At 34.0% G+C, this 72,089-nt stretch overlaps 1 protein-coding gene across 3 annotated transcripts; it reads left to right on the top strand.

The window, feature by feature from the left end:
• Positions 1-20,984: 20,984 nt before the first annotated feature.
• Positions 20,985-48,635, top strand: LOC123565885 (uncharacterized). Of its 3 annotated transcripts, none has more exons than XM_045359657.2 (4): positions 20,985-21,123; positions 43,604-43,681; positions 44,155-44,249; positions 46,406-48,635. In XM_045359657.2, the coding sequence occupies exons 2-4, from the start codon at positions 43,658-43,660 to the stop codon at positions 46,848-46,850; spliced, it is 564 nt and encodes a 187-aa protein (XP_045215592.2). In that variant the 5' UTR covers positions 20,985-21,123; positions 43,604-43,657; the 3' UTR covers positions 46,851-48,635. The 3 variants fall into 3 exon arrangements, with proteins under 3 accessions (XP_045215592.2, XP_045215590.2, XP_045215591.2); XM_045359655.2 differs by lacking the exon at positions 20,985-21,123 and adding an exon at positions 23,845-23,978; XM_045359656.2 differs by lacking the exon at positions 20,985-21,123 and adding an exon at positions 36,708-37,068.
• Positions 48,636-72,089: the final 23,454 nt, after the last annotated feature.

Below are 72,089 nucleotides of genomic sequence, written 5' to 3'. Positions count from 1 at the left end.
CGAAACCAAAACCTCCAGGCTGAATGACAGGTACCTTGATCATAATACAATCACTCCCGTATGAGCTACAGCTTTACAGAACAAATTGTTGCGTTGATTCATAATTGCATAAGCATGGTAATAGATATTGCAATCCGTCGAGACATCTTTTTAACAAATTTAATCATATGAGCCGCACCATGAGAAAACCAACATAGTGCGTTTGCGACCAGCATGGATCCAGACCAGCCTGCGCATCCGCGCAGTCTGGTCAGGATCCATGCTGTTCGCTAACAGTTTCTTCAATTCCGATAGGCTTTAAAAGCGAACAGCATGGATCCTGACCAGACTGCGCGGATGCGCAGGCTGGTCTGGATCCATGCTGGTCGCAAACCCACTATGTTGGTTTTCTCATGGCACGGCTCATATTTTAATATCAGTCATAAATATTACTGCGAAATTCCTCCTTGAGGCAAGCAAATTGATTTTTTCATTAAACATTAAACATAATTTTAGTGATTTTGCCAGATTCAGCTTGGTAGGCAAAACACCTGTCACAAGAGACACAGCTGAATATTAAATATCAAAAGTGATAAATAAATATGACAAGTTTTTAATCGATTTGAATCTCACTAGGAATTTTAACTGTTGCCAGGAAACACTCAAGTGAGAGAATTATGACCAAATGTCAGGATTAGATGCCAGCTACAAAATGTTATTTAATAAGAAATTTCAACAGAGTTACCCGGATGTCTCCCGCTAAGACCATTTTGCAGGAGATCGCGATTATAAAATCTGTGCAAAGATCCTTTGGAAACATAAAACGGATTCAAAAAACGTTATTGTATACTCAGTTTGATAGCGTCTGTTCTTTAGTGGTAATGAAATTTGCAACAAACCTGACATCCTCTAGCGGCTGCGCAAAATATTTGCTTGTAGTTGAAAAAAAAAATTAATCTGTTCCCCTGTCCTATAATGGTTTCCATTCGAAATGGCTCTCATTATTACTTTTTTCGGAGTTCGCTGAGGATCAGTCTACCAAGAAACACACCATTTACACTTTTAACGTTCAAAAGGTATCTTGAGATTGCAGAGACTGCTTCTGAATGGTGAGGCACAACATCTTTTACTGGGTCATATAAAAACCATAGTAATGTATGGCATATTATACCTGACACAAACTTTCTGTCATGGGTTTTAGTACATGTTTTATAACAGATAAACAGAAAAAAATATATATGTAATGGACAAATACATACCTAAACTCGTTGAAAAAACAAAAAATACAACAAAATATATCTTTGATGCACCAACTTCAAGGAATGATGTTGGAAATGTTGAATATCAGTAGAGGTACAATACAATTTTGTTTTAAAATTAAGGATAAAGATTCAATAATATGTTCGTATCAAGAACATAGTCCCTTTAGCAGTGTATGCATGAAAGTATAAATGACTGACATTAAAAACAATAAGACAACATGTGACAAAACAAGTGTATAAAATCACAGTAGGGCACCGCCTTGGAACAGTCCACTGTGGAGGTTAAACCGCGCCAACCCTGACAACCCTAATTATGTTTCAAAGTTATAGGACAGTGTAAATAAAAAATGGATCCCTAACACACATAATGGCAAACGGGCAAAAAAATAAACCATAAGAATGGTCGTGTAAAATAAATAGATTCCGTTTAACATTGAACAAGTCATTTTTAAAAGTTTCATAAGACTTTATCATGTTATAAACAGATAAAATGTATTCAATCAAACTTTCTACCATGTTAATCAATGCTCGAATATTCGGGAAACATTAAAGAAAACAAATATTGAAAATACTATTTAACACAAATTGCATATTTTTATGCTCCCAACAAAAATTTGGCAGCCACATATCAAAGGCAATATGAATCGGCCCATGATAATTGCATGACATCAACTTAGGCTACACTTTTTGTTTTCATTTTAACATGTGAAATCAATTCCCCTTGCCTTCACAACATCCTTGTTCATAGTATCATAGATCATTTATGGTACAAAAGTTCATTTGAAAACAAAGCAGCCTGTAATCGTCATAGTTCGCCTATTTTTGTGAAATCTGTTTTGCTTGATCAGAAACAGAAAGGTACTGGCTCAGTAATGGAAATCGACAGTTTCATTTGGGTTGCATACTTTCGTATGTTATTCCAGCATTTCTCGGCAGTTAATGTAAGTCATTCAGATTTTTTCCTTACTCCTTACATTTGATATTTTCAGTTTGTTTATATAACCTTCAGCATAACAAAATAATACCGACTTCACTTCAGACAAAACGTTTAATGTAATAATTTTGTTTAATCAGCATCAATTTGTCACGTAAACAAGGTATAGTTGAGAGTAAATGTATATTTTTTCGTAACCTGAAAATAGTTTAATGTCAAGACATTATGTCAAATTGTAAACGCTAGAAACATGTTATTGTATTAATTTGTTACCTTTAAAACAGATTATTATGTTTGGCTGTTTCTGTTCGAAACAGGTTATTATGTCAAGTTGTTACCGCATGAAATAGGTTATTATGTTAAGCTTTTACCACTTGAAACAGGTTATTGTGTTAAGTTGTAAACGCTTGCAACATGTTATTATATTAAATTGTTACCACATGAAATAGGTTACTACAATAAGCTGTTACCACTTAAAACAGGTTTTGTGTTAAATTGTTACCCCATGAAGCAGATACTTAGAATAAGTTGCTTACGCTCGGAACAGGTTATTATATTTAGTTGTTACCATATGAAATAGGTTACCATGTTAAGTTGTTACCACTTGAAACAGTTTATTGTGATAAGCTTTTACCGCTAGAAACAAGTTATTGTTATTGTGATGAGCTGTCTACGGTTAAAACAGGTTATTTCGCTAAACTATTACCACTTGAAACGGTTTATTATTTAAGAATTAAATGCAATTATGTGTTTTTAGACGTGTATAAATCTCACCCGGACTTCTTTAAATACCGATCCTTTGGATGATTTGCAAGAAGCCGTCCCAATCAGTCTAAACTCTAAATGCACAAAAATAGAATCAAATTCCTATATTTACATTTCGCACAGTATCTAGCCACAAAAATAAGTAGCTAGCCTTCCACGAGTATCAGAAAATTGAACTAAACATCAGGATATCGGTCTTTGCAATATCTAAATAGAACAGGCAAACAGACATGGCATTAAAATTGTAATTCGCCTTCCAATAAAGGGTTCCTGATTTTCAATTAGATATTTTTAAATCAGGAAAGAATAATACAGCCATATCGCTTCAGTTTTGATTTTTACCGTCAAAATAGTTTTTACTATGATAAAATATTGTTGTTTTTTATAAATTATGGTGTCCAAATTTGAAAGATGTTTTCGGACGACGCCATTTTGTTTTATGATTTAATGTGATCACGCATACAGTCTCTCGGAAAGGGTCTACCATGATATTGTTGCACCAATGTAGCTTATACGAATTCTTTCTAAGCATAATTGTTTACAAGTGAAACCGGTTATTAATTTAAGTCGTTTACGCTTAAAACGGGTTATTGAGCTTGAAACATGTTTTTTGTTAAATTGTTTGAACTATAAGCAGTTTAATACATTTGGTGTTAAATTGTTGCCTTTGAAATAGGTCTATTCATACCAAATACTTTTTGTTTTTTATTTCTGCACTACTTCGTTCCTTTTAAATTTTAGTATGTAAGATTACATAGAAACGCTAAATTCTTATTGTGATATTCATATTACGGAAAGCCATTTAGTGCGTGATAGATTTCTTTGACGTCAAAGCTTTTCAGACTTAGAAGTGTATTCCTAGTGTGGACAGGTTCTCTAGACAATTTGATTTTCTATAAATGAATTTGGATTTACCATGATCCGCTTGTTTGCAAATGTGATTGATGTTTGCTCGTGCGTGGATCAACAGATACGTTGATACCATTCCTAGAAGGTTAAAGTACTAAGCAATTGTATACACAGGAGTATTTCGAGTTTCTCAGGCCTGTGTTCTGCATTGAAAGAGGAACTGGATTCTTGCTTCTTTTAGCTCATACCCAGGTGGCGGTAGATGTCATCCGGAAAGAGGTGACGAGAGTATTAGATCTTAATATAGGCCTAAGTTAATGAGACTAGATTTTTTTAACAATTGACCTAAAATGTTAGCGCAATACTGAGAGTGAAGATGTATTGATCGATTTGATTTGATAAAAGACAATGTGTTGGAAAGCGTTCATCCTCAACCCCTGTTGACGACTTTTCACATTATGCAGGTGAAAGAAGACAACAGGTGTCCCTCCGTGCATTACTTTATCACGATTTGGCATCTGGGTAGAACCACTGATCTTCCATAAGCCTCCTGAATGGCCTCCTCACACGAAGAATTCAACACCCCGAGCGAGGCTCGAACCCACATTGGTGAGAGGCAAGTGATTTAAAGTCAGCGACCTTAACCAGTCCGACACAGAGGCCCCTTCCTCCACCTCCCGACACAGAGGCCCCTTCCTCCACCTCTTATTCATGTGGAAAAGTTGGCAGTAACTTGCGGAGAACAGGTACTGCTAGGACTAGGACAGAATCCAGGAACACCGGTTAGGTTAATTGTCAACTGTTTTGTAACTGAAAACCTGTTGAAGAAGGGCGCTAATCCCAAAACAAACAAAAACAAGTACACACTGAATAGCTACTATTATTGCAGTTACTGTTTCGCCTTCACCTAATTATGATTTCCTAAACTCAAATAAATTAAATTTCGAGATTTGTTCCTCTGACTGTGTTTAAATTACCATCGCGCCCGTATTGCGTCTGTGAGTCAATCCTCTGGTATCTACATTTTCCTTATATGTTCTTTAACATTACCGAAAAAATATAGACGATTCCATAATTGGTTAGGGTTTGGAACATGCAGTAAACGTGCATCGTTGCCGCTTGTTATTCTTGTCTTTATATCACTTCATGCCGAATCACTTCATGTCGAGATACTCCGATCACTTTATGACACTGCAGCAATTACTTGTACCATTTTAGTCTAAAACGTGTCACAGTGCAATAAATTTTATTTTTCAAAACAAGCACTATTGCTTCCGGCATTATCTAGCCAGCATTTCGATTACATAGAATATCATTACTGTCTATTTGTTGACATATACTAATTAAATGCCCTTTCGTGATTACCTGTTAATAAATCGTTTTAAAACTACTCGTATTATAATTCGTTTTAAATAAACAGGCTAATTGCTGTTGGGATAAGACCACAGTTATTTGCCATTGACTGTTGGGATAAGACCACGGTTATTTGCCATTGACTGTTGGGATAAGACTAGTTATTTAACATTGACTGTTGGGATAAGATCACAGCTATTTGCCATTGACTGTTGGGATAAGACCACAGTTATTTGCCATTGATTGTTGGGATTAGACCACAGTTATTTGCCATTGACTGTTGGGATAAGACCACAGTTATTGCCATTGACTGTTGGGATAAGACCAGTTATTTAACATTGACTGTTGGGATTAGACCACAGCTATTTGCCATTGACTGTTGGGATAACACCACAGTTATTTGCCATTGACTGTTGGGATTAGACCACAGTTATTTGCCATTGACTGTTGGGATAAGACCACAGTTATTTGTCATTGACTGTTGGGATAAGACCACAGTTATTTGCCATTGACTGTTGGGATAATACCACAGTTATTTGCCACTGACTGTTGGGATAAGACCACAGTTATTGGCCACTGACTGTTGGGATAAGACCACAGTTATTTGCCACTGACTGTTGGGATAAGACCACAGTTATTTGCCATTGACTGTTGGGATAAGACCAGTTATTTGCCATTGACTGTTGGGATAAGACCAGTTATATGCCATTGACTGTTGGGATAAGACCAGTCATTTGCCATTGACTATTGGGATAAGACCACAGTTATTTGCCATTGACTGTTAGGATAAGGCCACAGTTATTTGCCATTGACTGTTGGGATAAGACCACAGTTATTTGCCATTGACAGTTGGGATAAGACCAGTTATTTACCATTGACTGTTGGGACTGTTGTTGATAAAGGTCATTTCCATGCCAGATATAAGCTTTAATGATGCTTAATTGTAAAGGAGAATGTCTGCTGATGAGTTTAAGCTACGTTATATGCTTCTAAGTTTGGGTAAAATGAAAGTAAAAGTAGGTATGTCTACCTACGCAATATTAGCGTTTTCATCACGTGTCTGCAAGGTTTCATCGCAGTATGGTCGACCCCAAATTTTTTTTGTTGTATTTTGTATTGCTTAAGGACAGATCTTTAAGAAAGGGTAGTCTTACAAGAAGTGAAAGGCTGGAAATTCTGGTAAAAACTTGGTAAATGTTGTTTTTACATAGAATACAGTAACGGAGGCATTTAGTACCTTCTAACCATAAGTGGTTGCCTCATGTAGTGGACTGTAATGACACTCGGCAATATACGTATTATTACGTATCCTCCTAAGGCAATTCGGCATTCTTCGGATATTAAGCGGCTCAGTACGTATGTCACTTTCCGAAACAGCCTGAAAAGGCTGAAATTGCGTACGGATACGTTATATTTTTACGTTATATTTTGCCAGTTGTCATTATATGTCATTTACCTTAACTTATTAAGTGGCAAATCATGCGTATTCTTGTTTGGTTAAAGACAGAATTGCTTCTTAGTAGGATTTTTCAAATTTACTAAACTTTCGAGAGATTGTTGTTCATTTTGAAATCAAGGAAATTATATGAGATATATACGAACAGTTAGCTGGCATATTACATTAAATCTAAACGGATTGAAATGCAAATTGGATGGGAAACACGGCAAAATGGAATCTTGGAACACGGCAAAATGGAATCTTATTTTCTAAAAGAGTTCATTTCAAACGACATTTATCAGATTAATCTAAAGTTCACTTTTCATGTAAAATATAAAAAAAAATCGAATGCTTTGAAAAAAGTTTTACAGAACTGTGTGTGCGTGTGCGTGCGTCCGTGCGTGCGTGTGTGTGTTCGGGTTTAACGTCTTTTCAACAATTTTTCAATCATATAAACGACGGTATCTACTTGTAGCAGTGTGCATGATGCCCAAATAGTGGTGTCTCACTGGAATATCACGCCGTAGACACGTGACATGATACTCCACCCAGTCATATTATACTGGCACCGTGCTGACCAGTCGTAGCACTATCCTCTTAATGCTGGGCGCCAAAAAAGCGAGAAAGCTGGTAGTACCATTTTTTACGTCTTTGGTATGAAGCGGCCAGGTATCGAATCCACGACCTCCCGCATTCGAAGTGGGCCCTCTACAACTAGGCTACCGAGGCGGTTCTACAGAATATAAAATAAAGCAAGAACATGTAATATACTTATGTCTTAATGCCTTTTCTTGTGTTGATGTCGGAAGTGACGTTATCTTAATGTAAATGTGGGTATTAATTGGAAGAGGTCATATGTACACCAGTCAAAAACAAGAGCTGTTAGAGGAAAGCAACGTTCGAATTTTCAAAATAAAAACGTGGAACACCACAGGTCGCCAACACGTCATAAACGAAAATGTTGCATGCTCTGATTGAGCCTGTTCACGGACGGTAGTGGAAGTGCAAGGTAACGCCCACGCCCTATAGCCCCGGGTTAAGCAGAACTCAACATTTACACATGTTATAAGTACCAGAATATAATTTAGAGACATCCGCAGATATATTCATACGGCGGTGCACATGGAACCTTCAATGATGCACAGAGTGCAGTTCCATGAAAAGCGGCGTATGGTCCCCAGATAAAATAATGGCTCTTAAAAACCTTGTTACTTAAAATGTTTAAATAATGAAAACATGGACATAAACCAGTATGAAACGGGCAAAATGTTTGAATCATAAATATTTTTTACCTCTTTTGATGGTTAAGTGAATTAAAATATCACTACAATGAAGTCGAAAGAGAGATATAAATTTGTGAAATAGCAAAATAGAGTTATGGGGTCTGTGTATTTTATATCAAAACAGAAGAATAAACAGGTTTGTAAAAATGAATTCTATTTCCACAATGGTAACTGGGATATCAGCTTACATACAGAAACATTTGAATGTCGAACACAGGCTTTTGTAGAATGAAAAACGTGCATATTCTATGCCAGGTCATCACAGTGAATATGTGTCTCAAATGCGGTAGCTGAAAGAAACAAAAAATCGAAAAAGGGAATTACCATAATGGCACTGTAAAAGCTACAATGTATATAAAAAGGTTATGCAACCTGTGTAGCGCATTTCAGATCATCAAAGTGAACATTTCAATTCGTATTTGCGAAGTCGAAAAAAATAGAGCTACAAACCTGTACAGTACATGTCAGGTCATCACAGTGAACAAGCGGGAATTGATGGATTTTTAAACAATAACTCTGTGTTGAATTTCATGAAGATCCATTTCGGGATTATTTTGTTATGTGGGAATTTATGGATTGTTAAATAACTCTGAAGTAAATTAAGTTATCCTGATGAAAGGCACGCATGCACAACGGCCCTATAGTGTAAAATTTCAAAAAGATTCATCAGTAGGTTACTTAGACACATTCAAAAATCCCAATCTTTTACCAAATCAAGGGGAAAACTGTTTTACGGATCAAGAGACATGACGTTATATATGTCAAAGACCATGTGCTAAATAATATTTATGCGAGGTTTGGCAATTCTAGTTAGAATACTTTTTTGAATTATAAGCATTCTCAACCTTTCCCCGCAAATCAACGGGAAAAAAACTCTGCTGTTACTGGGTCAATGGCAATGATACTTCATGTGAGCAAAGGTCATGGGCTAACTAATAGTTATGAGGTTTGGTGATTCTAGCAAAAACAAAAATACGTTTTGAATTCAATTTCGGATAGGCGGACACACGCATGCACGCATGCATGCGCACACGCACAGACGAACAGCCGGACGTACGCATGCATGAACAATATCCCCCCGCCTTCGGCGGGTGATAATCAAAGGAGATAATTAAAAAGTTAGCAAGGTAGTGTTATTGATCTTGTACATTGTACTTTCTTTTAATGTTGTTCTGTGTTGCAGTTTGAATGAAATGACTTCACCACTCAAAGAGGTATGCCTCAAACAGTTTAATTTAGGGAGATTATTAAAAAAAGTAAGCGATTGTCTTTTACATGCACTTCCTCTCAACGCTCGCTCTCACTGTGTAAGGTTTTGACAAAATGCTTTTCATAGTTTTTGGATTGATCCTCCGGAAAAAAAGTGTCATGAGTAAATCAAATAAATGGTGATCAACATTACAATAAGCAAAATACAGTTATTATTCGTGTGCATTACAGTTTGTCCTTTATATAAAGGTTTAACAAAATACATTTAATAAATTTGGAGTTGTGATCTGGACAAAAGTGTAACAAATGAATAAAGGGCAATAATTCAAAGTCAGAATGTGAACACTTATGACTCTTGCACACTGCATTTCATCTCGACATCCTTTTTCATTGTCTTTAACAAAATTTCGTCAATAGTTTTCGAGTAACGCTCCAAAAAAAAATTGTAACGAGTTAATAAAAAAACTGCGATTCAAAGTAGATTTATGACCCTTGTACACTGCACTTCCTCTCATATGCCTTCAAATTCTTGGAATAAACCATATCATGTTCTAAACTAAAACAAAAACTGAAATTTCGAATTGGTTTACTTGATTTTGTGCAACTTGGTACATTAAAATTATCCTGTTTTAACTCAAATAAAAACTAAATCTTCGAGATCTTTTTCTCTGATTCTTGTCTGAATCGCTATAAAATCTATAGGAAGTTTATATTACACAAACACCGTTGCGTGCATTTACCAGCATTTTCATTGTGTGCACTTTCTACATAATTTGCTGTAAAATATAGAACATTCCATAATTCATTCAACATGCATCAGTGCCGATAGCTCTTCCTGTCTGTAAATCAGTGCATGTTGAAACACTCCTATCAAATCATGACACAGCAGCAATTACTTGCGCCATTTTAGTTCAGCACGTGATTAAAAGCGACACGTGATTAGTTTCGTATTCTAATTCAATGACCTTTCGTGACTGGCTTTTTAACCCTTAGCCTGCTGCAGGCGAATTTAACGGCCTTTGCAAACAGCTTGGAACCAGATCAGACGCCGATTAAATCGGCGTCTGATCAGGTTCCAAGCTGTTTGCTACTCTGACAATATTTCATCCAATTTTGGACCAAATTGAATGAACTTAACAATTTTAGCAGACGACATTTCCAGCAGACGACAATTTATCTAGCATGCTAAAGGTTAACACCACAATCAATGATTGCTTACCATTTGAATGTACTTTAAGGTCTAGATATTTACAGTTCTTTGAAAATGGTGAAGAATTGTCCGAGAGTGTGGCCCCTTTATGCAATCCTAAACCGGAATTAAATGTATATATCAGAAATCTAATAACTGTTTTGTAGAGTTATATACATATATTATATTCTGTTTAATTTTTTATGTGAAACAACCCATTTGGTGCTGTTTTATATTTTTCTCAAGATGTAAGGTTAAGAGTTAAGACTAAGGTTAGTCGTATATTCATAATATTGACATAAGACCACAGTTACTCGCCAGCTATTGACCACAAAAAGGTAGCTGTTGCATGAAAAATAGTTCCTGTGCTAAATATTGGTGAAAATGTGAGGGATAAATATACAATAAAGGGTATAATTCAAGAGATGAGATATAAAATAACAGATACACGTAAAATTCAATAAAGTTCTAATATCAGATTATGTATACCGCGACATTACGTAAAATCGTTACGATTAAAAGGCCACAATGTCTTTAGCTTGTAACATGTCTGCCATATTATTTGTCATGACTAAAAAATATGATAATTTCCTATTGAGTCCTGTTTTCGCTAACTTTTATGTCATATATTTGTCAAAGGTTCGACAGTATATAATCATAGCAGAAACAATTTTTAAGGCAGTTTTCATTACACCCCTTTATGGCTCAAATAGTAGAAGTCCATTTGTAACATTAAAGTAGTACTAATCTCATAATTAAATTATGCTTATTCTCTATTTGGACTGCCGATTTATCTATTTTAACATAAAATTTAAAAATACCCTGGAACTTTAATACAGCTCAGACTGTTTACTGAATAATACATTTGCTATTTTGCTAATATCTGAATAGCGATTTTCCCGTGGGATTTATTTTATTTAAATTATCTTTACTTTTCTATCCAACAGCACATAATAAATTTGATAAGGTCGTTTACGGCAGATCGGTCGATATTTCTGAAGCATACCAGTAATGCGAAATGGGTGAAAAATGGCAGATACGACCTTTTATTAACGACAAAATATTATTTTTGTTACAATAAACAGGGTCAGACATACACGATTTTATGTAAATTTCATTATGATACTAAATGCAGTTTCAGAAAATGCATAGTTACCTGCACGCAAAATGTACTATAATATAGAATTGCAGAATTATTTTGTCATATGCGAATAGGTAGTAAAGATTATTCAGTTTCTTAGAAAGTATTTTCCTCTACAAATACACCTTCATGACTTATTTATACAAAATATTCCCAACGGAATTCCTCCTCTTGGAAATATTTCCCATTGGAAATGACTCCCATAGTAAATACTTCCCATGGGAATAACTTAAAAGTCTTCCCGTTGGAAATATTTCCCATCCGAAATGATTCCCATAGAAAATACTTCCAATGGCAAAAATATTGGAACGGTTTCCCATGGGAAAATAAAAGTGTTAAAATGATAAGTAACTTTTCCGAAAGACATGTTGTGATGTGTCTGGTGTAGAATAAGTCAATAAAATAATGATTTATCATTTTAAGAAATATTTATATTTACCACATTTTTCCCATGGGAAAAGACCGCATTCCTATCGGAAAATGGCATTTTCACGGGAAAGTTAAGTTTTCAATCTGGATTTCTGCTTTGTTAGTGGCATAAAATGAAACTAAAAAGTATGGCGTGTTAGAGGATTTTATGTACTTTACTTCCGTGAACGATTTTTTAAGATAGCATGTACAGAAGTATTTGCTGTTTTTGCCACATATTGGCGTGGGAAATTAAAATTTGCGGCCATTATATTTGGATAAATCTCTTGTTACTAGTTACTTATTAAAATTTCAAAATTATGATTATCGGCTTAAGCATAACCTATAGTGTTATTCATTTTACCGTTACACCGTATTTTTAAAAAGTCACAAAAATACACATGAAAGTTGTTTTTAAAAAGGGGTAATACCGTTTTCAAGATTACAGAGGTGTAGAGTTTGATTTTTTAAATGAATAATGGTTACATATCAAACAAATATTAAATGCTGTTTCTTGAATGGTCGTTGGGGTTAGGGTTGAAGGGCTGGTCGGTTCTATACATGTACATTTTCTTTTTAAAATTTAAATGATAACTATAATGTTACATAAGGCCATCAATGTCCAATCAGCTTATCATTGGTAATCAGATGTTGCCATTATCAAAATTCTCAGTAGAAATTGAAACTATTGATAAAATATGTTAAATGGCCATAGATGATGTATGTCATATGGTATGCCAGCTTTAAATGGTGGGGAGATTCCCAGACTTTTTATTTCAAACATGAGCGGGCATTTTGGTAGAACCACCGACTTTCCGTAAGCTATATGGATGACTTCCTCACATGAGTTCTGCTTCCAAAGTGAGGTTTCCAACAGCAGAAAGACGAAGCCCTGCGATACTAACCATTAGGCCACAAAGGTGCCCAAAATATAAATGAAATTACACAGATAGAACTGTTTTTCCAAAATTATTATCCGTGGTGATGAAAACATATAGTCTAAAATTGTCGGCAAAATGTGTTCAAAGTATTCGCCGAAATAAAAACAGAACGATTATATTATTATATGAGAAATACAACGTTAAAAGATACAGAAATGTCAACTTCTCACAGCAATAAATGATTTTGACAAATTTCAGACACATTCTGATCGCATTTGATGTACACAAATACGTTTATCGCGCAATTACATCTCTGTTGGGGGAGTTACACCATTTTTCCGATGCCAAAGGAAGCGATTAACCTATACATAATCATATTACTCGTGCTATAACGGAAATAAACCCAAAGGCGAACTTGCTGAGGCGGTAAATCACACTGTTGAAAAACCATCGCTTATATTCTTGAAAAATAGATATTAACTCAGCAATAGAAATAACAAAGAAAAAACGCCAAAAAAATAACATATAGGGAGAAAAACAAGAAAGCAGTAGGCGCTCGAGTTGTCCTTATTCGAATAGATTTTACTAGTGAATATTTTTCAGAATATATGTACTATATTTATTATTGTGTATTCCAACTTACAGGATGACCTAAGAAAATATATTTCATGGTTCACACTCATAGCATTGAAACAAATAAACATGGATCAAACACAACAGTTAAAAAGTAAACCAGGCATTTGTTCTTAGGGTATAACTCGAAAGGGTAAAACACTTTTCGAAAAAGCAGCGGCAACATATTGCAACTTCAAAGCAGTATATGTATGGATGTGTTTATGATTAAAGTGTATGTGTTTGTTCGGGTTAGGTGTTTTTTTTCAACAATTTTTCAGTCATATAAACGACGGTGTCTAATTGTAGCAGTGAGCACAATGCTCAACTTTGTAATGTTGTCTCGCTGGAATATCACACCGTAGACACATGACATGATACCCCACCCAGTCACATATATACTGACATCGGGCTGATAAGTCCTAGTGCTATCGTCTTAGCGCCTAGCTTTGATATGACGCGGTCAGGGATCAAACCCATGACCTCCCGCATTCGAAGCGGGCACTTTTCCACTAGGCTACCGAGTCGGTTCTTCATGATTAGAGTAGTAGACACGTAATGACTCACGGTAATTTCCGTGTGATGACGTTTTTTCTATAGGCAATTCGGTACTTTTCGGGCTTAAAAGAACTCAACGCGCGCATAAATTTCCGTACAAACCAGAAAATGCCATAATCGTATACCGTGAATACAAATTTGCCATCCACTATCTTTACAGATACACATATTTTTTCGACATAGTAAACATTTAGACATCAGGGATACAAAGACCGTATAAACAACCTTGAGCATTAGTCATCTCTTACTCTATTATCATATGCAAGTTAAACAAGAGAGCCATGATAGCCTTAGATCGCTCACCTGAGTTTCACAGGTTGATCGAACAGCTTTGATAATGGACCATTCAAGCAAAATATCTGTGAAATTATTTAAAATAAAGCCAGTGTTTTCTGACAAGAAGTTATTTAATGTTTCTATTAAATAAGAACGGGTGGGTAATGACATTATGTGTTTGTTGTGGGTTATTTTGGTGCGGGGGTGGGGGCGGGGGGATAATATAGGATACTAAGAGACAATATGAAACAAGAATTTCCACTCATGCAAACAGAGAAAATTTATCACAACCCCTGGCGGCCATATTTTTGACGAAACTGAATATGTATAATATTCGTAAAGGGTCACCAAAACCATTTTTGAAAAATTGTTTTAAATCGGGCAAGGAGGTTTTTAAAATTCCCACTATATAATGTAGGGAAAGGTGACGTACCACGCTCCCTGGTGGCCATACTTTTTTGACGAACCGGTGTAATTTGATCAATCTTGGTAGAGGGTCACACAAGGACCATTTGTGTGAAAGTATTTTAAATTCTGGCCTGCAGTTTCTGACGAGATTTGTGGGATTTCAGTTGTATACATAGAGGGAAAAGTGATCACAACCCCTGGCGGCCATGGTTTTTGACAAATCGCAATGAACTGAAAAGTTGTAGTAAAGAGTCATACAATGACCGTTTTTTGTCAAATTAATTTAAATCATGCCAGAAAAAGAGATTTTAATGTTTCAACTATAAACATATAGGAAAAAGTGACCACGCCCCTGACGGTCATGTTTTGTTTTGGCGAATCGAATAATTTGAACAATCATAGAACGATCATTTGTGTAAAATTGTTTCAAAATAGTACTAGTGTTTAAGGAAGAGATGCTGTTAGCAGATCCTATTTACTTTTAGCTTTCAGCGGCGGCCCCTATGTGAAACCAAGTGGAACTATTTGAACAATTTTGGAAGACAACTACCCAAGAAACATACAGGCCAAGTTTCATCAATTTCCATTTCTTGTTTGAGGAACAGTGGACGAACGGACTCATATATTCAGGTGAGCTAAAATCACTTCATTTTTACGAAACGTTAATTGATTAAGTTTTGGAATTTTACCTCCTCTGAGAAATGACAATCATTACCAACTTTTAGTAACATCGATCTATCGGAAAATCGATAAATTTGCCTATATAAACAAAGAAGGAAAAAAATACTTAAATTTAAATAGAAAAAGTTCTAAATGGAAATCAAAAATTCGATACCCCACAAATTAAAGTTTAATTTATTCCGGATATTATGAATATTTTTTAAAAAAAATATTTTAATATTTGGTTGGTCCTTTTTGACTTTAAACAGACCCACCTCAGTTCATATAGACTCTGTAGGAAACGGGTAAAAAAAACTGACTTTTTCAAATATAACAGATAAAATGAGATATTTTCCGCAAATAATCAAAAAATCGATACCCCTAAAAATGTAGAAAAATTATTCAATTTTCGTTATGTGTAATTTGTTTTAAATTTTATAATGGTTTGTTTGGTCCTTTTTGCATTTTAGTGTGTACAGTGAACATTTCTTAAAAGATTCCGGCTTTTCCGCCGTTATCCGTAAGTACTTGGAAGCTGTTACGGAAAATATTGTCGTCTGCTAGTCTGACTTTGTCGGTACAAATTGTTATAGCTCAAAGCCTATGAATTGTAGGCAACTTCACATTGAAAAAAACAAAACAAAAAAAAAAAAAAAAATCTGAGATTGTAATTTGACAAATTAAAACAAATTAATTGTTGAACTCAGAAACGCCGAAACCTAGATCCGCTGTCGTTTAAAATAACGCTATGGAGGATTTAGTGTTCAATTCGCATTCAGTGCAAATGCTTTTAATTTTCATCGCAAAAAATACTTAAAGCAACTAATTCTTACGTGTTTCCTTAAAATATAGTTTGTCAGTAATTGAGTTTCAAAGTATTCTTAAGAAATATAGCGGTGATTAATTTCCAGACACCTATATTATTTTTTGCCGATCGATCTGGAGACTTTTTTATTGCCGCGGCGGTCCGGGTGCGATCTCCGACGCGGTCATCTTTCTTTCTTCATATAGGATTTTTTAATAATTTTGAAGCAAAAAAAAAACATCATTTTCTATTCTTCATAATATGACCAAACTTTAATTTGAAAGATGAACTGATAATTCTGCTTCTTTCCGAACCTACTTTGTATTCTTAAATTAATGCATGTTTTTGGTACATTCTTTAATCATTCGTTTTAAAAAATTGCGATATCTATTATTTGTTTTAGTCTCAAGATTGCACGGGATTGCACAATCACATTAAGCGTAAAATGATTTTATTGTAACAAATATCTTAATACCCTTTGACTTTTATTGTGTATTACAATATTGCCTAGGGGTAAACAATATCCGGTCAGTGTTGTTTCAAGGCGGGTTATAAAAGATATGTTACCCCACTTACTATAAGTGATAGGTATTTTTAATGTGCGTGAAATTAGCCAGAGCAGCCAGAGTAGCCAGAGTAGCCAGAGTTCGGCCAGAGTTCGGCCAGAGTTCAGCCAGAGTAGCCAGAGTTCAGCCAGAGTTCGGCCAGAGTTCAGCCAGAGTAGCCAGAGTTCAGCCAGAGTTTAGCCAGAGTAGCCAGAGAAGTCAAAACTCTGGTTACTCTGGCTAGCCAGAGTAGCCAGAGTTCAGCCAGAGAAGACATAACTGTGGTTACTCTGGCTGGCCAGAGTAGCCAGATTTCAGCCAGAGTAGCCAGAACTCTAGTTACCCTGGCTGGCCACGGTAGCCAGAGTTCAGCCAGAGTAGCCAGAACTCTAGTTACCTTGGCTGGCCAGAGTAGCCAGAGTTCAGCAAGAAAAGCCAGAGTTTGTAGGATGTTAAAATGTTCTGGCTTCTCTGGTCAGCCATAGTATCCAGAATAGCCCGAGTCACCTGGATTTTATTTGCTTTGGTTAGTCTGGCCAGAGTAGCCAGAGTTTCTAGGATTTAAAGAGCAGGCAGAGTAACCTGGTTCACAAAACATTTTCCGTCTTAGCTGAATTTGATTATGAAACTTAATATGTAATTTCTATCTAAATAGCATGTTTAAACTGAATTTCAAGTTAAATACTATTTTTAAGTGGCTATTTAGAGTAGCCAGAGTAGCTAGAACTCTGGTTAATCTAGAGGAGCCAGAGTAGCCAGAACCCTTGTTACTCAGGCTGGCCAGAGTAGCCAGAGTTCAGCCAGAGTAGCCAGAGTTCAGCCAAAGTTCAGCCATAGTAGGAAGAGTTTCTAGGATTTTAACATGTTCTGACTACTCTGGTCAGCCAGAGTAACCAGAGTTCTGGCTTCTCTGGCTACTAAAAATAGCCAACTGAAAATAGTTATTAACTTGAATTTCAGTTTTAAACATGCTATTTAGAAAGAAATAACATACTAAGTTTCAAGATCGAATTCAGCTAAGACTGAAAATGTTTTGCGAACACGGAACCTGATTACTCTGGCTACTCTTGCTGACCAGAGTAGCCAGAACATGTTAAAACTCTAGAAACTCTGGCTACTCTGGCCAGTCAGAGTAACCAGAGCTGCTTTAATTAACCATTTGAAAATAGTTATTAACTTGAAATTCAGTTTTAAATATGCTATAAATGACATATTAAGTTTCATAATTAAACTTAACTAAGACTGAAAATACATGGTACCTGGTTACTCTGGCTACACTGGCTAGTCTGGCTGATCAGAGTAGCCAGAACATGTTAAAATCCTAGAAACTCTAGCTTCTCTGGCTGAACTCTGGCTACTCTGTTAGAAACAGCCAGAGTGACCAGAGCAAATGATATCCTGGTGACTCTGGCTACTGTTGCTACTTTGGCTGAACAGAGTAGCCAGAACATGTTAAAAATCTAGAAACTCTGCCTACTCTGGATGAATTATGGCTACTCTGGCCAGCCAGAGTAACCAGAGTTCTGGATACTGGATGAACTCTTGCTTAACTCTGGCTACTCTGGCCAGCCAGAGTAACTAACCAGAGTTCTGGCTACTCCTGCTGAACTCTGGCTACTCTGGCTAGCCAGAGTAACCAGAATTATGGCTACTCTGACTGAACTCTGACTACTCTGGCCAGCCAGAGTAACCTGAGTTATGACTTCTCTGGCTGAACTCTGGCTACTCTGGCCAGCCAGAGTAACCAGAGTTTTGACTTCTCTGGCTGAACTCTGGCTACCCTGGTTAGCCAGAGTAACCAGAGTTTTGACTTCTCTGGCTACTCTGGCTAAACTCTGGCTGAACTCTGGCTACTCTGGCTGAACTCTAGCTACTCTGGCTGCTCTGGCTAATTTCACGCACATAATTTTTATGGTTTTATGGTTTTTGCGTTGTAATATATGTCTTTTCCCTTTCTTTCAGGATTTTTTTTTACGACTTTTACTCTTATTTCATGAACCGTATGACAGTAGGAAGAATCAGTACAAATTTAGAATTCACATCGTTAATAGAGTTGTTCCGTACATATTTGCTGAGTAAAGATCCTGGCCAAAATTTCACGAAAAATCTTAAGTTATTACTTAGTTAAGTCAAAGAGCTATAAAAATAAATGTATTTTTAGTTCTTTGGTTAAGTCTGCTATTCTAAAATTGAGATATTGATGAAGTTATTGTTATTTAATGTTGTTTTTTTCCCTGTAACAATATATTTATAGTTAAAGTTTTCTGTGGTAGTAGTATTTGTCAGCAGTACTTATTCAAGTCACGCAAATATGATATTTCTATTTAGGCACGATATAATTAAGAAACTTAATCGTTACCATGCTAAATTACAATAATGAACTTTTCTATCTTTCAATTTGGACAGTACTATTAATTATGAATTACGGATGTGCAGGCTGATCATGATCTACACTGATTGCAAAGGAAGAACCAATCGTGTCCAGCATGGTAAGGGTTAAGTATTTCCTTTTAAAAGTATAAGTCTTATTTTTATACTTCTTTTTCTTTAAAGCGACCGGCCTGCAGATCGTTCGACAACAAAAATACTTTTTAGATATCTTGAAAAAAAGCTATATTTCTTATGAAGGCTTCAAAACTAATTACTGACAAACTTTATGTTATGGAAATTCATGTTAATTTGCTGTTTTTACTACTTTTTACGATGAAAATCGAAAAACGTTAATGATTCAGAATTTTGAAAATATTTTAGAAACAAAGCTCATATTCTAATGTTCATAATATGCGAAAAAAAAAGCGCGTATAGAGGAAGTATATTCGCTTTCTAAATATTTTAGATAAAACATTCATATTCTTGAATATTTATTTTATTTACAGACAGTATCTTGTACGTAAATATTTCTTTTCTGTACATAGGTATACGTTAGCATGATGTTTCATGTATTAAAAAGAAAGTAAATCTATATGTTCGATGTATAAAATGTAACGATTTCTAAATATTTTAGACAACATATTCATATTCTTAAATATTACTTTTATTTGACAATTAATAAAGTATTATATAAATTTTCGACTTGTTCCGATTTTCACTTTAATAATTATCTAAACTTCATTCAATTTAAGTAAACCTGCATCAGATAATGACTAAATTTTAAGCTGTTAATTATCGATTTTCCCCCGTGTTACTACAACAACAACAGTTAGTACGGAAATCAACGAATTCGTCCGGTAGCGATGATATCGGATTATTGGTATTATTGATTTTTATGATAGGTAGATCTGTCCCGCTTTATCGGTTTCGAGATGTTACTAAAAGTTGGTAATGGGAGATAAACACAGTTAAAATACTATTGGCATATTACGCTCCCGCTAAGGATGTATATTCATATTGTATATTCAAACTGCAATATAAAGAGATAGCAACAGATTGTAATAAACGCATGATCTAACTTTGTATAGCCTCTTAAGTTCCAATCCATACTTTGCTCTGGTTTGCTTTTCACAACTGAAATAGTAAAATATGTCTTTCTAATCTACTATTGTTAATTACTTGGCTGTACATTTGTCTAGTTATGTGTTTTATTTGCTCACATTTGTTACTTGATCACATTCTTATTTTATTGCATTTGTTATTTTTGTATGAAGAGGTATATTATCTAAAGTTACCAGAATTTAAAATAAAATTAAAACAAATATTTTTTCGTTGTTTATTCCTTTTTTTCCCTTTGTATTACTCTCAATCAGAGATATTTACATGTACTTGTTACAAGTTGATACTAAGTATCACATTTTCTTGTTTCCATACTTAACTTTAGTTACGACATCAGATACCCTAGCTTACGGTCAGAGTCCAGTCGTAAAAAGGAAGCACCCACTTTATAGTACAAAGTTTCATTCAAACAATTTGAAAATATAATTAAGCAAGCTGTTGACTGTTTCTGTGCCAATGTATGTGACAAAATCTAAATGTACTTAGTGCATTACCAGACCGCCGTTTTTCTGAAAATAAATGGGCTCAAACCGAAATCGTTATAAGGGCATTATATCACGTCGTTACAGGACAGCGTTACAAGACATGACATTACAAGATATGAAGCAATAATAAAAGACTGTAACAATAAACTGGGTAACTACAGCTTTAGATAAAACCGTCTGGTTCGACTTATATTTCTCTGCTGCAGATCTCGTGCATATTTCTCGGTACAAATATAACAACCTATAAATATGGGATACAAACTTGCATTAAAAACTAAACTGAGACTAATTTCAGGCCTACATGCAATTTGAACTATAAATCATGCAATTACCAGTCTATATACTGCCTCAAGGAAATGTTACCAATGTAACCAAAGACATCGAGCATAATTCCAATTTCTACCGACCGCAGCGGGCAATATTGGCCATATTATGGCTATACCTTATGCATAATGCTTTTGCCAAGATCATAATTTCAGTTGTTATTAACTTGCAGACAATACTTAGATATCTGCGTGGACTGCGTTCACAAGAAAACAAACATATTTGCCTTCAGATCATGTGTTTCAGGCTTGTGTTTCTCTTCAGTTTCTGGTAAGTCCATTTTTGACCTTGCGTTTCGCAACTGTTTTGACACTTTTCTGTAATACTTTTTTGTCGTCAATGATTATATCGGAGATATCTGACTATTAATTACTGAACATTTTATGCTAAAAATATTTGACTCGGGTCATTTTAAAGGGATATATTGGTAAAAATTTTGACGAAAAATTAGCCTGCAAAGGGACTAACCCACACATTTTAAGCGAAAAATAATTTCTCTCAAAATCCATAGAAAGTGGGCACTCTAACAGTGACTAGAAGAACAGACTTATTAACATAAGATTTTGGAAGATATTCTTATAAATAACCAAAAATATTGTGTAAATGGTAGTAAACCGTTGCAACGCTTTTGAAATAATGCAGAAAACTTACATTATTTTTGCATTTTTATCAATATCTAACTTTATTTTTACCCACTTTATCATTTTTCAGTGTCATGTATACGTTCCTTGTCAAACTTAGTTGAAATGAACATATTAAATAACTTCATCCAAAATATGGACGAGTAGCATTAAATCATTGAAAAAACGGCATTATACTTAACGGATTTTTTCATTTTGACGATGTGTATCCGCAATGTTTAGGCATTTGCTTATTTGACCTACGTATGTCTGGTTAGGATGACACCTGCAATCGTAGTGAAATATGGTATTCTACTTTTCTGTTTTGACGTTTTTCATTTTTTAGCATGGACAAGGTGAAATAATTATAGTTTGTCATATTCTTGGGACGATATGTCATATGTTTTCGCAGTTTCATTTATAGTCATATAGCGATTACTGAAACAGCAAGAATTAAACAAACAAAACAGCCTCTGTTTATTTCCATTAACTGAACAAATGAAATATAATGAATAAATTATTGAAGTAATACATGAAAAAGTAAATGCGCATCCCTTTAAACTGTCAAATAAAATCGAAGTTTTATTTACAGGTGTGCATAGAAATATCAAATATTCTTAAAAACATAGACTTGTCAATAATCTGTTAAAAACCTAAAGTCACATTTTATAACGTAGATACACACAATGCAGCTGAATTGTCCTTTTAACGTAAAATTAACGTTTTTGATTCATTTCTACAAATAATTGTGACTTCTTCAATTCCATAGGGTTTTTAATTCTATTTAAAAGGCAACTGATACATGAGATATCCATATAGATAATATCAAAATAACATCGTCAGATGAGCACTATTTAAATTTCTTTTGATATCGCACATAAACTTGTACTGTCAAAACCATAAAATGGAGTTAATACAAAAGATGAATTCAATAATACTTTCTAAATGTTAATTAATATTCAAACCATTGACAAAACTATGAGAAAACCATAAATGCAAATAGAATTAAACACGAAATTAATACATTTTATGTACAAAGCAAAAGCTGTGGGCCACGTCTATTTTAAAATCACTTGCTTTAAAAAATTTCCTTTCCTTTCTGTGTTGATAAAGAACATAGCAATTTCAAGAGATCAGTTGTGTTAGAATGCCCCTTTCCCCCATTGTCCTCCCTACCCACAACCTTAAGGTGGCGACAGGTGTATTAATACAAAATGTACTGTATCAGTATTATGGTTAGCACAGTAGCAAAATATACAAAAAATGTAATAAAACATCATGTAAATTGAAAGAATGCGTCATTTATTTATATCGTTTACAATAGTTCTATATAGGATAACCTTAATTGGAAATTATCACTTGCGAATAGAAAGTCGCGCATCCGAACTCATTTCAATTACATTCTTGTCATTTACAATATATGTCACTTGGTCATTTAACTGTTCTAGCTAAAGACCAACACTCACCTTTCGTCCTGAGAATCATTCTGGTACAGCTGTACTACAAAATGATAGGTGAACATTTTAGGCCCTTCTTGAATTAATGTCTTTTCAAAACTTCATCGGCTAACTCATTAAGTCAGTCTGTCTACTGTTTAGTTTTTAAAAACATTAATAAATAACTATCTATCACTTTATAAATAAATGTGGTGCAAACTGAACTAAATACATACTGCTACATTACTCAATAAAATGTTTTGACATTGCAAAAAATGTCGTACCTGTCAATGTATGTAGATACTATTTCTCAATTTGTTGATGCAAATCATGTATAAATACCGTCACGGAAAAACAAAAGAATACAGTTACTTGCGTTGGAACTTCAAAGCATTGGACCTGTACTGCCATTCGGCAATATTCGTATGATTACGTATTCTCGGAAGGTGATTCGGTATTCATCGGAACGCGCACCTTGCGTAAAAACGGAAAATGCCGAAATAGTATACGGAAAATACGGGAACTGCCGAATGTCAAAACGGGTCCACTTCCTCAAAGCATTAGACCATGAATCTCCAAAAAGTGAATATTTATGATTAAAATGTATTAACGAGAGTTTCTCGTTCATTGGAAAAGTAAACGATATCGGAAAAAAACTCACAAAGGCGGTGTTACAAACCTGATGTGGGCATTGGAAAACTGACGCATCTAAGAGAAAGAAAGAATCAATTAAATACGAAAGCAAAGGTGGTGATAAAAGACTTGCCGGTATAACAAACAAATATAATGTAGAACTGAAAGACACTGGACACAGGACATACCTAGTCAAAAGTATATATCTGCACTGGATATTAATTTTGGCATAGTAACGTTTGGATATTTTACGACACTATAGACTGAAAAGAATTTGACAGAAAAAAAAAAAACATTTTTAATTTTTTTTCTTGCAAAAAAAAAAGTAATTGCGTGAAACATTTACATTTGTTAATCAGATCTGGATTATGTTTTAATGTTATCAGATTTTAACAGGCATGGTACTAAAAGGAACAGATGCATTAAAGATGAAAATGTAAGTATACGTATGACAAAAAATATTTAAAAACGAGATAAAAAATGAATAAATAAAATACATAATAGGGCCCAACGCACAATCTAAAATTAGAAAGAGTTTGTTGACTCTTTTCTATTTGAATTGAATAAATGACGTTTCAAAAGTGGATAAAATTCTTTTATATACTTAGGGTAATGGTAAAATGGTATCTATTCTTACATCAAAGCCACAGAAAAAAGTTTAATCAAACGAAAAATCGAAAGAATTTTTATCATATATATTCAAATTGATTAAAAACTTACAATCACCGTTTCATTTGGCCAATAGATGATAACATTTATCAAGAAAGAAATACTTCTATAATCCTAGATGTTTATATATTTCTGTTATAAATACAAAAAAAATATGTATGCAAGTTTAGGTAACATGGCATTAGGCACAGTTAAATAGTATTAAACACAAATTTAAAGTGAATATGTTTATTCCAGACTTCAATTTAATTATTTAAAACTCTGGTACACACTGTATGCTTTCTCGTCTCTTATATATTTAGTTTCTTAATGATATAGATGAGGAAGGGAAAGCGACAAGCAAGTTATTCGCAGATCTTTTTTTACACTGTAGCATATCTTACTATATTCTTCGTTCACACATTGACACTAAATCTTACCATGATGGACATTTTCTTAAAACATTTCACGAATTAAGATACTGATTTAATCGTTCACAATTGTCTGTTATAAATACAAAACAACTATAAGAAATGTCAAATTAATAACAATACGATTGTTTGAGACCTAGCTGTACAATCAAATACCCCATAGCTATTGTGAATGTGATGTGAATGAGAAAACGCGAAAGTTTGCTATTCAGTTGTAGGTAATGTCAAAACTATTAATTTTTGTCAGTTACAACTTCTGGCAAAATCCTAGATAAAAAATAACAATTACAAGTTGTTTTATTTTTTGGTATGTTTTTCAGTCAGTAAGTATGATTTCTGTTCTTTGTTCACCACTTTACCGCATCATTTGCTGAGATCCGCATAAAGATAAATGTTTGTCGCCGTTAACAATTTAAATTAGAAAATCATGTTTCATTTGCAATGTGAAATTAATATAAAACGGAAGGGATATGTATAAACTGTTCTAATAACAGAAATATCAAATGAATTGTGACTATTGCTACTTTCTTGCAAAAGAATGCAATAATTTGATTATACCAAAATTACATTACTTTGCAAGCAAAAACTGCCATGTAGGATCTCAATTTACTAGGTTAATCATTATTTCCAGTAGCATCGTTAGAAAATCATTTAGGCCTACTTTTTAGTAGGAATACAATTTGAATAGGTGGGAAATAATACTGATTAGTTACCAATGATTTATTTTATGCTTTTCAGTGAAATACTAAAATTTATCAGTGAAATAAAACTGATATTTTCACTGCTTCAAACAGTGAAAATATCAATTTTATTTTTCACTGGTACGGAACTACACTTGAATGCGAATGAATATGAATTATATATAATCGTAATTCCTTGCAAAATATACTTCAGTAAAGATATAGACGTATATAAATACTTAGGGGATCATAAATATATACGTTCCATCGTAATAAATTAAATCTGAATGAATTTGGACGTTGCTGTTTTTTTTTTATAAATATATAGATCTATAAACATTTCTCATAATTTCATCAGAAAGTATAAAAATAAAAACTGATATACCAGTATTCTGAGGATTTTAGACTGATGTGCTTATATGATTAATCTACAGATAAGACTCGTTCTACAGTGGATTGCTAATTCGAAATATAATCTTGTTACTTGCGATCTTGTTTAGACCGGAAGTGATACGGCGATGACTGACGTTAAAATACACTCTTTATTGGGTTAGTATCTAGATATTCGTCGTTTCTTTTCAAAATGTGTCATTTTGGTCGAGAAAAAGGTTTATACTGATCTCCCCTATATAACCGCTGGTAAAGTAACTGACAGAGTGTCTCAACCGTAACGTACGTTATTCATATAATGATTATTGCATTATTTGAACTAGATGTTAACCTGATCTGGTATAAGACACAATGCAAAATACGCAACAAAACATTATAATATGAATATAGGTTTGATTTAGACCTGTCCATATGAGATTATAAATTGTGGAACACCACTCACGCTCCTTAACACGTGCTTAAAAGCCAAAACATCAAATATCTGTACGTTTTACTTTCCAAGAAACGTCGAAATGTCACAAATACTTCCCTCGTTCATAAGTAACTGTTTTGATATCGGGCTTTAAACAATAGTCTTGTAAATTTTTGCTTCCGGTCATTTATATAATTTTGTGCCGATTTGTGGTTTATTCTGTTAAAGCCATGTTAACAATAATTAAAAAGAACTGAATATCCATTTTGAAACGTGCAAATTGTATAATATTATTTCTAACAGCTACTCTTCGCTTGCAAAATGTAATATACACGGTAAAATAACAAAAACGTGCGTCAAGTCAGCGATAAGGCAGTCTTGAATAAATATATGTTTGCCGACATTAACAAAAACATAAATTGGCAAGATCTGTAAAACTGCAGTCTAAAAGTTGGTTGGGTGTTCCTTACTAAATTTTTGAGAGTTTTGATTTGACAAATGAACCTACATTTCATTAAATGTATGCATACATTTCAGTTTTAGAATGTTGGTTGTAATACTAGGATGCTCAGCCGCGATTTAATTTACATTTTATTTCTGAAGTTAACGCTCTTTATTAAAAAAAAAAATGAAACAAATCTGCTGAAACTGACTTTTCTGCACGTTTTTTTTTCATGTAAATGATGTAATTCTATAAAATCTTATTTTTGCTGCAAATGAATTCATGTTCCTGTTCATTTGATGCTCAAACACAGTAACGGTTTCCTACGAATTTTAGCTGTAACAAATCAAAGAGCATAGCATTTTATAACGAAAACTCCCCAGTGACTGTGGCGGGATTCCGACCCGAGTATCTCGGGTGTTAGTCCAATGCTCTAACCACTAAGCCAAAGAGTCGACACCTTGACGCAGTTGTAAGAGACTGGCTTTAAACGTAGCGACTGTCATAGGTTATCTTTTTTCAAAAGTGACATGTTGGCTAGTACTACGTAAATGCTGTACTGCAAATGGCATTTTTGTCTTAATTAATCACTTATATTGCTCGTAAAACATAATGTCAACACCTGCACTGAATTTAATAAAAATACTGTTCAAAGGTATTAACTTAAAGGTATTAACTTAATCACGTAATTATTTGGCTATATGAACTTTGCGATATTGAAAAAGTAAAACCACGAAACGAGCAACAAAATATTCCTCGAAAAAACTAGTTACATTCCTCAGACACACCATATCGCGTGTAATACGTGAAAAACGCCGCTTTTAAAAAGAGAGTAGAGTATATAGTATGTCTGAATTGCTTGATTTAGTTCATTTGAAAAAAAAAAGATGAAAAAATGTTAGTAGAGCCCTTGTTTCGCATTAAAGACAATAGTACTGTATTGAAACAATGTAATATGATTAATATATTGAAATTAATAAATTCATGCACAATAATATGAGCCGTGCCATGGGAAAACCAACATAGTGGGTGTGCGACCAACATGGATCCAGACCAGCCTGCGCATCCGCGCAGTCTGGTCAGGCTCCATGCTGTTCGCTTTTAAAGCCTATTGGAATTGGAGAAACTGTTAGCGAACAGCATGGATCCTGACCAGACTGCGCGGATGCGCAGGCTGGTCTGGATCCATGCTGGTCGCAATGCCACTATGTTGGTTTTCTGATGGCATGGCTCATTTTATATTTTAGGACATTTACTTCAGATGTATAAAACCTTCGTCAAATGTTTTTAACTTAACGAAAATTGTAAATCAAGTTTGCATATAGAGCTACACTCATAATTAAATGCCATTCACTAACATTTGATTGTTTAAAAAAAACAGCCAGTTTTATAGTGGTAGTACACATATATACTGTGTTTATCTATACATTTCTTGCATACCAGACGGGGATTTCCGGTATTTTTACCGGTGCTGGAAAAACCCATCTTACACCCCGGGGTGTAAGATGACTCTCGTGCTTTAAATGACGTATTACGAACTACATATATGTGGAAGGTTTATGTAGTTATTTATATTTTATTTCGAAAAACGGAATAAAAATCCAGTACCTTGACAGTTCCTCTTTGTTTCTGATAGTATATTTCTCGATTCAAACCACATTATTTTATCAAACATTCATAACGTTACGCTGCAACTGATAAAACAAAACCGGAACTAAACATTGTTATTTGTCTTTGAAACGTCATGACGTCTTTCCTGTTTACGGACGTTCCTTTCCCGCGCTTTGTTTAAATACGCTGGTATAAGAAATAGTTCAAAAAAGAAAGCCGTTCGACTGATTTTATTTTTATTATTATATCTTGATTTCGGTATGCAAGAAAAAGATTCTGTCACTGGTTATAGGTGCAGATGGGAATATCCGGCTCTCGGGTAACTGTTTAGGCGGTAACTCGGTAGGAACCTCGTTACCGCATAAACAGTTACCCTCGAGGCCGGAAATTCCCATCTGCACCTATAACCAGTGAAAGAATCTTATAGTATACAGTGTCTTTAATCAAATTATTTCATATTGGCTTTATGGTAGTCGGGCTGGCTGGAGGCCGAATGCCGAAGACCAGTTTACTATCAAAGGACAAACAAGGTCAATGAAATAACTTCATTAGTTGTATTTTCATTACTGAACTCCGTTTTCTGTCCGCTCAATTTAACACATCAAAATGTTTGAATCCCGCATTGGCACGGATGTCTTGTATTGGTCCTGATAATTTCCATATTGTATTGGCCTTGGTTTTATCATACTGGCTCAGATGAAATTGTTATTGGCTCAGTCTGTTTCATATGATATGAATAGTTTATCTTATAGTGTGTCAAATATTGCATATTTATGTATTATGCATCTTTATTAGTATTCAAACGAGTCATGATAGGTTTTTTTTCTGCCAAGTCAATAGCAATACTTTAACACTCAACAAATTTAAAACGCCCCGTCAATGCATCCAAGAAGATCTTCGTAATGCATATATTTATGAAACATGCAAAATATATAATGGTACTGAGATGGTAATTTTCGGATTTTATTCGGATATTAAGAGATTCGGTTGTCGACGTCGGAAAAGAATGTCTATTTAAGTCGTTACATTGTTACAAATAAATAGATTGACTAGTTTTTCAAATGATGACAGGTTAAATTGTTGCTGTTTTTACGTTGCCAAACGCTAATGCAGGCGACATTAACGTATTTCTATTACGTTTACGTAGCGATGTCAAACGTAGAACCATAGAGCCGCAGCCTGTCCAATATTTCGATGACCGAAATAAGTAAATGGTGTTAGATATTGTCGCTTGATAGCGTTTCAGTAAAATATTTTGAGAAGAATAAAAGTCTATACTGATTTTAATAAATAGATCCTTAATTAAGTTAAAGTCGGGAAATTTGGGGGAAAATGGTGGTTCATGAGTTTGCAATCGAATCATTTAATTATTGTAAAGGCGCACTGTGATTTTTGTCTCTAGTATGACGTGAATTACACGTGCACAGGTGACAAGTTTAATAAACGAAACCACCAAATTAGATCAGGTTTAATTAAAACGATATTAATAGTAAGTGAATATAAAAATACTTTAATACAAGTTGCAAAGATGAAATAATTGCTATATACGGAAGAAGCGTTTTTACAGTCCTTGAGTGTATGTTATTAGATTTGTATCGAGAAATATGTAGGGGAAATATTGCGCAGCATCAGTAAATTATTCCGCGTCAGAGACTAATAATCGTTTGATTGCAGTAGCACTGAATAATTTTCGCTTAAATGAACGTTAAAACTCGACGACATACGTTGAAATGATGTCACATGTTACGTAACGCACCCGATACTAAATCAGTGTCCTATTATCAGTATTTGGATATTGAAAATATGTATGTTAAAATAGTTGGGTTTTTTTCGCTTTCTCTGACTAACTTTACTGTTAGTCACCATCTTTTACTTAGATCATTTGATTTGAACAAGCACATGGACCTGTTTATCGTAAAATCAAAAGTCAGATTGTTTTTTTGTTTTTTTTTGCCCTTTCTGCAAACATTCTGTATTTGCCAAAATTTGTTGTTTATATAAATAACGCTATATATATTCTAAAGACGGTCATATATCTAAGATATTATACCTTGCCAGCCGATTTGAATTTTGTCAAACGTTTAGAATCGCGAAAATATATGACTTTACAGTACATGAAAATTACACAACATAATACTCCGAATTACTCTACTGTGGTAATGACTAATGAATAGAATAGAATAGGTGAAATATAGAATAGAACAGAACAGAACAGAATAGCATAATTATAGAACAAAATAGAGTAAAATGTAATAGAACTAAATAAATAGAATATATTTTGTCCATCACACATTCAGAAAATTATCTAAATATATATAAAATTACATTTTTGTTGAGTTTAGGGTAATACTGACACAACTAGGCTTTTATTGTAGCGGAGGGAGATATTATTTAAGGCATGTTAGAGCACCTGGTTCAAACCAGCCAACTGGATGGCTTCCACACATGAAGAATTCTACACTCTGAGTGAAATTTCGAACCCTCATTAACGAGGGCCAAGTAAGCTAAAGAAAGCGACCTCAACCACTCGGCTATGGAGACTCTTTATTTAATTACAAAAGCTGATACATTTTGCAAAAGCATAGTCTATTAACTTGACATTCAAGTTTTGAAAAAATGTATGTACAACGTTAGAAACAAAATATTAATAATATTAAACGACTCATTTGCCATTAGGCAAATTGATTTTTCCTTTGATGATAGAAATGATATATTATTATATGTATCCTATTCTTCTATAACGAAAATTTGGATAACGACATCATAAATATTTCAATTGAAAAACATGAACATATAGAGGATATTTGTTTGTTCAAAGCAAGATAAAACTGCAAAAGTTTCCAAAAATTATCAAGCCTAAAATGTCCTGACTTTTTCTGACATTTCCCTTACACAGGGCAGTTTCTATGAAGATTCATCGCATATTTTCCACAACTGTTTATTTCTTGCTTGATATGAAATTAAAAGCAAAGATATGACGTCTCCAAGACTTTTTGTTAAAGGGCAGGTGGTTTGATTTTGCAAGTACTGTTATCAAAAATCTTTAACAAAAGTTAAAACCAAGTCATTATTCTACAGAAACAAATTTTTAAATGTCTGCCTGGAATCACCCCTACACTCAGTCTTTTAGAAAATTGACCATACGCGGCCATGTAAAATAAGATTTCCTGACATCCTCCTGACATTTTTTCGTTTTTTATTTCTTCGTTTTAAAAACTCTATGGTCAAAAAGTAGTTCGGTTGCTCACTTCTTTTAAAGTACTCTATAGTTCTCACTCAGTTTTATTAACGTTTCGGCCATAAGGCCTTTATCAAAATGACAAATTCCGAGAATTACTCTACATCATGGCGTCTCATAATATAACAACATTTGAAATACAAAACCGGAACTGACGTAACGTTATTAAACGTTTTTAGCGGAATTTGACGTTGACTCATATACCTTTTGTAATATTACTTGGTTCATCCCACCAAGGGCGTAAAACCGAAAACTCACTTTATCTGAGGTCACCAAAAACAAACGTTTTTCACTGCCCTCAATGCCATATTAACATTAATTAATAATTGTAGAAATAATTCACTGCCGCTGTCATATTATCGCTCTTAGAAAATAGTCCTGGTGTGCAAATTATTTTGAAATATTCTGGGATTAGGACTTTTATTTTTGATTCTACGGTTTATCATGAACTGCCGCTCAAGAAAATGCGTTTTTACATTGGAAAAAAACGTATTTTTTTATTTATAGAACCATGAAGAACACGTGCTCTGAGTAGAAAAAAACAGCCTTGTTCTCCGAATACCATAAGAATTAACTACCGTCTCGGCGGCCGAGTCGATCTTCCAAAACAATTGGGATTTCCTATCATTCTATTTTTAAACTTCATCTTTTATGACCAATTAAATTTTCGATTATATACTACGCCCAATTAGCATTCTTGATACACAATTTAAGGAACGTCTAATGGTTGCGCCTACAAAATATTCTGGCAATTTTGTGGAGTAATTTTGATGAAATGCAACAGCATTCAAAGTTGTAACATAGAGCTTTCCTGGAAAAATAGACAATTATCGTTGAAATGCGGTCTGAGATTAGGTACGGCCGCGTGGACGGTATCAGGTGTCCCGGTAGCGCAATAGTTTTTGCGCTAACTTTTTAAATCTAATTACAATACTAATATCTTAAATTTAAACGGAAATCTAGGCGTCCGGTAATCAATTTGTTTATAAATAAAATGTTTTAATGAAATTATTATACTTTACATAATAAGTTGATTACCTACATCAGATTAATATTTGTATTTACCCTTATCATGCCGGATACGATTTATTCTGCCTTTGCGTCCAGTGTAGATCATGATCAGCTTGCACATCGCCATTCAGTCAGCATCTTTTTGGTAAGCACCCCCTTTAACAGTGAATGGTACCGTCCAAACTGAAAGATGGACAAGTTAATTATAGAAATTTAGCAGGGTAAGGGTAAAAAGTTTTGCTGATTATAGCTCTTCCAATGTCCTCTATGCAATGTTGTTGTGTAGTAGGTGTGCGAGGACAAATATTGACAAACAGAAGAATCAAAGATGATGACAATGATGGTCTGTTGTGCTAGACTTTTCATAAACAAATTGATTACCCGATATCTAGAAAACTCTTAAGGGAAAGGCTAGGCTTCCAGTTACTGACCTATTAGAACAAAGGCTAGGCGTGCGTTTACCAGATGGCTAGACACTTCCTAGTTGTAAACTGATTTTACTTATTACAGAACATTTATGTTTCAAGCTAAAAAGACAATTTCTTATTAAGTACAGTACAATGTATGTTGTCTATAGTTGGACTCCTAACTTTCAGGCTGGGTCCATAAACTTTGGAAGTTATGAGTGTTAAATCATATTAATGGTTATGTGGCTCAGATGTAGTGAATTAAATTTTCCTATCTGTTGTATTCGTACAAGGTATTAATTCCATCTGTCTTACATACTTGGTCTATTATAAAAATATCGTTTAATATAAATGCGTCTGAGAACATCAAAGCATGGACATTTACAAAGAAAATGTAGTTCATCGCCTATATCATTTAAATTGCAGTACATACAAAGACGTTCATTTCTAGGTATTCTATTTGCTCCGTATCTGCCTGTTTGAATTCTTAATGAATGTGATGACACTCGTAGACGAACAAGACAATTCCTAAGATCAGAAGGTAGTTTATCAAGATAGCTTTCATAACCAAACATGTCCTGAAAATGATCATATAAATAAAGTACAGAGCTAGAAGACTTACTATTACACCATTCTTGTAGAAAACAATCGACCATTCTTTGTTTGACATTGTCTAAAAATAGCCCCATGTGGTTCTGGGACGATCTATGTATGAAAAGAATTGGAACCACTGCCTTACCCTTGCATGATCGTAAGAGGCGACTAATAGGGTCTTAACACTTCGTTTTGCAGTAACTCTGTGATTCCAGCAGGTATGCAAATTTTGATTCCATACCTCATGTTTTTATTTCGATGTAAATGAGATGTGGAACCAAAATGTGTAGTCCTGTTTGGTGCCATATAGCCTATACTGTGTTGGTGCGCCGTTAAACCCAAATAAATAAATAAATAAATTAATAAATAAATTGCCTAAAAATAAAGTTTTAGTCACAATCGATCGATTTTCAAATACGAAATCACATAAAAACTTTTTAACACTTGACACCCAGTTTTTCTTTTCATTTAGACAACCTTCATATGACATATTATGAACAGTTTTCAAAGTTATATTATCTGTTTTAAGTACTTAAAACACGTAGATATCTTGATATGTATAGGGGGCATCGCCCCAATTCTGCATATTCTGCTGCATTTGATGTACTCATTTTGACATTAAGAATTTTCTTTAATCATTGTAGATGTATTCTTTCGATTTCTTTCGATTTACTAAAGCCCCATATCTCAGTTGAATAACTTAGTATGAATCCAACAAAGGACTCAAATAATTATAACAGTATTTTAGGTTTCATTTTAAATTTTCTACAATTTATTACTAAAACATTTAATGCTTTTAAGGCTTTACCGGCCAACTGCTGTTGATTTAATGCAAAACTACCAGTATAATTAAAACATGTACCGAGATACTAGTAGTTAAAATCATTAACTACTTCTAACTGGTTTCCGTTAGGCTATATTTAAAAACTTCATTTTCAAGCAGACCATCTCGTTTCCGAAACACCATAGCTTTGGTTTTACGTGCATTAACCCCTAGGCTCCAAGTTTTACAATACGTACACAGCAGTTCTAGACTTGTATTTATTAATTCAGGAGACTTGCCAAGAATACCTAGCAAATAACAGTGAGATAAGTATAATATCATCAAAAGAATGACTCGAGTTTATGTCATTTTGGATAAATAATTCTAAATCTTCAACAAACAATGAAAAAAGCACTGGTGATATTACCTCCCCTTGACGTAATCCTACTTCGTATTAAAAAAGTCAGAGTATGTATTACATGATCGAACAAATGATTTAACCTTTTAAACATATTCTTTTTATTATTCTCAATATTTTACCATCAATACCAAGCTTATTTTCTTTAAGCCAAAGTGCATTTCTATTAAAAACAGTCATACACCATTTTTAGGTCCACAAAAGCACAGTAAAGTCTTTTATTCTCATTCTTGCATAAAACCTTTGTTTTTTGCCGATTTTGGGCATGCACAAACAGGGAAAAAACGTGTACAAACAAGGAGATTCTCGTGAGCACGCGCTGTTGGTGAACGTTTTGAATATGCTGTTGTGGGTCCAACGTAAGCAAATTATGGATCCCGAATCAATTTTGGCCGAAGTCGAAAGGTCCGAGATTTATGAAATCTTTTCATCTGCATATTTATTAAAAATATCATTTTTCAACCTAACTTTACTTTAACTTGTAATAAGCGCTACCTCTCTTGATACGCGACTGAATTGACGTTCCTTATTATTGTATTATTACGCGTATTAGACTCAAAGTAAGTTTACACGCCGCGATTTAATCCCTGAAAATGATAGGCAAACAACAATTTACAAAAATACAATTTCGTTTTCCAAATTAATTTGAGTCGAGAAAGTTGACATGCTAACTTTAAATCTTACACTAAAACTTTTAAAAAATGTTTGTGTCTACTTTACACATCTATGCAGTCTACTGATAGTGATGGTGTGTAATGTAAAGCATAAACATGACGAAGCGTAAAGTTTAAAGGATTTTTCCACAGTTAATGAACATTTGATGAACAGAAGGTATTTATTATATATTTTTCAATTTATTTGTAGATCTCACCAACCATGTTTGAGTTTATAAATCCAATCTAAGTTGATTATATCGATGTTGGAAAAATTCAAATTTTTGTGTTGATCAAACTTTGATCGCGATGGGGTGGGGTGCAAAGCAAAATTTTCTAGTTATAGGCCTAGAGATTTCATTCTTAACGACATGAAGAATATAGGTATTGATACCAGTTTCTATTAAACGATAATATTTACATTTAAAAAGCGTAAGGGGCAGACTATTAATTTAAACCAAGCAGAATTGTGTTCTGTCAGCACCTCACCTGCAAATTGTGTAAAGACAGGATGCCGTGTAGGGTTATGGCCTTTTCTCATAATTCCGAGCCTCTAAAGCTAAAGTTCCTACCAATATATCGGAAAAAGGGGAAGTCATGCTTATTTTACATATATTTAATATTAAAGAAATTACCACAACAAGAATGTCCGTTCGACATGTATAAAATACGCACTGTTTCTGTATGCCCTGGAAATGCATAAATAAAACATGTGTCCATAACAACCTGAAACGGCCGACTTCGATCGGCTAATGTCAGCTGGATAGTCTTGTTTTTTCGATATTTCCAGCACTTAAGTTGTGTTTTATGCAAGAAAAGCGATAACGCACGTTTGTTTCGTGAAACAACATCTGCAGAATCCCTCGGGCTATGTTGGTGCACTCGCCCTACGGGCTCGTGCACCAACCAATCCCTTGGGATTCTGCAGATGTTGTTACACAAAAAAAACGTGCGTTAACCCTACATTCAGATATTTTTTGTACTAGATTCAAAAGTATAAAAAGAGCATCAACTGTAGAAGGATATGAAGAAGAGTACTGGTCCATTCCAAGAAAAATGTTACTGCCAAGCTGTATTCTACTGTAATTTTGCCGAAATACAAAGACAAAAATATTTTCTCTAGTATCTACGACAATAGTACAAGTTCATGTGTAACATTGAAAGTAGTGCTGTTCTAACCTTGTAAATACGCATATTTCTATTTGGTAGCTGCTTTAACATATATCAAATATAATCAAAAACTCTATGGAAACTTTAATACAAGTCAGCAAAAGATACACGAAAATTATAGAGCAGAAATAACCAGACATACTTACATAGTAAATACAAAGACGCATAATTTTGAAAACATTCAAATCATAGAAACCCTTGAAACCAAAGGAGAATACAAAAAAAAACTTCACTTATTAATAAGTACATGGTATACTTTACGGCAATTCATAACATGAAACGTATCGGAAAACACAAAAGCAGAGTACTTGTCCAATGATAGGCATTGGAAAATGAGAGAATTACTGCAGGATAGTCTATTTGATAAAAATAATTGTGATAATATAAGGATTGTTTCAAACACAGGATATAAACTGACAATCAAACTTGCAGGAGACATTCATACTCTCGAAGTCAGAAGAATAATTGGTTTAGAAATTTTATATGCCTACTTTCAGTTTGGACACTTGCACGCATTTTTGAAACTTCATCAAACTTTTTGTGAGAAAAAGTCAAGCGTAACAATTGCAATTGCTTAAAAATGCATGTCAATCTGGGATAATTTTACTGTTCTGAAACACAAGTTACTTAAAGCAATTAATGTAGAAATGATGACTTTGTAAGTATTAATACTTTCCTTATTTTTACATATTTTATTATGGTGTAGGATTTTTTTCTACACCGATTCACTCTTCTGTATACGTGTGTGTTTTATTTTTTGCATTCTAGAAAGAGCGGATGGGAGTCGAATAAGTTACAAATAAATCAAATGGCAGTTTGATTTGATAACCTTTCAAACATTGTTTTCACATAAGCGATGCAAACTATCTAAATGATATGAAATAACATTTGAGCCGTGCCATGGGAAAACCAACATAGTGGGTGTGCGACCAGCATGGATCCAGACCAGCCTGCGCATCCGCGCAGTCTGGTCAGGATCCATGCTGTTCGCTAACAGTTTCTCCAATTCCAATAGGCTTTAAAAGCGAACAGCATGGAGCCTGACCAGACTGCGCGGATGCGCAGGCTGGTCTGGATCCATGCTGGTCGCACACCCACTATGTTGGTTTTCCCATGGCACAGCTCATTTGATTAATTTTCAACCTAAGTAGTGTATGTTATTAAACCTTAAGCATTAAATATTAGAATAATGGTTTCGTGATGATATATAACATATTTGATATAAAGAAAGCAAAAAATTGATAGTAGGTCTATCAGCATATTTAACAGTTACATTTAAGAGGCATTGCAATATGCAATATTTGTTCAATTTACTACACAAACAATAGTGAACAGCATTTGATTATAGAAGGGCTTCAGATTTCCACATGTCAGCGCAAGCTAGAATAATTCAGTTTTCGAGGGGTAGGCTTGGCAGAGTATGATTTTATTAGTCTGTAAATGGTCAACATGTCGTCTGCGTATGGGTGTTATAAAGTAAATGAGCGCTGTGGTATGCAGAGTTATCTGAAAGTCAGTAAACGAAAACCAACGTTAGGCGTGTTTTTTTTTTGTGATAAGTATGGATCTAAAACAGCATAAATATCCGTGTTGCTGGCTTATCAGTCGTATATAAATGCTGTAATCGATAAATTGACAGCACAGTTGTAGAGATAAACGAACAGTATGGTTATGCACTAATCTAGATCCTTGCTGACCGAAATGTTGGTTTTCAAACAGCGACGCTCATATGTTCTTATTTTATATGTACTTGACACATATAATTATAAATATAACGTAACGATGTTTCTTTTATGTTTTCACAAAATGGGAAAGGTCATAAAGAAATTAAAAGAAAACAGTTTTAGCAAATTCCACAACAATAAGAATAATTAGCGTTGTTGACATGGGAACAGATGGAAAATTAAATGTTGTTAATTGACCTTTATATGAGTTGCCATATAACAATATCAATATTTAGTGTGGATAATTTTTTACCTTTAGATGTGTTAACAAATTAAGTCTAGAACTACTTTTCTATAATTTTGCTCTTCTTTTCATTACAAAAAAAAATGTGTTTGCCTTATTTCACTTAATGTGGTGGACTAGTAATAACAACCGGTTATTTCCGTTTAATTACGTTTCCTCCGTATGTGATTTCGGCATTTTCCGGCTGTCACCGGAACATTCAGTCGTATAAGCTACATTTACGACCAAAGAGTGGCGAAATTACAGAAAAGAATACGAAATAGCATTGATATTGCTGAATGTCATTACAGTTCATTGCCTTAAGACTTATTAAAGCCGCGCCATGAGAAAACCAACATATTGCATTTGCGGCCAGCATGGGTCCAGACCAGCCTGCGCATAGGCTTTGAAAGCGAACAGTATGGATTCTGACCAGACTGCAGGCTGGTCTGGATCCATGCTGGTCGCAAACGCACTATGTTGGTTTTCTCATGGCGCGGCTCAATATTATTTCTAAACTTATCAAAATGCTTTACATTAAATTGAGTACATTTAAATGCCAGAATAGGGAAAACTAGGAGTATTTCACGGGGTATATAAATACTCTCCATGTTTACTGACTGGAAAGGATCCAGGCTTATGTCTTAAAGATTTGTTTCGCTTTTTTTCAAAATTTTACTTCTTTCTTATGCAGTAAGGTCGAAATCGCACGTAGTAGTCGTTTTACTCTTTCGTTACTTTTCTCGAACTGCATGTATCACTTCACAGAAGTCAAAAGACAGTTGGAATGTGTCTTTAAAAACAAATAAAAACGCATTTGATCAAATACATAGTACTGTCATGTAAAAACCTTTACAATATAACAGTGCTATTACATGTTATTTAGTCTTGTCAAAAACGAATGCAAGAACGTCGATGACGTTACAAATACAAAAAAGACGCTTTTGAAACGCGTGGTTCTAATCTGGGAATTACTGCATATGTGGGGTTCCAATTTCTAATGTTGCTGAATGATTAACACGTTAACATTGCCAATAAAAACAACACAAAATCTCGGAATAAACAGTTTTTACTCGTGATTTATTCACAAAAATACCCCCAAAAGTGATGTTCCTTCAGCTCTAAAAAGACACAGAAGTTCAAGTTGACATATCACATTCTAATCATCCGTGTCACTTTCAGAATTAAAGAGCTTTTTATTGGAAATGTCGTGTCTCAATCTGCTTTTCAACGCAGGAGAAATTGCAACAGAATTGCTCCTTTGGTTATTTTTTTGTTCTTCTTTTCACTAATGCTTTTCATTCATTTAAATTTTGATTCCTTGCAAAACTAACACGTAACACTTGAGTGAAAAACTTAAATTCTAAATTTTAAAGAGAAATGAAAACCAGTGCCGAGGAGATTTTATAATCTCTTTTTCATTTTAGAAGAATTTGGTTAATTTAATATTTAAATTGAGTAATTCTAGATTATCTTAAAAACTCTTTAACAATCTTTTGGTATTATTTGATAATACATGTTATCATGTAAATGAAGTAAAGCTATATAATCTGATTTCTTCGCTAAATAAAAACATCATTTGATTTTATTTCATGAAATCAAAATTGATTCAATAAAGTGGCAAAAATAATGGCAAACGCGATAGATGACACACTGATTTGTAGTTGAAACACCTTCATCGTTATGAAATTCTTTAGTTAGAATATTGTCATTTATCATGCTAGAATTACAAATTTTGATCACAATAAAGAAGTAATATCCAGTATTATGAGTTTTGATACTTTCATTTAGAAAACGCGCAAGTAAAACCCGTGAACTTACCAAAGTATTTGTATCTATATATAGAAAATACATCAAGGATTCCAACTTCCACAAATTAGAGCGTGAATAAATTATGAATACATTTGTTTCATGCATTTTTAATTATGCAAACTGAAAGTATATGACATTAACTTTGAAATATTGGCAGATATCGTTATCCAATACAAGAAACAAACATTTTTTAATAATCGTTTAAGCGTGATAATAATTTTGAATATAATAGGAAGTGTACAAAACTATATCTACATTATAAACTTTGTTGTAAGAGTTTATTGACATTTACACAATGGAATGCGTCTGTTCAATAAAATATGACACATTTGTCATGTTTTTAAAGCATAAGAAATTTTCATCCATTTCAACCAAAATAAATACTTCCATTATCATCATAGTACCTATGTAGATATTGTTTGGATCATAATCTTTAAATCATGGTTAGACAACACCGAAAGTGTTAAAAGTGGCTTTTACGAGTATCATATTACGATAAAAGTCTAGTTATAGCTATTGCAATACGTACAGTATAACAGAAAAAAAGTGTTAGAGGTGAAAAATACTAGAGATTATGGTATTTCACTGGCAGGAAATGTACATTTTTATCTCGTAAATTATATATTATCTTGTTAAAAATATATTATCTTGCAAAATATACATTATAATTTTATAAAACATAATATTATGCATAAAATACAATGTTTGTCTTTTAAAAGTATATATTATTATCTTGTACAATGAACATTAGTTTATTGTAAAATATACATTATTGTATTGTAAATTACATTATTGTATTGTAAATTACATTTTTATCTTGCAACATATACATTTACATCGTGTAAAATATACCTTTTATCTATAACTCTTGGAATACGGTATATGTTGCGGATTAATTGATCCATGCGTGGTAGAAATACACGATTATATCATGATCAGATTCATTAAACAACTTTTAAACGCCTTCTCCTCCCGGAAAAGTCGTTCAGCAGTGATGATTACATGCTGTTAATTGCATTGTAGTGTGCTCAATGAATTCATAATTGTTGCGTCTATTTTGTTACGATGGTAATTGATATTTGATGTGGGTGGACTCGATGGCGTCAGATAGAGTATCCCTGTTTGCCCACAATGCATTCCGGCTACAGACAGACTATTCTTTGTTTGAAGTATCACCTAATTAACACGAAAATATTAAAAGCAAAAAATGGCTGCAGGACTGCCATTCTTATTCTTACTTCTAGTCATTGATTAATGGCACTTTCTGAAACATACCACGGCTTGTTAGGGAAATGTCAAAATGTTTGAAATGACAAAGAAATGTACAACTATACATCTGAGTATCGCTTTCTGCAAACATATGTCATATGTTCCTACTACATTCCGTTTTAATTAATAACTTTCTGATGGTGAGGACACGCCGACCTCCTTGAAGTGACTTACACATGTGACGAACTATTTTATTTAAAATGTGTTAATCTATTTACATATAGCAACTACGCCCGAATGAAAATATTCCACAGGGTGTGTAACATTTTCGTATCGTGCTTAATTCAATTAAAACACGTTAATAAAACACAATAATTATTTCTTACAATATGTGAATTATCTACATTTAATTTTAAAATTGTAGAGACAATGATAAGTAGATGACAAACATGATATAAGGAAGTCATTGCCAAAAATTGTATATTTCATAAAGAATAAAACGGTTTTGATATTTATATAGTTTGCCTTACTATGTTCTCTTTATTTGGACTACTTTATTTTGAAGACTTTAAACAACTCACTGGAATTCAATTAACAGTCCAGTGGAAGTTGCGTTTTAACAACTTGAACGATCTGCAATGCTAACTCTCCAAAATTTAATCTGAATTTTAACTAATAAAAATTCTAAAGCAGTTCGTTTAACAATTTCAAGCAGTTGTAAAGAGTAATGTAATCATTACCAATCTCGCACGCAAAACATGTTACGGTACAAGTTGGCGCAGACAATATTCATTAGTATAATGACAGACAAATATGATTCGGAAATGATATGAGAAACAGTGAGCTAGTTTAGGGAATACATAGGACAAGAGCCATTGTTTTAATGCACATGGGCATTCTTGACCTTTTTACATACAAACAGTATGTACATCACGTGAAGATGTTCCTACTTTTTCCTCTAAAATTAGGCAAAACAGCTTCCAAAATTTCCCCGAAAGATTGTCTCTTATGCCTTCAGAATCTTAATAAACCCTGGTTTATTTATATATTTGCTCTTTGATTAAGCGATCGTGCAATAAACTTATTGAATGGCTGTCGGTTATTCGGGCAATAGTTTTGACCATTGACCGGCGAGCCATTCAATAAGTGTTGTATTACATGGCATCGGAAATAATTTCTCACCATTTTTTTTCTTCAAATGTAACTTGAGCCCAGCAAAATTAAGTGTTCAACTATTGACTGGCCAAATGCTCAAACTACGTACCGGTCATTTATTTAAGGAGTCATGTAATTATTTATATAGGCTCTATTTTTATGTATTTTTTCATGATGTACATATCCATACATAAACGCTACTACAAAATTTTAAGATATATAAACAGTTATTAGTACGCATAACACGACTTCATATTTAAATCGGCTGTATTCAAGAAGTGTTTACTGGGCTAGAGTCAAAGCTTGAAAAACTTCTATTGTTAATTTATAAAACATTTATTGAATAGTCTATTAGTCAATAAGTAATTGGGCATTGTCCGGAATGATATTGCCTGTAACAGATATTGGCACATATTTAAATTTGTAACGTGCTTTCAAGAACAGTCTGTACAAAAACAGATTTTCTATTGTCGGAAATTGACAATGCATATTGTGTGTTGTAAGCTAATCTATGGGAAGTTATCCTCCAGCAGTAATGTCATGGCTAATTAGCACACGGCTTATATTGTCCTTCTGGGCAAGTTGGTCTCAAATGAATGATGGAAGCCAAGAGATGGATATTCTTTCTTTTTTTCAAAAATAGTTTTTGTCTATAATTGGATTAACATTTTTCGTCTTGTTATAGTTTTTCTGATGTCACCTTTATCAAGACTTTTTTTTGAAATTCAGACCAAGAACTCTAAAGGGTTTTAGGTGCATCTTCATTGTTGAAAGATTACAGACTTTTTTTGTAATTAGAAGAAATATCTTTTAGTACAATTCCTAAAACAACTACAAACATTTGATAAAACTAAACACGTGAAAATCAAAGTCGTATGAGTATGTAAGGGTCTTCTACAGAAATGAGTTTGATACAAAATTTTATCACTTGAAATAAGTAAAAAAAGCAGTGGCAAAAATATCCTTTAGAACTTGATTTTATTGATTCTGCACAACATTCTTAGAATATGATTTCCTACAAGTATACTATATAATCATGATAAAGATATGGCTGTCCTTTATATTTTCAGGTTGTGATGTACAAATACAGAAAGCAGACAGTTTCAGAAGCTGGTTAACAAACTATGCCTATGGTGGAATTCATATGGGTATGCACTTTTCACTGTTAAATTCTCTTTTCGTTACTTAATGCATTTTTTGGCTACTACATTGGTGTTTAAAATAACATTAACTTAACAACATACTTCAAAGGTAAAAAAACAGGCCAAGGACGCATGTTTATTAATCAATTACTTAAAAAACTACTTGAGTCAATAGTCTATCGCATACCTATAAAGACCAAAAATGCTTATTTAGTTAGATATGATACTTGGATATGTTTAAAACAAACCTATACAGGCCGAGAATTCATATTGATCAATAGATTACTGTTTTTAAGTGCCCTGTTCTTGAGGATCTACCTATCCGATATGTTACAAAACAAATGGTGAATACTGATTAATAACTTAACGTGGGTAATTAATGAACTATCTATCTGATAGGTTTAAAACAACACAATAAATGTACATATTTCAAGCGCTGCTGGTTAAAAGCGTACTTATTAAGTTATCATTTATTACAGGTGCTATTGGGGTTAATGGTATATCTGTTGGGTGCAATTGTCCAGGCCACACACACGTCACTGTTGCAAGAACTACTGAATCCTGTTGATAATAGGTATTTATAGGTGGATTTCTGTCCATTTCACAGACTTGATATGTTTGTTCACTATTTAACTATTTTTATTTTCAAGAAATGTGTCTTAATCTTTGGAAACGACACTTTTAATTTCCAAATCAATAAGCAGACTAAAGAAGACGCCATTCCACTACCTTCGTTAGTAAATGCCTACTTGCGGATTTTGACGAGTAACCGCACTGAAGTAGAAGTGCTATGCCTCGCAGATAGAAGGTGTTGTTTCCAAAGGTTATGACACGGGACAAAGGTCTGTATGGCTATCCCTTTTTAATTCAAAGTTCATCAGACTCATAAGAGGTTTGAAAGCTACAGGTAAGGTAGAAGATTAAGCATATACGGGTTTAAAACGAGAAAATGAATCTGTCAACTTTGACTATTTAAAGGTAAAATGTTTGCCGAAGACAAACGCCATTATCCTGGGTATTATTCTGTCACACAGCTATCACTTATCATAAGAAATAACACTATATCACCAAAACTAAGTTAATATTGAACAAACATACCAATTCTTTGAAATTCCGAGCTATTTTCGTTTTCGATAACGGTAAAGAAGACAGAAAACGTCCGAAAGCCGTGGCACTTTGCTCAGAAATCCGTTACCAATGCTCGTCCGCAAATATTTCTTCGTGTGACCGATATCCCTAAGCATGAAAACAATTGTAAAACTGTCCTGAGCACATGTCGCATATCTTGTAAATGTTAATAATGCATAGTTTAATGGTACTTAAAACTAAACAAGGTACTACTATATCTGAGCTACTGGCCATCTTATTCATCAACCCTTTTATAGAAAAGGTAGTAACTGACAGATGTAAATAAGGTATATGATGTTCCGTAGACTTCCATTAAATCCTAAATTTCACAGATTCAAAAGACAGGGAATAAATTTTACATTAATTTAGACACTGGTTTGTTCTTTCAATAAACGAGGGCTGATATCAAATTGATATTTTATCTGTCAAAATGAATATAGAAGGGATGGTACCATATTAACACAGTTCTAGACTAAGGGGTAAAATTGAAAATTGTTTTACTCTATTCTATGGCTGTCAATTATCGAAGTTTACATTGAAATAAAAAAAAGTGTGCCAAGAAAGAAGGGATAGTATCACATAAACGGAGTTGCTAGAAAACTATTTCTCTTTATTATAATGCCATCAACTATCTAAACTTACACTGAGATAAAACAATTGTGCCAAACAAACTTAGATGGTTACAAAGGTTGAAAATTAAAGATCTGCCGTTGCCGAGCAACATTGAAAACTCTCTCTACTTTAATCTTCAATGGAATCTTTTCAGATCGACAAAACACAAGGTTACTTTGAAAATAGCCAGTCAGAAGAGCATCTTATGACAAATAAATTATGATAAATGAGCGCCGCTGTGCGGAAACCAACGTTAGAGCTTTACGAGCAGGATGGACCCAGATCAACTGGATTCATACTATTCGATACAAGTGCTGAAATTTATAAACGATGCACTGATCTGGACCCTTGGTTTTAGCACAGCGGCGCACATTATATATTTCGAACAAAAAAATCAACTATAGTTCAATGCAAGCAAGTATTATGCTTTTAGTTCTTCCTTTTGGTTCGAATTACGCAAAGAAATGAACAGAATAAAAAAAATCATTTAATTAATTAAGAATCTTGGCGTCAAATATTTAAAAAAGTGATAACCGCTGACAAAGCAACATCGGGAAATTCGTTGCAGTTTCCTACATTCAATTCATACATATCTGCATTTACAAAACGAGTAAATGATTGAGACAAAAGATAAATTTACCGAGACATTCGGCTTGTATTTTTAATTACTTATGGTTACCATAGTGACGATTTTTTAATCCTTTATTGTTAATCCTTTATAAGTGCTTTCATTTACCACACCGATTATCCATATTTCCACGAAATGTTTAAATACTCTACAACCATTGTGGTCATCAAATTAATAAATTATGTTTCTGTTAGGTGTTGAAAAGTACTCTAGCCTGTTAAAGACGGCAATCAATTTTGCAATAGTTCATAGTTCAAAAGAACTGTTTACCTACAAAACAAAAGTAAACAAAACACTGCTACTCAAAATATTTATATGGTAAAAAGATGTGTACATTTTATAAATATCACTTTCATTTTCAGATTAATGTATGATCAAAAACGTTCACATCACAATGGACATTCTGGAAGGGCGCATGAAGCGAGTTTTCCCTCAGAATGCTGCCCTACAGTAACACGTGCAATTGCCCCGCTTGGAGGTCTTTCAAGGGACAATTCTTTGTTACAGTTATTTCGGGACTCGAACACTATACAGAAATTTTACGAGACCACCTGTGCACATGGTGTTAAAAATCGCCCCTGTAACTTTGTTGACCAGTCAGAATGGAGGTCCGTCTGTGAACAAAAACATACATATACGTATGCCATAGTGAAGGATTTCAATGTTACGGAGCCCTACAGGATAGACTATATGAAAATAAATTCCGGATGTTCTTGCAAGATTATAGGACCCGCTAGACCGCCGTCTGTCAGTTTAGAAGAGGAAATTTTTAATGAACTTGAATCTGGACTTCTTGAGAAAAAGTGATATTCCTAGAATTATAGAAAAAAGTATTAGATTATATTTTACTGCAGTTCTTACAGAATCATTTCAGTATAATAATACTATATTTTCATGCCTTCTAAAGTGGGCATATTAAAATCGCAATGTCCGTCCGTTTGTGCGTGCGTCCGTGCACATTTTTGTCCGGGCTGTAACTCTGCCATTCATAAAGGGATTTTAAAATAACTTCACCATAATGATACAACGTGTCATGTGCAAAACCCAAACCCCTAGTCCAAGGTCAAGGTCACACTTAGAAGTCAAAAGTTAACAGAGTCTGTTTGTGCCCAGTTCATAACTCTGCCATTCATTAAGGGATTTTAAAATTACTTGGCATAAATGTTCCCCATAATAAGACAACGTGTCATGCGCAAGATTCAGATCCCTTGCTCTAAGGTCAAGATTACACTTAGAGGTTAAAAGTTAACATGGTCTGTTCTGTTTTTGTCTGGTCCATAACTCTGCTATCGTTGAAGGGATTTTAAAATTGCTTGGCATAAATGTTCCTTATAATCATATGACGTGTCATGCACAAGACCCAGACCTCTAGCTCCAATGTCAAGGTCATACTTAGAAGTCAAAGGTTAACAGATTCTGTTTTGTGCCCAGTTCATAACTCTGCCATTCATCAAGGGATTTTAAAAGTATTTGGCATAAGTGTTCCCTATAATAAGACGACATGTCATGCTTAAGATCCAGACCCCAAGCTTCAAGGTCAAGGTCACACTTAGAAGTCAAAGGTTAACATGGTTTGTTTCTTGTCTGGTCCATAAGTCTGCCATTTATCAAGGGATTTGAAAATAATTTGACACAATGTTAACCATATTCAGAAGGGGTGTCGCGCTTATAACCTGAGTCAAGGTCACAAAATGATTCATACCTAAACTATTCTGGCATATTTTGCGCAGACAACTGTACATGTAGCATTCTCGGGCATGCATCGGGGACATTTGTCACTATCAGTAACATCTCTTGTTTTCGTGTATAATTTCACTTCCGATTTTGTAAACTGTTAAAAATCAAAAGAAATTTTAGGTTCTGTCATTTCAATAGAAACTAAACTACGACAGCTGCTAATAAGGTTTTGATGTTCCGGTTTATTTAAAGTACATTTATTCCGCAACTATGCCACCGTGTCAAGAAAAAGTAAAATGTTATTTACCCTTATCATGCTGGATACACGACCGAGTGTAAATCTGTACTGTTCGCCATTCAGTCAGTATTTGTAGTGTGAGCATCCCTTTTAACAGTTAATGGTACTGTCAAAACGTTTATCATAGAAATTTAGCAGGGTAAGTGTTAAATAATTTTAGTATCTGCATTATTGTTTACATTCCTTTGAAACATGCAATTATTACAGTTCATATTAAAAAGCTGAAATATATTGTTTTAACGCTCTTAATCATTATTATCTTTTGAATAAGAAATGTTCAATTTTATTTCGTTTCGTTCTTATTCTCACAAGAGTTTACAAGTATGTCAAAGAAAAAAAAAATAAGAAAAGGCTTAAGATATTTTATCTACTTGGCATGTTACTAGTCGTAAATTAATTGATTTCCTCATATCTTCTCTTAGACGTCGACTTAATTGATATCGTCATACATTTTCTTAGCCTTATATATATACAATCGGTATCTTCATACCTTGTCTAGGACAATGTTGTCTATACATATGTTGTTTTCGCTCAACAATGTGACTGACTCTGTCTAGCCTCTGAATGAATTGAATGTTTCCAGCAAACTGTTGACTATTAAAGTTTATGTCAAATTATGTTTTGTTCATGTTATGATTTCAGGACAAACTGCTATTCCTGACTTGTTGTTTTAGCTTTAAATTTTATTGGCATATCAGTAAATAACTTGCCTTTGACCATTTATACTGTAATAGAATAGGTTAGCATATATTTGTTATATCATTAGTTGTACCCGTCTTCAGGACGGAAATGATATTGCTTGTAATATTTTCTGGTCCTTAAGGGACGTGAAGTCCATTCAATATTTCGGTACAATATAATTCTGTTTAACCCGATGAACAGACTCGATCGAACTGAGTTTGATATTATTTTTATCTACAAAACTTAGAGCGCAAACAAGCATAATAATAACACAACCGGTTTGATAGAGTACTGATATTAATAATATCTGTCATGTGTTTACGAATCGGATAGAAATATCCGTCCCGAGGGCACCTGCCCATGCGCAGGTGGCCGAGGGACGGATATTTCCATTCGATTCGTAAACACATGAGTGATATCTTTTCTTGCATTTCGTATACACGTTAGCATTTTATTCTGGCAGATTATTTTTCTTGCATACCGTACTTTACAAATAACAGATAGAAATACTTTGTAGCACTCTTTTTTATAGTAGAGCGCGGGAAATTAACGTCCGTAAGTAGAAGTGACGTCATTATGTTTTGCGTTACGCACAATAACAAAGTTCCACTTTAGTTTTATCGTTTGTAGCGTAACGTTATGTTCTTACGGTAAACTAACGTATTTTGAATCGAGAAATATACTATAAGGAACGGAGAGAAACTATCAAGGTACCTGCTTTTTCGTGTTTTTACATAAACAATATTTTGTCAGTGCATGAACAACTAGTTGTCATTAACAGCACGAGAGTCATCTGGCATGGGGGGTGCCAGATGGGTTTTGCCGGCATGGGTAAAATCACCGGAAACGCCAGTCCGGTGTGCAAGAAATAGTATTCCTTCTTCCGAAAAAAAAAACATAGCAAAATTATCTCCAGGTTTGCTCTATACATTTGGCAGGTTAATTATTGAATTGCCTTGAAGTTAAACGAAATTAAATCAATCCCCATGTATAATATTTGTCAATAAACATTCTTTGTAAATGCTGTGCAAGCGAAATATCGGAAAATTCATTTGTCTGATCAGAACGTGATTGAAATCGAATCATATACTTGATTTGAATTTAAAAGGAGTGATATTCACTGAGATCCCTCAAAGTCATCCATTTGCGTAGGTTTACTCGTGCAGTTATAGATTTGCGATGCATACAATGTAGCTGTGAAAGACAAATCATTTGAGGGAATTTTCGGCCTGAATAGAAGGTGATTTTGTTGTTTTCTCCTGTTATCTCTCCATCTCCTCCCCCCCCCCCCCCCCCCCCCCCCCCAACCCCAGAAACTTCAACAAGAGGCCGTAACGCTCAAACGTTTTTCTCGTATGTTTATAGCAGCCGATTTGCCCGAATTTGGGTCGTTGTCAGATATCTTACGTGGTAGTGATTCGATACCGGAACGTAGCGTGATAGATAAATACGTTAATCAACACGGGCATGAGTTTTTGGAATTTTTAAATGACTGGAAGCTCTGTGTTTTAAATGGCCGCTTTGGCAGTGATCGAGACAATTTCTGAATTTTAAAACTGTCACGGCAGTAAAACGATAAATGCCGTTTACGTTTGGTTTATATAATTGCTTGCTAGAAACTCATTTGATAAGCTTTTAAGGCAGTGTGAACGTGCCCAGAGACGATCCCAAGCGTGACATATAGAGGAAATGTCTACAAAAAGCCCGAATAAATTCTGGCGTGAGATATATCATCTTGGACCGCGAAAGGACAAAAGTATTCCGATCATGATCGTTTACAGTCAAGGGAATACAGTCTGTGACGAGCATTTAGTTTTGAGCGATGGACACAAGATTTTTATAATTTAATCAGTGATGGGGAAACCGGTAATTTCGACAAAAAATCACAAGGTATTGCTAGATAACAATATCAGTGACCCCTTGTACGAATTGAATACGTTACTGAATTCAAACATAATATTAGAAGAAATATCTTTCATTGTTGGAAAAGCAAAACGTGAATCGGCCAGCGGAGTTGATATAATACCATAAGATATTTTAAAAAATCCAGCAGTAATAATTACATTACAACATCTGTTTCAGTTAATATTTGCCAGTAGAAGTATACCTTCTATATGGCAAAAACCATAATTTGTCCAATATTGAATGATTCCAGTTCTGATGGTCGCATCCCAATGAACTACCTAGGAATTAGCCTTTTGTCTATTATGTAAGCCTTACTCTGTACCTTGAAAATAATGACATTCTAACTGAGGAACAAAACGGTTTCAGGAAACAACGCTTGTAAGAGGAATATGTATTCACAGCGTAACAAGAAATAACAAAGAAGTGTTTACAGCGTATATTGACTTAAAACATTGTTTTGACTATACTGACAGTGACATGCTTTTGTACAAATTGTTGATTAACAATATTGACGGGAAGTTGTATAACTCGATAAAAATGTTTACACCAGTTCAGGATCTTGTTGTCCAACTCGTGATGTAATTATCACCTTCATTTCATTTCAATCTGATATTGTCCAACACGTGACATAATTATCAAGTTTATTTCATTTCAATCTGATATTGTCAAGCTCATGACGTAATTATCAACATCATTTCATTTCAATATGACATTGTCCAACTCGTGACGTAATTATCACCTTCATTTTATTTCAATCTGTCAAGCTTAGCCACGTCGAAAACAGGCGTAATCATTAGTGATTAGCATTCAATCATAAATTATAAGCTTCACAGCATGAAAAACGAGAACAATATTTTAATTTGCTGTAGGTAATACATTCATCTCGTGAACAGAAACGTTATTTGACATGTTCTGGCATAAAACCTATAGAAACACTGAGCTACTAAATATATGCATGAACTTACAGCATTAGAACAGTGTGAAAAAAAAACAAAGACAAATATCAAACAGGGAATGCCACGTACCAAAATCGCAGCCTCCCCAAAACGAAACCTACAGCACGCAGACGTGCACACCACAAACACACACACACACATACACATACACATATACGTGCACACACACACAAAGCCAACACACGAGGACAAAACGAACAAACAAAGGAACACACACACATACACGCGCACACACACAAAGCCTACACAAGAGGACAAAACGAACAAACAAAGGAACACAGTGGGGCACCGCCTTGGAACGGTCAGTGGCAAAAACACCACTTGGGAGCTTAAACCGATTTATGGTGCGCACCCAACCTCACTCTTACCCCCACCATGTTCCAAAGACACGGGACAGTGTAAATAAAAGTAATCCCCTCCAGGTGAATCTCTAACACACGTAAAGGAAACAAAAAGGCATGGCATGTAAAACACAAAAAAGCTCGTGTATAAAAATATAAAAAGCAAACCTTTAGAACCAAAAACGTATGTACTCAATGCCTTTTCAGAAGACAGAGCAACAAGAGAAACACCCTTAAGGGCCCGATGAAACAGGCCAGAAGACAGATATCAAAACAGTTCTGTCCTGGTAGGATTTAAAGGCTGCTTATCATAGAGTCCTCCCCCTCTTCCGTCAGACACAATCAAAGAGGGAAGCGTAGTGTCGAACTGTAAACGGGTTGAACACTAAACATGCGGTATGTCTCAAAACAGTTGGGTCGTAACCTCTTTTAATAAAACGTTTTATAATTTTACAAAATACATTTGGAAAATTACCATGACCCAAGATCTTACGAAGTTTGTGAACCACATCCCTATAAAAAACGGGTTTAGAAATACCTTCTCGCAGAAGTGTCTTTAAATTACTATTGAATTTTAAAACTTAATCAGAATTACGATAGTAAAATTTAGCAAAATATTTACGCAATTTGTAATAACGGTAGCCTTGCTGAAGAAGTTTACTTGTAATATATAGATTACGTTCATTGAAATTCTTGACATGACTACACGCTCTGGCAAACCGAATTAATTGAGAAATATATACCCCATAAGATGTAGCCTGAGGTACATCCCCATCCAATTTGGGAAAATTTACAATACTAAAGTTAGAATCATCCCTCTTGTCATAAATTTTGGTATGTATAATATTGTCATAAATAGAGAGATGTAAATCTAAAAACGAAGCATCAGTATCCGACTTGTTAGTTTTAATTAACTGAAGCTCCCTAGGATAAATAGTTCCAACCAACTGACCAAAAAACGGATTATCCATATTAAGAATATCATCCAGATAGCGTGATGTATTATTAAATGCATTTATAATATCTGCCTGCGTATCTGGAGAAAGGCTCAACATTAAGCCTCTTTCATAACAATATAAAAACAAATCTGCGACAAGGGGTGCACAATTTGTTCCCATGGGAAAACCAACTACTTGTCTAAAAACTGCATTCCCAAACCTGATGTAAATGTTGTTCAATAAAAAGGGAAGAGCTTTACAAACTTCGTCACAGGTCCACATTGTATAATGTTTAATAATATTGCTAGTAAAAAAAGCTTTATCAAAACTGCAAGCGAGATGCATTCTCTCTGGCAAAAGTCTTTTGAATTAGGGCAGTTAGTTTGTCATTTATTAAGTTATGTGGTAAAGTGGTATACAAAGTAGAAAAATCGTATGTACTGACTGTAGATACCTTGTAATTATTAATTTTAAACGTACACAGGATTTCGCCAGAATTTTTAATCGACCAAAATAAATGTTTACTAGAGTTTTCGTATACTTTATCGCAGTATCTTTCCACGTGGACTTTCACAGCAGTTAGACATGATGTTAATAGTTTTGAAATATTTGTAGTTGTACAAGAGTTTGAATTAGCGATGAAGCGGGCTTTATATGGTTGTTTATGCAATTTAGGAATCCAGTACATGGTTGGTAGTTTAATTTGTTGATCGTCTATACGGACTTTTAAATTAGAAACGTCAGTGATGTGATCAGTGACCAAATCATTTTCAACAGAAGGACTGAGTGTATAAGTTTTAGTGCTGTATAGTTCCTTTTGTAAAACATTAATATAATGTAGGCGTCAAATGATGATAATATTGTTGGCCGCCTTGTCTGCTGGAACTAAGACATACTTAGAATGAAATTCTTGGATTTCCTTTTTCAAAAGTCTTAAAGTAAACTTGGGTTTTGGTGGAAGTAGGTGTTCATTAGTTTTATAAAATTTTATTCGAGAATCAACAATGTTAAAAATATTTCGTTTCCAAGACGTTAAAGCATTGGGATCAGCATTCTCACGACGACACCATTTAACACAAAAAGTTTCGATGGATTCCGCAATCTGACCACGACAAGCATCAAAATCAATAGTTTGTCTTTAATAATACCAAATTACCAGTGATGACCTGACCGGCATCTGAATAGCAAAATTTTGAGTTTTTACATTCGCAGTAAGAAGGGGTATTTGTATGAATATCTAAGTTGGAAACAATTTTATTGTAATTGAATATAACATTTCTTACAGGTGTTTTATATTTATAACAGATAATAGGAACTTCGGAGTTTCTGAAAATATTTAGGCACAGAATCAATGACACGTTTATCACGAAATATACTGGGTACATCGATGAAGTCAATACCTTTATTCATGAAATAAATTTTAAGAAAATGTCTCTCATGGTCAGATTGGGTGTCAATATGTGGAAGGAGAACGTGTTGTGTGTAACTTTGAATAAGATATGGTACAGTGTAAAACGGATCTGTTTGAATAACATACTGGTCCGCTTCCTCGTCTAGCTTTTTAAGAGACTGAACAGATAAAGGTGTGAGGCGAGAAAGCATTGAATGTCTACCAAAGTTTGAAAGAATTAAATCCAGGTCTTCAACAGATATATTGACTTTAGATTTGCGTTTAACATTACCATTTCGTCTAATTCCATGAGACCTAGATTTACGTTTCCTAATATTTGCACAAGCACATGAGAATAGATGTCTCCCCAGACCTAGTTTGTTTTCAAATGTTGTAATTTAACTTTAGATACTTGTAAATATACAAATAATATTGCGCTTATAAATACATTTAGAATTAGCCTGAGACGTTGTGCTTCCCATTATCTACTATCCGTTACAGGCACATGACGGTGAATGAAATGTACCAATAGTTACGTAATAAAGCTGTGACGTCACCAGTGGCGAATAACAAATTGAAAATATAGGTCAGTTGATGACTTTCTTCAGGTATTGCGAAATGCTCATGACATGTCACATCGCGTATTACACAAACGACAAACACAAGAATAAATTTTCTATTCAGAAATACTTTTCTTTTCGCCATTAAAAACACATCTGACAGTTTTCTATATGTATATATAGGCAAAACTTTTCTTACATACAGAATTTCTTTCTGAGTATCAAGTTTAAAACGGACATATGTAGAAATCTATTAAAAATCATAGGCACCGGTGCTTGATCTTTTTGAGAAAATGTGTCATAACCTTTGAAAAAGAACACTTGTAATTTCAAAATAAACAAGCAGACTAAAGAAGACGCCATTCCACTACCTTTGTTAGTAAATGCCTACTTGCGGATTTTGACGAGTCACCGAATTTAAGTAGAAGTGAGGAAAAAGATAATCTATGCCTCGCAGTTATAAAGCGTTGTTTTCAGAGGTTATGGCATGGAACAGAGGTTTGTAGGGCTATCCCATTTTCATGCAAAGTTCATCAGACTCACGAGAGGTTTGAAAGCTGCAGGTAAGGTAAAAGATTAAGTATATATACGAGTTTGAAAAATGAAAATGAATTTGTCAACTTTGACTATCCAGAGGTAAAATGTTTGCACGAAGACAAAAGCCATAATCCAGGGTATTATTCTGTCAAACAGCTATCACTTACTATAAAAATAAAAATAAGTTAAAATTGAACAAACATTTCAATTCTGTGAAATACCGAGCTATTTTCGTTTTCGATAACGGTAGATAAGACAGAAATCTCCTGAAACTGGTGACACTTTGCTAGAAAATCCGTTATCAAGGCTCGTAGGCAACCATTTCTTCGTGTGACCAATATCCCTAAGCATGAAAACAATTGTAAAACCGTCTTGAGCACATGTCGCATATCTTGTTTCTGTTAATAATGCACAGTTTAATGTACTTAAAACTGAAAAGGTAATACTTTATTTGAGCTCTTGGCCATTTTATTCATTAACCCTTTTATAGAAAAGGTAGCAATTGACACAGGTAAATATGCTACATAATAATTTCACAGATTTAAAGAACAGGTCATAAATATTACATTAATTCAGACACTTGTTTGTGCCTAATCAACAAACGAGGGTTTTCCACTTTTTCTATTTTTTGATATCAAATTAATATGTTATCTGTCAAAATGAATATAGAATGGGTGGTACCTAATAAACACGGTTCTAGAAGAAGGTGTCAAGTTGAACAATTTTACTCTTTATTCTATGGAGGTCAATTACCGAAGTTAACATTGAAATAAAAAATGTGTGTCAAGAAAGAATGGATGGTATCATGAAACGGAGTTGCTAGAAAACTATCTCTCTTTATTATAACGCCATCAATTATCTAAACGTGCACTGAGATAAAATAAATGTGCAAAACAAACCTAGATGGTTACAATGGCTGCAAATTGAAGATCATTGTCGTTGCCGAGCAACACTGAAAACTCTCTCTCTACTTAAATCTACAGTTGTATCTTTTCAAATCGACGTTACTTTGAAAATAGCCAGTCATAAGAGCATCTGACTTATGACAAATAAATTATGATAAATGAGCGCCGCTGTGCGGAAACCAACATTAGGGCTTTGCGAGCAGGTTGGATCCAGATCAACTGGATTCTTACTATTTGATTATAAGTTCTATACAAGTGCTGAAAGTTATAATAGAACAGTATGGATATGCACTGATCTGGACCCTTGGTTTTAGCACAGCGGCGCTCATTACATATTTCGAAAAAAAATCAACTAAATTTTAATTGTAAGCAAGTATTATGCTGTTAAATCTTCCCTGTCCTTTAGAATTGCACAAAGTAATTAACAAAATAAAAACATTTAATTAATTAAGAATTGTGGCGACAAATATTATAAAAATGATAACCGCTGACAAATCAACATTTTACGGATATTCGTTGCAGTTTTCTACATTCCATTCATACATATATGTGCATTTACAAAAAAGTAAAGGATTACAACAAAAGACAAATCTTACTGAGATCTCTTGCTTTGGTTTTTATTTACATATGGTTACCAAAGTGACGATTTGTTAATGCGTTATAAGTGCTTTAATTTACCACAGCAATTATCCATATATCCACGAAACGTTTAAATACTCTACAACCATTGTGATCATCAAATTAATAAGTTATGTGTCTTTAAAGTGTTGAATAGTACTCTAGACTGTCGTTTTATGATAAGACGGCAATCAATTTTGCAACCTCTCAAAGTTCAAAAGAACTGTTTACGCACTAAAATAACATAACAAAAGTAAACAAAACACTGATATACAAAATATTTATATAGTGAAAAGATGTGTACTTTTAATAAATATTATATGTTAATAAATATCACTTTTATTTTCAGATTAATGTATGATCAAAAACGTTCACATCACAATGGACATTCTTGAAGGGCACATGAAATGAACTTGAATCTGGACTTCTTGAGAAAAAGTGATATTCCTAGAATTATAGAAAAAAGTATTAGATTATATTTTACTGCAGTTCTTACAGAAAATTTTCAGTATAATAATTCTATATTTCCATGCCCTCAAAAGTGGGCATATTAAAATCGCAATGTCCGTCCGTTTGTGCGTGCGTCCGTGCACATTTTTGTCCGGGCTGTAACTCTGCCATACAGAAAGGGATTTTAAAATAACTTCACCATAATGAGACAACGTGTCATGTGCAAAACCCAAACCCCTAGCTCCAAGGTCAAGGTCACACTTAGAAGTCAAAAGTTAACAGAGTCTGTTTGTGCCCAGTTCATAACTCTGCCATTCATCAAGGGATTTTAAAATTACTTGGCATAAATGTCCCCCTTAATTAGACAACGTGTCATGCGCAAGTTTCAGATATTACACTTAGAGGTTAAAAGTTAACATGGTCTGTTCTGTTTTTGTCTGGTTCATAACTCTGCTATCTTTGAAGGTATTTTAAAATTAATTGGCATAAAAGTTCCCTATAATCAGATGACGTGTCATGCGCGAGATCCAGACCCCTAGCTCCAAGGTCAAGGTCACACTTAGAAGTCAAAGGTTAACAGAGTCTGTTTTGTGCCCAGTTCATAACTCTGCCATTCATCAAGGGATTTTAAAATTGTTTGGCATAAGTGTTCCCTATAATACGACGACATGTCATGCTTAAGATTCAGACCCCAAGCTCCAAGGTCAAGGTCACACTTAGAAGTCAAAGGTTAACAACGTTTGTTTCTTGTCTGGATCTGAAAAATAATTTGACACAATGTTAACCATATTGAGGTGTGTCGCGCTTATAACCTGTGTTTCTCAGGTCGAGGTCAAGGTCACAAAATGATTCATACCTGAACTATTCTGGCAGACAACTGTACATGTAGCATTCTCGGGCATGCATTGGGGGCATTTGTCACTATTAGTAACATCTCTTGTTTTCGTGTATAATTTCACTTCTGATTTTGTAAACTGTTAAAAATCAAAAGAAACTTTAGGCTCTGTCATTTCAATAGATACTAAACTACGACAACTGCCAATAAAATTTTGATGTTCCGGTTTATTTAAAGTACATTTATTCCATAACTATGTCACCGGGTCAAGAAAAAGTAAAATGTTATTTACCCTTATGCTGGATACACGACTGATTCTGCCTTTGCGACCAGTGTAAATCTGTACTGTTCGCCATTCAGTCAGTATTGTGAGCATCCCTTTTAACAGTTAATGGTACCGCATAGAAATTTAGCAGGGTAAGTGTTAAATAATTTCAGTATCTGCATTACTGTTTACATTCCTTTGAAACATGCAATTATTACAGTTCACATTAAAAAGCTGAAATATATGGTTTTAACGCTCTTAAACATTATTATCTTTTGAATAAGAAATGTTAAATTTTATTTCGTTTCGTTCTTATTCTCACAAGAGTTTACAAGAATGTCAAATGAAAAAAAAATAAGAAAAGGCTTTAAATATTTTATCTACTTGGCATGTTACTAGTACATAAATTGATTGGTTTCCTCATATCTTCTCTTAGACTTAATTGATATCTTCATACATTTTCTTAGCCTTATATATATATACAATCAGTATCTTCATACCTTGACTTAAACTCAATTGTTATCTTCATACCTTGTTTAGGACAATGTTGTCTATACAAATGTTGTTTTCGCTCAACAATGTGACTGACTCTTCCTAGCCTCTGAATGCATTGAATGTTTCCAGCAAACTGTTGACTATTAAAGTTTATGTCAAATTATGTTTTGTTCGTGTTATGATTTCAGGACAAACTACTATTCCTGACTTGTTGTTTTAGCTTTAAATTTTATTTTTATCTACAAAACTTAAAGCGCAATCAAGCACAGTAATAGCGCTACCGGTTTGATAAGAGTACCGATACATAGTATTCCTTCTTCCGAAAAAAAAAACCATAGGAAATATTATCTCCAGGTTTTCTCTATACATTTGGCAGGTTAATTATTGAATTGCCTTGAAGTTAAACGAAATTAAATCAATCCCCATGTATAATATTTGTCAATAAACATTCTTTGTAAATGCTGTGCAAGCGAAATATCGGGAAATTGACAATTTGACATTTATCGGGATTAAGAGTTATGTCATATTGAAAACTGTGGCTCGGAAAAAGAAAATCTATATGTGGAAATTAATTTTTTTATAAAAGCTTACAGTTTCATCTGGAAATGTTATTCCTTTATAACAAATTATATCTTAAATGCATCCAGTAATGCTACGCCTTTGTAAAAAATAATAACTTAAGGGTACTGGCCTCCAGATCGTACGCCAACAACAACAACAACAACAACAAATATTTAGGTATGGTATCAGGAAATTAATGTTATATTTCTTAAGAAGGCTTTGAAACCTAATTACTGACAGACTCTATGGTGTGGAAAGACATCAGAGTTTTTACTAATTTTAACATTAAAAACTGAAAGCGTTTGTAACGTTTTACTTGAGGTAAACTGCCTTAACTACAACTGTCTATATTCAACAGTTGTTAATTACATATTCATCCGTGATGTATTGGTAAAGACAGCCGGAAAGATTTTATTGCCGCGGCGGCCCGAGTTCGATTCCCGACTCGGACATTATTATTCTTGATTTGGCATTTTTAAAGATAGTTTAGAAAAAAATTCATACTCTAATGCTAAAAAATGACCAAAATTCAATTTAAAAGACAGGTCATTTAAAGCCAAAATCTGGAGGTCAGTGCCTTTAAACGCGAATCTACAGTTTTAACTAGTAATGCTATTCTGCTATAACAAGTGACAACATAAACGCATATCTACACGTCCACTAGTAACGCTATTCCGCTTCCGTAGAAATATTCATCAAAGTAAACCTAAACAAATAAATACAACTTCCTTCTGCAACTCAGAGATACTGTTCTTGGCTTACATAGTCGCATTATGATGTTAAACAAGTGTACAAAGTTTTATATTCATAACTCTTATAGTATTGAAGTAAATTGACTTAAACAAAACTCATTTCCACGAAATATCAATTATTATTTATGTACAAGAAGGACCGTAAATTTGACAAAATGCAAGCGAAAGTTAATGTTCTTTGCCAACATACTTCTTTCACAATGAGAAACAATTTTGCAATGTTTCAAAATCATTGATTTAATAGTTTTTAAGTAAAGTGAATTTAAACAAAAGATAAACAAGTAAACAAGAAATTCAAATGTTCTAAGTTAAAAAGGGCCATATTACAGACACTGCACAAATCAGGGTTTTGTTTCATGGCCAATAAACTCAATATATGATGATAACAAGTTTACAAAGTTTCAAAGCTATTACTCTTAAAGTTTGTAAGGAAAGTGGACCAAAACAAAAACTGTAACAAGAAATTCCAATTTAGGGTCATAATTCAGACGAAATGCACGTGAGAGTTGTGGTAATTGGCCTTAACCTATAAATATAAACAAGCATGCAAAGGTTCAAAGGTATAACGCTTGTTGTATGCGAAAAAGCGGACCTAAAAACAGCTACATGGACAATGTAATTTTAAAGTAAAAAATTATGATAATTCTGAAAAAAATGCAAGGTAGAGTGTGGATCATAGTCAAGGTACTAACCTCCTAATGATAGGTGTGTAACATTTCAAAGCTACAGCTCTTGTAGTTTTTAAGAAAAAATGGTCCGCCTTTTGTTGTTTTTTAAATGGACTTAAACAAAAATCGTTCCCGACGCCAAAGCTGACGCCAGCGAGCAAGTGATCCTTGGTGTTTTAAAAATAAGACGGACTAAAATCAGAAGGTGGCAGTACCTTGGTGACTGTATTGCTTAGTGGACAGGAATGGGCAATTACTTCGGTCATTAACTTTGGGTTGACCCTATCATTAAAAAGGGAAGGGATATTAGCATGCCTTAAACAGATATTATATACAACATTTCCAGTTATTGTAAATATGTAGGTGTAAGTAGTCTGCGATTATGATTAATGAATTTCCTCTTACATGTGTACATACCATTCTAAAATAAGTTTATAGGAAGTAAGTATAGTTTGGAACATTTTAACCCCACAATACAATTTTTAATTAAACATTCATAGAGACTAATCAATTAGGAGTTCATTGACCAAAAATATTGCAATAGCGAAACTTTTCGTTCCGTGTGATCAAAGTGAAGAATACAAGATGGCACCGGCGAGAAGCTGAAAGAAATGTCAGCGTTATAAATCATTTTTGTATTAATTTCATCTCAAATATCTCCAAAGACTGCCCAACTTGCTGTTAAAACACATATATGTATGTTTATGTTCTTTCGTAATGCTTGGACAGATGAGAGGAAATTACCAGAACAAGTTACTTTTTACGTTTGATAGGAGTCAAAGAAAAGCACTTACTTTAGTTCTTCAATGTGATAGCTTTTCGACAAAAAGGACCACTTAAGTGCCGGAAAGAAAACCAGAAGGAAATCGTCCGTGTTTGGGACGCCAAATGCAGTTACAATCTCTAATTTCTGTTAATGCGAGGCAAAGCTTACACAGCCGAAGGAAACAATTTCATCGATTCAAGCAGACATTTTATATAATGACGTAATATCAGTATAAAAAACTATGGCAGAATTCAGAATGCAAGTAACCGGAAGTCTTGACAGTTTAAAAGCATACATCAATGACCTCAAATTAAGTTTTTTTATGGACACGTTAGATAGCCTTTTTTATCATTCTCCTCATAATGTTTTATTGAAATAGCCATTATGCATCAAGCGAAATTGAAAATCACTGGGGAAAAATATCATTTATTAAATAAAACAAGAACTCCAGTTGAACCACATCCCATATCAGTAGCATAAAGATAAAAACCCAAAACCAAATAATAGTGTAGAAATAATGATTAGGTGACGGTATCACCGGAAACAAATAAAATTTATAGCGATAAAAAGAGCCATATAAGTCTACAAAAACACCGGAAATTTCATACAGTGAAAATAAGAGGAGCTATTAGCTGTGTGTGGGTGGGGAGGGGGTGGAGGGAGGAGGGGGTTGCAGCAACGTCTACTATTCCCGCCCCCCCCCCCTCCCCACCTTTCTAGACACTTTTTCATAGGTATCAAATTGTTTGGAAGGATCAACTCTTTTAAAATAAAAATGTTCCCACGAATATTCTTTTGAACTACATATGATGCCACTGTTTCCATGGCAACTGTTCATTTTTGGATACGACATATTCACGGGGGAGGAAGTGTTACACGAAGGACGGAGTTCTTCTGATAACCTGTCATGTTTTCTTCTGATAACTGTTACGGAGTTCCTGGAAAACGTTACAGAGTTCTTCTGATATCTGTATGACAAAACAAGGAATCGGTCGACAAAATGGTAATTATTTATCTTTAAAAAGAGAGAATAGGGTGTAAAACTAAAGTTTGATGATCAAGGTTGCCTAATGGTTTGTGCTATGCGTCAGAAAAAACTGTTTAGTCTAATAATCAGCGCCACTTCTTTGAAACCAAGACATTTTGAGTAAAATATCGAAATCGTTTGCTTATTCATACATATTAATCTACTCATTTACGTTCTTCATCCTCACCACACGCAATAGCCTAATTTTAGTGCAAAGTTGCAAACATAAACCACTATCTAACAATTGTGTGCCCGATTTTTCAAATGTTACGGAGTTCAGGTGATAACTCTGAAGATGTCACAGAGTTCTTATGATAACTTTTGTTACTGCCAGGGTGTTTCTTGAGCTATGTTAAGATACTTTTTAGCTAATTTTATTATTTAGAAAGGATGTTAAACATGTTCTAATGTAAGATGTTTATCCACGGCACAGTATTGTGGTTATATAATGTATGATATGAGTCTTTTGAAAAGTTTAAAACTACGTGCAGTATAATGACATATATATAGTAAAATACGAATAGGTAACAAATGCAGTAAATTGTATTGTTCGTTCTATCAGTGTTCTTGAACAACGGTTTAGTGGATTCCGTTTGGATTAATCACTGAATTAAAATTAAATCCTTTATCTCTAATTTTAGGGTACATCTAAATGCTGAATTTGCAGAAGCTGTTTTTTTTCTGAAGTGGTTTATTTGCATTACTATGTATGACTGCTGTTGTTATCTCATGCGATTCAATTGCTTGTCTAATCCTTCATATAGCAGAATTTTAAAAGTAGTACAGTCACAATGCGACATTACAATACTACCGCTTCATGTGTCATCTATTGACATGAGTCATATGATGATATAGCGTATTTACCACAGACTCAAGGTAGATGACCGACATGTTCGTATTTGGTGACTTTAAATGTGACTGGCGTAAATACTGCGATAAAACTTAATTGGTATTGTCATAACATCGTACAGAATGCATATAATTTTCATTGCGCTGAATACTGCGTACCAAAAAGGGGGTTGTCATCCTCATACATGCATATACTATTTGTCTTAAAGAATATCATAATGCGTGAATAATGTGAATTTTAAAGTGCTGTCTATATCAATCCTTCACCAGAAACGACCTTTGCTTGCCAAAATGCTATAAGATGAATAGAAGGGCATTTTGAGTTTAGTTGGAAATATTGTAAAGTAAGAGGATTCTGCACTTTCTTACAATAGAATACACAATGTAATTTCCAAGCCAATTAAATGAAAATAAGAATATATTTCTGTAACTATTTGACACTGTACATCATTTATGTACAATTTGTATTTCAAACATTCAACATACTTAGCTAGATCATCATTATGAGCGTACACAGTCCCTTTAAAAGTAACATCGAGTTAGAATAAGAAATATAACACAAAACAGTTATTATTGGAACTCAAAAACACACATACCATACATTATATAACCACAATACTGTGCCTTGGATAAATATCTTACGTTAGAACATGATTAACACCCTTTCTAATTAATAAAATTAGCTAAAATGTGTCTTAACATAGCTCAAGAAACACCCTGGCAGTAACAAAAGTTATCATAAGAACTCTGTGACATCTTTAGAGTTATCACCTGAACTCCGCAACATTTGAAAAATCGGGCATAAAATTGTTAGATAGTGGTTTATGTTTGCAACTTTGCACTAAAATTAGGCTATTGCGTGTGGTGAGGATGAAGAACGTGAATAAGTAGATTAATATGTATGAATAAGCAAAACGATTTCGATATTTTACTCAAAATGTCTTGGTTTCAAAGAAGTGGCGCTGATTATTAAACTAAACAGTTTTTTCTGACACATAGCACAAAACAGTAGGCAACCTTGATCATCAAACTTTAGTTTTACACCCCATTCTCTCTTTTTAAAGATAAATAATTACCATTTTGTCGACCGATTCCTTGTTTTGTCACACAGATATCAGAAGAACTCTGTAACGTTTTCCAGTTATCAGAAGAAAACATGACAGGTTATCAGAAGAACTCCGTCCTTCGTGTAACACTTCCTCCCCCGTGATATTTATGAATATCAATGAAAATGTTACAAAATGACAAAATTCTATTTAAAATAACATTTTTCTAAAAATCAATTTAAATGAATGAAATAATTTTGAACTGGTGTTAAATGCTCTCAGTGTTTCCTAAAATATAATTTTGTTACTCTGATGGTACATTTTTCACTCAAGACTAGGTATGTTAAGCTAATTTGCATAAAATGAAATAATGCCAGGCAGCAAGATATCACTAAAACTGAATGAAATGATATAATAAATTTTTATCAATAAAATAATGATAATGTGAGCTACATTATTTGGAGATATAGTGTAGACACTTAATTGAATGAGCAATCAGTATGTAATATACTTTACACATGTAACGTTACCGTTTCAATAGCATAATTGAATAGAGAAGATGTGAAATAGTAGGTACATGTACAATTTGACAGAATGGGAATGTCAGAATATGCATAACATGACTTTTTGATAGGGCCAGTTTTGCCTGTTTGTGGCCATCTAAAGTATTCTTCATACGCATGTGATTTAGTTCAAAATGGTGAAAAAAAGAGCCGGTTAACCCCACGTTTGTTCAGGCTGGAATTTTTTCCCTTGAATAGTTCTATTGAGTTCATGTATTTTAGGGGGTTTGGAATGCATGCAAAATTGCAATAGTGTCCAGTGTCTATATAGAGCATTTAATAAAAATAAATGTGGTCTTTTACCGAAATAACTCAGAAAGTCAATGTTTTTGTTACTTTTCATTCTACATGGCTGTAATTTTGACAGTGAATGGCTGGTAAGCATAGAAATCTGGTAAATATTGGGATTAATCATTACATTTGCTGAAATGTTTCAGTTTGGGTAAAAAGTATACATGCACTTGAAAAATGTGATAAGTCTTTCAGTTTACCTATTTCTGGAAAGTTTCTAAATTTGCAGGTTTTTATGCATTAAATGCATTTTTATAAGTTCTATGTTTGAAAGTTTTTGATGCATTGAGGTGGTCCGTATTATTTATCACTTACGGGATAGGTTAACAGCTGCACCTTTAAAGTATTTTGTTTTGAATGGTCAGTTTACAACTTCCGTTATATAACTACAAATGAATGTAAACAACAACAATATTTAGTCATTTGGTCCTCTGTGAATTGCATTATTAACTATAATGAACCGCATCTTTACTAAAAGTAGCCAGCAAAATTTCGATTTTATTTTTAGTATCATGCGAATAAGAAGTATTCGTTATGAAAGCTGGTCAAAGATCAAATTAAAACAAAGTTTTTGACGGCAGTCTGCCCTATAAGGGCATTAGAGAATGTGTAAAATGATTTAATTCATCTCTGCGTACCATTGTCTTAAACACCGTGTTTAAGCAAATATTGCTTTTGCTCAACGGCGTGACTCTTTCTAACTGCTGAATGCGTTGCATGCGTCCAGCATACTGTTGACTATTAATAAAATTGATGTCAAATGATATTCTGTTGCTGTTACGATTGAAAAAGAAATTAACGAAATCATATATGTATTTAATGCTTTAGTTTTTTCGTATCAACATGGGCTGAACATACATTAGTTAACCTCAGTGAGTTTTGAGGACAAATGAGATTTTCTTAGAAGACACACCAGTATTTTTTGTCCCTTTCTAAGTTACATTTTCGCTTTCAAAACAAAATCTGTATGAAACGTTGTACGCGTCAGTTATATTTTCCAACACTTTTTAACTCCTTAAAATCCCCTTTTTTAAGTTATGGCGTTGCTATTAATTAAATTCTATCTTAATTTCAATCATTTTAATAACAATTATGCTCATACCTTCTTGCTGATTTCCTACACTACATCTTATTTCAAAATTAATCAAACTTATGTGTATTACAGTTATGTACCTCTCGATTTGTTGTCTACATACCCTGCAAAACTTTATAAACACTTTCAAATATATCATTCTTAACAAAAGAGCTTCAGTGACATTCTTTTCATAATGATGTGTAATGTATAATTATTATGTTGTTTCAACATATACTTTATGTTATAAGCATTATATCGCTTTAGTGCGGGCGTTTATGGTTCTTTAGGTTTCAGTTTCTATATACTTTTACACGAGAAGCTTTTATTTTGACAAAGCTCGTGCTTTTTATTCCTATAACGTGTGTAAGGGATTCGTCGCAAAATGGTGGGGATTAAGCGTTAGCCCTTCTGCAGTTAACTCTGTGGTATTTTTGCAATTGACCGTTCCAAAGTGTTCCCCCACTGTTACCCCTTATTATGTATCTTATTTGTTGTTTTTGTTGTTTCTTTTTATTTCGTCTGTTTGTGTACTTTTGTGAAATCTTTATCGTGTACATATAAATACGTACACTACTCGAGGGTTTTCTTAAGGCTATGTTCTTGGAAATCGCTAATGTAAATCTTTGTTGCATACAAAATACTTCCGTAAAATGTAATAACTGTAACAAAGTACAGTTTGTGACTTTATGTATCGGTCTAAAGAAGAATTTGAAATACCACATTTTTTCAAACCAACTGTAAGAAGGGCCACATTTTTGTTCATCTCGTTTATTTTTCATGTCGAGATTTTCAGTAGTTAGGGTTAGGGTTTAAGCCTAAACCTCAGATCCCCTTTCTAAATTCCAGTTTGTTCAGATCTGCCCATTGTTTTTCTTGTTTAGGGCAAGCTCATTTTTTTTTAAATAGGGACCATACGCCGATTTCATATTATAGCATTCGACTGCCGACTATAAATAGACTCAAACAAACTGAGCCTGCAATATTTTTATATTGTCATGATGGAAGACATGTGAAGTTTCCACTTTATCACAACAGTTTTGTTTGTGCCGTGTGGCGGCCGTAAACATTCAATTAGAACTGTTATATTTCGACCATTTCAGATCGTTCAGCACGACATTCATGTCATGTCAGTGGCACTGTGTAACATTTCGAAGTCAGTGATTTTAGGGGCCACGACTAATTATTAGGGGAAGATGATTTTATAGAAAACGTAACAAAATTACATATCCATTGCTTGGAGTTGGCATAACAGGAATTGATTTTACTCTGTTAATGACCATCCCTTGTTGTTTCATTCATACTGGGTTGGGTCTTTTAATATTTGAACAACAAAAGCTTGAGGCATAATATGAAGACAATTTTACTAACACAAGGTGTGTACCCTTATCGTCACATTTTAATGTCAACAATAACAATATTTCAAGGTCGTTGTTCAAGTTTTCCTGAATATTTTAGGTTTAAATTTTGGCCCGAAGACTAATTTGAGCTACTGCCCATGCGGCATTGCCGATTTCCTTTTTTGTTTCTTGTATTTATTTCTAATGATACCCGGTAATTCCTTCTAATATTTGTAAATCCAGATTTGTTATGATTTAGTATTCGTCAAAAGTTTACAAAGAGAGCGATTGGTTCGTTTTTATGCAGAGCTTTTCAGTTGAAAAAAAAATATATTTAAAGTTATACGCATCTGAATTTTACATTATTCTTCTATGGTACAAAAAAAAAACAGGCTGAAAAACAACGACTTCTCAAAATGACATTTTTTAAAGACATTAAATCTGACTTAACTCCGTGATGTATAGGAAACATGGTGCTAAGCACTGTGCTAAGCAGCCGTATGCATTATTCCTAAACAAACCATAAATAGAGCAGGCTGCAGGAATGCAGGCATGCTCGATCGGAAAGTTCTGGTAGAACAGGAAGGATTACAATCGGTTATACTGGAGTTCAGTTGCCGTGCCATTAAAGGTACTGACTTTCAGATCGTAGAACAACCAAAATAGGGATGTTTTTAGGTATCAGGAACTTATTGCTATATTTCTTAAGAAGGCTTTGAAACGTAGTTACTGACAAATTATATGTTATCACATGCGAATTAGTTGTTTTTACTATTTTTTCCATTCAAAATTGAAAAACGTTTGTAACGGGGTACCGGAGGTAATCTTTCTTATATTTAACGATCACTAAGTACGTACTCCTCTGTGGTGTACTGCCCAAGTTCGATTTCCGACTCGTTCATGTTTTTGTTGTTTGTTTGTTTGTTTGTTTTTTGCTTTTTTTGTGCGTTTTTTGTTGTTGTTGTTGTTTTATTGTTTTTTCTTTCTCATGTTGTTTCAATATGGCTTAGAAACAAAACTCATGTTCCAACGTTCTTAATATGACCAAACTTCAATACAAAGAAAGATCATTTTTAGCCAAACTCTGGATTCAAGTACTTCTTACATAGTTGGTGTGAATGGAATTGTCGCACTTTGTCAGACTGGGTAAAATTTCCAGTTTACAGAGAATTATTTTTGATTCAAGAAATGTTTATTATTACATTCTCTTGCTGTTTTGTTCGATTGATAGCATTTCATTTGTTCATGTAATTCTAATCGATTGGGTAATTTTATCTACTATTTAGAATTTAGTTTCGTCTAAGTTTCTACACGCCACATGTCCAAAGACTGACATAATGGCGTTCAATGACTAAATAGCTCCGAAAATGTTATTGCTCTTTGATTGTTTAAAAGTTCATAGTTTCCACAAAAAGTAATCAACTGATGGATCTTCATTAATTATAGATCACTATAAAGGTAAAGGTAAATTTTATTTATTGTCGCTTTGTGAAACAATGAACAAAAGCTCTGAAGAACTTTTGAGCGACCCTTTTTTAAGAGAAAAGTTAACACCAATTATACCTTACGCCCAGCAATTTGTTGGTACCCATTTATAGCTGGGTTGACTGAGGCAATCTATAGAGCAGAGTTTTTCCACTAGATTTTGTAAAAAAAAATACCAACAAACTGTTGCACCATTCTTTTGTACATAACATGTGTATATCTATATCTTGAAATAATATATCTTTCAAAATATACTCCCGTCATTCACAAAATAGCTTATTTTGCACGGGATATAAATTCACTGAATTTACTTGTTCTTTCTACTTGCTAAGAAATATAAGAACATATTAAATTCGAAGTTATTTTAACATTGTTCAGTACAATACTGTATATATATCGGCTTGTCCAGTTTACAGCAGAATACTCGTCCACATATATCAGAGCAAAGTTTAATAAACTAATACACTTCAACATTCTGAGCTATCATTGCCCCCGTACACCTTAACGTGATTCTTTCTACTACATCAGTCAATAGCCGAATCACAGGTCCTTCAGACCTTTGATTTAGTATCAACATGAGCTGAATATACATCAGTTAACTTCAGTGAATTTCGATGACAAATAAGATTTTCTTAGAAGACACACCAGTTTATATACCCTATTCGCCTTCAAAATATAATCTGTATAAAACATTGAACTCATCAGTAAACACTATAAATTACTTACAATTTCATTTTTCTTAAGTTATGGCGTTATAATTCAATTAAATTCTATCTTAATTTCAATCATTTTAATAACAATTATGCTCATACCTTCTTGCTGATTTCCTACACTACATCTTATTTCAAAATTAATCAAACTTACGAGTATTACAGTTATGTGCATCTTGATTTGTTGTCTACATACCCTGCAAAACTTTATAAACACTTTCAAATATATCATTCTTAACAAAAGAGCTTCACTGACTTTCTTTCCTAAATGATGTGTAATAAAAAATTATTATGTTGTTCCAACATATACTTTATGTTATAAGCATTATATCGCTTTAGTGCAGGCGTTTATGGTTCTTTAGGTTTCAGTTTCTATATACTTTTACACGAGAAGCTTTTATTTTGACATAGATCGTGCTTTTTATTCCTACAACGTGTGTAAGGGATTCGTCACACAATGGTGGGGATAAAGTGTAAGCCCTTCTGCAGTTAACTCTGTGGTATTTTTGTCATTGACCGTTCCAAAGTGTTCTCCAACAGTTATCCGTTATTATGTATTTAATTTGTATATTTCATTTTACTTCGTCTATGTGTGTACTTTTGTGAAATCTTTATCGTGTACATACAAATACGTACAATGCTGGAGGGTTTTCTTAAGGCTGTGTTCTTGGAAATCGCTAATGTAAACCTTTGTTACATACAAAATATTGACTACAACAAAGTACAGTCTGTGACTTTATGTATGGGTTTAAAGAAGAATTTGAAATACCACATGCTTTCAAACAAACTGTAAGAGGGCCACATTTTTTTCATCTCATTTTTTTTTCTTTTTCATGTCGTGATTTTCAGTAGTTAGGGTTAGGGGTTTAAACCTCAGATCCCCTTTCTAAATTCCAGTTTTTTCAGATTTGCCCATTGCTTTTCTTGTTTAGGGCAAGCTCATTTTTTATAAATAGGGACCATACGCCGATTTCATATTATAGCATTCGACTGCCGACTATAAATAGACTCAAACAAACTGAGCCTGCAATATTTTTATTTTGTCATGATGGAAGACATGTGAAGTTTCCACTTTATCACAACAGTTTTGTTTGTGCCGTATTGCGGCCGTAAACATTCAATCAGATCTGTTATATTTCGACCTTTTCAGATCGTTCAGCACAGCATTCATGTCATGTCAGTGGCACTGTGTAACATTTCGAAGTCAGTGATTTTAGGGGCCACGACTAATTATTATGGGAAGATGATTTTATAGAAAACGTAAATAGTATTTTTCGTAACAAAAATATACATCCATTGCTTGGAGTTGGCATGACAGTAATTGATCTTTACTCTATCGATGACCATCCCTTGTTGTTTCATTCATTTTATTATTTGAACAACAAACGGGGGCATAATATGAGGACAATTTTACTAATACAAGGTGTGTACCCTTATCACAACACTTCAATAGGGAAGGAAACGAGCACCGATTTTTGTAATCGAGTACTTGCCGAACAGCGAGTCCTGGTTAACCGTTGCAATCCCTACATTTTAGTGTCAAAAATAACAATATAATACCACTAGCAAAACAACAATTGCATTTTACCGTCGCATCATTATTTTCACTGAACAAAACTATCATTATTATTATTATACCCGATTTATATAGCGCATTTTTTTATGATAAACACGTTCAAAGCCACTTTACATATAGCAAACGCAGCCACACAGGGCAGGAAATTCATCTTCTACCAGTACAGACACGGGGCTATCTGACCAGAGGGACAGAGTGAGATGAAACAGGCCTGTCCGGCTAACTTAGCGTAGCTCTTTGCGTATATAAATTCTGGTTCTTTAACGTACCCGGTGTATACATAGCACCGATACACGCGATGCTGTCTTTCCTGGGAAGAACCAGTACAGGCCCCTTTGTAAAGTTCCCATGCTTTGCTATAGTATATGTTGTGTATCTAAATTTACAGTCTGGGCCAGTAATGACACACGGTTTTTTCTTTGTGATTACGTGTTCTCATTGGGTAATTCGGCATTCTTCGAATGTAAAGTAACCAAATGTACACATAGC

Source organism: Mercenaria mercenaria, chromosome 8, assembly GCF_021730395.1.
Source record: "Mercenaria mercenaria strain notata chromosome 8, MADL_Memer_1, whole genome shotgun sequence".
NCBI lineage: Eukaryota > Metazoa > Mollusca > Bivalvia > Venerida > Veneridae > Mercenaria > Mercenaria mercenaria.
The sequence above is the reverse complement of the archived record's forward strand: the minus strand, read 5'-3'. Positions and strand labels throughout refer to the sequence as shown.

Coding starts and splice junctions, on each gene's coding strand:
- LOC123565885 (XM_045359657.2), top strand. CDS start 43,658: ATGCCTATGGTGGAATTCATATGG. Junction 43,682..44,154: donor CTATGGTGGAATTCATATGG/GTATGCACTTTT, acceptor CATTTATTACAG/GTGCTATTGGGGTTAATGGT. Junction 44,250..46,405: donor CTGAATCCTGTTGATAATAG/GTATTTATAGGT, acceptor TTTCATTTTCAG/ATTAATGTATGATCAAAAAC.